This window comes from Helianthus annuus, chromosome 2 (assembly GCF_002127325.2).
Source record: "Helianthus annuus cultivar XRQ/B chromosome 2, HanXRQr2.0-SUNRISE, whole genome shotgun sequence".
NCBI classification, from domain to species: domain Eukaryota; kingdom Viridiplantae; phylum Streptophyta; class Magnoliopsida; order Asterales; family Asteraceae; genus Helianthus; species Helianthus annuus.
The window spans coordinates 145,080,343-145,152,431 of NC_035434.2; the positions used below are offsets into that span (position 1 = coordinate 145,080,343).

General features: G+C 39.3%; 2 protein-coding genes across 2 annotated transcripts; both read right to left on the reverse strand.

Annotated features, from left to right (window-relative positions):
• Positions 1-6,032: 6,032 nt before the first annotated feature.
• On the reverse strand, positions 6,033-8,220 carry LOC110906430 (vesicle-associated membrane protein 711). Its single transcript, XM_022151567.2, has 4 exons — positions 7,909-8,220; positions 6,904-7,094; positions 6,642-6,805; positions 6,033-6,282 (listed from the first exon to the last, which is right to left on the reverse strand). The coding sequence occupies exons 1-4, from the start codon at positions 8,123-8,125 to the stop codon at positions 6,195-6,197; spliced, it is 660 nt and encodes a 219-aa protein (XP_022007259.1). The 5' UTR covers positions 8,126-8,220; the 3' UTR covers positions 6,033-6,194.
• Positions 8,221-22,487: 14,267 nt separating this feature from the next.
• Positions 22,488-26,284, reverse strand: LOC118485947. Its single transcript, XM_035982493.1, has 2 exons — positions 23,503-26,284; positions 22,488-23,116 (listed from the first exon to the last, which is right to left on the reverse strand). Exons 1-2 carry the CDS (start codon positions 26,282-26,284, stop codon positions 22,488-22,490), a joined length of 3,411 nt encoding a protein of 1,136 aa, XP_035838386.1.
• Positions 26,285-72,089: the final 45,805 nt, after the last annotated feature.

Here is a 72,089-nt window from a genome sequence, read left to right on the forward strand (position 1 = left end):
ACTGTTGAAATTTTTACAGGATGAATGACTACGCCGGAGCTTCCAGGTGGGCAATTGCGAAGCAGGAATCGGCATCCTGATTGGTAAAATGGTTATTGTAGATGTGATATTCCTACAATCGGTATTGTTTGTGTTATTAGAATTGGTACAGAGGTTGCTTAATTGCAAACAGTAAATCAGGGACATTAAGTTGTACTTGATTTACTACATATGTTTGAAAGACAAGATGATGAACCATATCCCCGAATCTATTAATAGTAAACCTACAAGTGGTAAAAACAAACTCATTTTCTGGAAAAATCATTTTGATTAAAACAAACTTAAGTGTTTTGAAGTCTAAATGAGAAAATGGTTTGTTGAAAGGGGGAGTTCTGATTGTTTATGCCTAGTGGATGGTGAATTGGTGCAATTCGATATTGGTTGTCAAATTTCTGTATAGTTTGTTTTTTTTCATTTTGTGTCTTGAATTAGGTCAAGAGCTTAGTTGTTTCAAATTTTCTTTAATGTGTTTGCATTTTAGGGGGAGTAAAAATTTCAGAAAATCCAAAAACATTAGAAAATTTGAAAAAGCCAAAAACATGATAAAATGAAAAAGGAGTTTTGTTGTATAAAAGAGGAAATGATAGTACATCAGTGGACTGTCACAACATGCTAAAGAAATGGAAAGTCAAAATGTGATAAACAATCTCACTGCGGATATGCCAGTAGGTTTTTGCACATTTAGTAGATTGTGACGAGATATAAACCTAAAAATTCAAACTTGCTTAGATCGTGGGGAACAACTTCTTGGATATATGGGTAACCCCCGAAATCTTGTTTGAAATGTCCCTCTTTATAAGATACTAGGTCTTTATGCCCAGTGATATCTGGGGTATTATTCCGGGACTTCTGCTGTATGGAAATACTGACCTAGTCTGCTTATAAAACTTTCAGCAATTGCTTGAAACATAGCATCGCCCTCAGCAAATTGATGAAACAATAAAATTGATAGTCATTGTTGTTGTAATAAAAGATCCTCTAAAGGGGACACACCTAAAGTCGAAGCCGTCATCTCTCTGCGTATACGGAAGTATCGACCTGAGCTCTCACGGCCCTCGCAATTTAACCCCTGTACAGATATCATCTAGGTATACTCACCTGTAAGACTGAATATTGGGATCTGGATACGGGAGTATATTCAAGTGGTTGGACACACGGATAAGTTCAAGTGCTTAAGACATTAACATAGTATCTCAGATCAATTGAAATTTGTGTGAAAATTTAAGTGGACAAATATACTGACAATCTAGGTGAATTGTTTAGAACTTAATATGAAATGTAGCTTAACGGTGTTAGTGACATGTCTCATTAACTGATATGATCCTCTTACACGAACTCACAAAAATACTGTATGTAAATATTTCTTTACCGCATTTTATTTCTTTTAGAAAATCCAAAAAGATTTTGTGTGTGTGTTTTAGTATAAACTTTGAAAATACAAAAAGATTTTCGACAACTGATGTTGGAGAGCTGATTTTCAAAATTCCGAGTGCTAAACATGATGATCATGTGATGAGAGGAGTCTGTGTTTGAATCCAAAATGTTAAATTCTATTTTTACAAGTGGTTCATTAAAAATCTTTGTTTGATATGAGGAAGAGTCAGTGTTGGTGCATACCTCAATATTTGAAGTGTTTTAAATATGTGAAATTTACTTTGAGGTAGAGGTTTTGCAGATAATCTGAGCTAGACGAGAGCCAAGTGATGATCTTGGAACGATTTTCTAAAGAGCCAGATTTCCGATTCCTGTGGACTCTGAAGATAAAGTTTGAGCCAGGCTATCGAATGTGGACAAAGTGTGAAAGCCAGACAATGATCCTGAAGCAGTTGATGCTGAAGAACTAAAGGAATGCCAGCACAATGTTAAGGGGAGTCTGTTGATGATGAAAATAGAGAGAATGAAGCCCAGAGACTGATCAGGATTGAAGTCTAGAAGACTCGACACTTACGACTCGTCAACATCTGAGGGGGAGTCTGTTAGTGCATACATCTGTCGACTTCGTCTTGTATCGAGTCTTAGACTAGATTGTATAGATCAGGGCACGTTATTCGAGAAAATAGGAGAGTTTAAGAGTTAAGAAGCTGATTTCGCTCCAAACTCATATGTATGTGATTCCGCCCGGAATCTAAAGTGTTAATTCCGCTCCTGTTGTCATGATGTCATTTCGGGCGAAATCAGAACCCTATATATAGGACACTCAGGAGCGAAATCAGGATAAAGTCCCTTGTATTCCATACCGAAGTGCTGTCGGTGTGAAGAATCGTTGTAATCGCTGTCAGATTAATCAAAACAGTGTTTAAAGTGAAGATTTAGCTGTTTCTAAGTCTATTTCTTGTTTTCCGCACCTGAAATAGATCAGAACCTCTCTGAACGACTCATTCGGATCAGTCGAACGATCCTACACTGTTCGATCGAATAGCCCAACCGACCGGACATGTCAGCCGATCGACCAGGCCAGCTGATCGGCTAGCACGTGGCCCCACACTTTAACAAACTCATGAAGTCTAGTATTGAACGAAGTACTGTTCGATCGAACTACGGTTTGATTGAATTACTCTTCGGATCATGAGATACTATGCTTTAACACTTGATCGATTTTCAGCTCGTTCGACGTATTGGAGTGCCACCCGATCGAACATGCCGTCCGATCAGGTGACATCCTGCTGAGGACTTACTACTGAAGTACCTAACCGATCGGTTAAGCCGGCCGATCGAACGGCCCGTTCGATCGATCGACCTGAAAGGTAAAGACACTTCAATGTTCTCAAATACTACAACGAAAACTTCAAAAGGACAAGCCATCATACACAAACACATCCTACACAAAGGAAGAAACAATCCACTCGAACAGCCCAACCGATCGAGCCCACCGGCCGACCGAACAGGCTGCCCGAACGGATTGTCAAACCGAACGAACAACCCATGCGATCGAACCTACCGTTCGATCGATCAGGCTGTTCGACCCATCAACACTTGTATTCGTTTTACGCGTTACTCATCGTTATGATATCGAACTATTCAGGCTAATCCTACTCTCAAACGCTCCCTTCAATCCATCAACCGCTGTGAATATACTCGAACCCTTTTTGCTTTAGCACTTTTGGGTGTTACATACGTTACTTATCTAAATCACGATCGAACACACTACTCAATTATTTAAACGCTAACCGTTCTGCATGTATTACGTGACTAAATGAATGCTTGTTGTTATGTTTACTGTGGAATGCTGTCTACCTGCCTTAACGACGATAGGACTATAGTTTGGACTCAGCACCCGTTCACACGGGGGTTGTTAAGGACCATTACTTGCATGGATTACGGTGGTAATAATGTATTGCGAACTGCCTCGGGCAGTCAACCCGCAGTCATTGGTATCGATAGATCCATGTCGATAATTAACATGCTTCGTTTTCCTCTGTGTACGTGCTGGTTATGCGTAAACTATTTCGAACTCTATATGCTATTATCAAACTTGTATGCTCACCTATTGACTTTATTTTAACGTGTGTGACTGGCAATTAGGAGGCTTATCTGCTAGGAAGGCGAGCTTAGAATAAGTGTCTAGGGCATAGTTATCTGTAGATCTTGCAGATCGAGTCTCTAGAGGCATTTGAACAATTTTTATATTTAAAATCTGAGTTGTCGGAACAGAATATTTGACTTGATATTATCTGTAATAATTTGTTTACTATTTAACGTAGGGTATGGGACGTATTATATAAATTGAATAGTGATAATGATTGTTATGGAAACTTCTGGACAATCTGTTTCTCTCATTGTCATGCCCCGATGATTCCGCCATCGGTTAGGGTGTGACAGTTTGATCAGTATATGTTCGGTTTGTGATAATAAATAAAATCAGCTATATGACCCATTCGAATACCTATGTTGTTTGGTTGGTATATGTTCGATTTGTGATGATAAAAAAAAATCAACTATATATGACATGTTTGAGAAAAAAATTATCGAACAATACATAATAATAGGCATGTTAATAATAAAAAACTATAGCGATGTTATACGGGTACCGATGTTCAAACATGATTAGTAATAAAAAAAAAAGAAAATCATTAAAAGTGAAAATTAAAGAAATACGTTTTAAAGTTAAAAATAACTATAATAATAATAATAATAATCTATTTATTATAAAAATTAAATTACTATTCATGAGCATTGAGCACTAGTATAAGTGGTGATTATTTGTTGAAACGGATTGTAATAGCAGCCCAACTTTTCAAAATGAAGGTTATGAGTTTGAGTCTCGTTTGGAGCAAAAATACTATGGGTTAAGTAAGGTATTTTTCATCAGCGGGCCACTGAACGGTGGGTTTTATTTGAAATGGTGGCAGGCTGGGTCACCATCGTCGTCTACATTCACAGCATGGGTGGTCTTTTGCCATTAGATTTACCCGGATGATCTCTTGCCATTAGGTTCACCCAGGTAATCGGGTTTTTGTTTGTCATTAAAAAAAAAGAGTTCAAACAAAGTCTGGCAACAAATTTAGACCTATGGTGTGGAGTTGTAAGATTAGGTGCTATATTGTTTATTCGTAAGGGTGGACTGGGCGCCGAGTGTATCACGGTAATGAAGCCTGTGATAGCCGTTAAACACCGCCCGATGTTTTCACGGGTGTGATGTTTGATACCGTGATGGCCATCACGATCATGAAAGATGATTTGGGTTTGGAGATGACCGTTCAAAGTAAAAATAAATAAATAAATAACCCTATAAATAAATCCAATCTTTAACATTTTTACAAACATTTCATCACTCAAAAAACACAATACAACACCCACATTTCAACAAACAAAATTACCAAACAGTAGGCTCAAGCAAAAGAGCGTCGGCTACGAAGAAAAGATATAGGCTAAAGGTTCGTGCTAATCAAGGCGAACCCGATAGGTATCGTTTACAAGACGAACCTATACCTACACACCGCTTGCAACCCAATTGTTTCCTGCCCAACCATTTCCCACCCAACCGTATCCACAATACTTCTCCCAACCAAACATGGCCAATAACTTTAGGTTGTTTTTTTTTGCAAACTCAATCAACTTTTTTTATTTGCAACTTTTTAGGTATTATGGGCCTATGTCGTGGTTCAATGGGTGCCAATGTGACTTGGGAACGTGATTAGGAGATGACTAATAATTAGGTATGGTGTCAAAATGACCCGGAGACACTTAATCGACCTAAAACATCCAGCTTTAAGTTCGAACGGGTCAAAATGGGTTGGTTTAATAGATTGGTAAATGCTTTAGAAAAGTTTAAAAGTGCTTAAATGGGTCAAAATGACCTGTACACACTTAATAGACCTAGAACATTTTTAAGCGGGTCAAAATGAGTCGAATGAACTTTAATAGTCTAAAAGTGGATGTGTTCAGGTCATTTTTGCCATTTGGTAAATTACGTAGATTGGTGTGAATGTTTTAGACAAGTTTAAAAGCGTTAACTGATCTAGCCTTTTAAATGGGTCAAAATGACCCGAACACACTTAATCGACCTAAAACATTCAACTTTAAGTCGAACGAGTCCAAATGGGTTGGATAAACTTTAATAGATTGGTAAATGCTTTAGAAAAGTTTAAAAGTGTTTAAACGGGTCAGAATGTGTCAACTAATAACCTATATCTTATTTTGTAGGATCCACTTGACGATTTGTTTGAAGACCCGAGATTTATGGAACGACTCTACAAAGTTATGGATAAGAAAAAGGCGTCAAAAAAGCAACGATAAGGACACGGAGGAAGGGGAAGAATGATGTATTTGTTTCGAATTTGAGGGTTTCAATACTTCTATATGAAGAACACTTGTAATCGGTTGTTGGACCTTGAATACAAGAGTTACTTACATTACTCACTGAATACTTTCTTGTGTTAGCCCGGATCATACCAACTCGTTGAACTGTCACTAGTTCTGGTGCATCCAACTTACAAAGTCCAACTTACAAGCTATTACTATAAGCGATTGGCGAATAAATTTTATTTCTTGGTATATGACAAAAAAATAATCGAATTCTTATAACAAAAGAATAAATAAATCTATGATTGCTTGAGCATAAGAAATCAACTCATTCCAATCAAAAGTAGCAACCAATAAATGATTGAAGTAATGTGAGAATCATGATTCAAAATCGTTTAGTTCCGGTCTTCAACTTAAAAACAAGCAGGAAGCGCAGGCCCGCCACAAATATATGCCACAATAACATATACAATCACCAGTAGAAGACATACGAATCCAACCCTGCATTTTTAGTTAAACATCAGGTGGTCAGAGACAACCTTATCTAGACCGGAAGAAAAAACATCAATTTTTTTTTAAAATTCGTTAACCCGTTTAACCTTTAATCAAAATTTGAAAACATTGATGGTTTTTTAGATAAAGCGTGTTGAGACTCTCGAATTGAAAACCCATTTTAATACCTTTTTCTAAAACAACCCATTTCAAGGTGAGTGCATTTTGGTCAGAATCCGTTTTGATCTGAAACAGTGACACTTTTTTGAAACGACCCATTTTGACATGAACCCAGTTAGTATGACCCCAACTGGGTTGACCCATTACCCGACCCGACCATTTTGTGAGGCTTAGTTGAGAGAAAATACATGAGTTTGACATTTTGCCACCACATTGTATTCCTGAACCTGCGAGACTGCTTTTTGAAGCGAAATGTATTATTTTGCATAGTGGCAGTTTTATCCACAAGCGACTCTAGCCGATCACCCCTCTCGAGAACTTTGTCGATATTTTGTATCATCACATTCCGTACCTATTCATAAATTATAATACCACAATTAACAAACTGTCGGCAACTTATTATTATTCAGTGTTTCATGCAAGATGAAGCAAGCTAGATTTCAAACTCACCTGACTCATTTCACCTTTTAAACGGTTCATCCTATCGGCATTGGGATCGTTTGAGTAATACTCCATTTGTTGGCTCAGAACCCTTGAAAACTCATCGTTCATGCCATAAGCCTGGGCTGATAGAACTGCTCGACCATAAGTCCTAACAAATCTCTGATGAATGTCTTCAAGAAACGAAAAAGGAATTCGTCCTATAAAATATACATACAGTATTCCCAATAACCATTAATGCTGATTATTCAAATAAAATGAAAAGGTTCAACTTTAAGCTTCATCATTCATAGTCACATTTAGCTCAATATCAGGTTTATCGTTTCAAAACGGTTTTTTCCCCTTCAAGGCTTCAAAACTGTTCTTTTTAAAGAATATCATTCTGTTATTTTGTTGATATTCTAGCTAGTTTGTATAAAATTTAACAAAAATTATGTCATTAATATGATTGACATAGCAATATAATCTGATTTCTGAACTTAAAATTGATAGTTTTAATATCCAAATTAGGAAACACAATAACTAAAATTCAACATCAAGTCTATACCTAATAAATAAATAACTGGTTGCGTCACGTGTCATAATTCTCTGAGCCCAACATTCTTTTCAGCACTTCCCTTATTCCACCCGTTCCTATTTTATTTCTTAATCTAAATAGCTACTTAAAGTACTTTTTTTATTATACGTAATTTCAACATGTTATATCAAAATATCGTTTTATAATTTCCTAAATCGTCATAACTATTTAATATTTCCTTCATTTAATCATATGTGTAGATTCAGATTTAAACCATACACAAAACCAAATTACCTATCATGCATATATGAAAATGTTGCTCTAAGAACCCTAATCAATTTCATATCATATTTCAATGATATCTGTCACATAATCACATGAGAATTTCAAAACAACAAACAATGACATAATCCGTAACAAACAAACGAACAAATAACCATATTTTGAATCAAACAAATGTAACACAAGATTAACAGAAACGGTAATTTATGGCTTACTTCCAGCAACATCATCAGCCATACATAAAACAGTGAGGCCATCGGTACGCTTAACATGAAATATATACCGATCTTGCGAGTATGAAACATTCATATCATTGTTCCCGGGGATCTTATCTAGAATTTGCCTAGCAATGGTGCTGCCATTCGTCGACGTTGCGCTGAACTCGGCCAACACAACCGATCCTCGCGCCACCAGTGTGTATAGAATCGTCATCGCAAACCTGATCGTACCAATCAATGTATGATGGTGATGAGATTAGGGTTTGTATGGATAGAATATGGTGATTCAGATGAGATGAAAAAGTGCATGTGTAGTGACTGACTTTGGGGAAGTTGTTAGTTTGGACCCGCCAAATATAGAAACTACCAACGATATAACCTTAGCCTAAAACTAAATTCATTTTTTTTTTATTATACTCATCCTTATCTTAATAAACTATTTTAAAAAATTGTAGTGTGTTAATGCCAAATCTTTTCTCTCAATATTAATATTATTATAAATGACTAATTTAACTGACCCACCCGTTACAACAAGTAGAAACTTAAACGGTTTCGGTGCACTCGTTTTTACAAAGAAAATAGAAAACCTAAATATAATGATAACATGTTCAAAATGTGTTCGGTTTATTGGTTTTTTAATGAATGTTAGTTGGATAACAAAAGGGAAAAACCATTTTTAAAGTTATATATTAAATTAAATTTTAGTTAAATAGTAAAAAAACAGAAATAATATATCAACCCAAATAAATTATTGGTTTTTATGCTTGCTTTTGTGTGTTAAAAGATAAAAACAAAAAGGAATATGAAATTTTGATGGATGACAGAGAGGCAAGCTGGGCGACCATTTAGGGTCCGCTTTCCCATGAGGGTCAAATTTTTTTAAAACGTTTTATGTCTTTTTAAACGCAACATTTTAATTTAACTAAATTCTAAAGCTAAAACTAGTATATTTTCAAACCTTATAACTTATCATTTTTAGTTTAGGCACTTATAAACAAATAATCTCAATTCTCGTTAACCCAACTAAACTCAATAATGTTATAGAGTTTAAACTCATTTAAAAATACAAAGGTGAATGTCTGAAGATTAAAGGGTCGGTAAATTGGTAGAGGGGCGATAATCGCCTTATGGCCCATTTTCTCACTCGACTAAGGCCTCTTAATTCTCAAGGATACTTAGGGACGACCCTGATGGTGGTTGTGAGACGGTGATGATGGCTAGAGAGGAAGGTTGCAACAATTGCATGGCAGGGGCGAATATGGCTTGGCATATATGTATAAGAGGGCTAAGATGACTATATGAAGAAACACCAAGTTAATCCGGAGATTAGCTTATGGTTTGTGTCTCGTCCATATAAGGTTAATCTTCTTGTGAGCTCGACAAACAACTATGTCAATCCTGCAAAACAATCAACACACCGTGAAGCTCGTTACGAGGAGGAGAATAGGGGGGTTCTTCTTGTAACCACCCTCCGGCGTGAGAAAAAGAACTTGCTTTGAGGATAAAAGTGTGTGTATTGAGTGAGAGAGCAAGAGAGCGATGCTTAAACCTGGAGGTGAAGTTCTCTATTTATAGGCAAGGTGAATTGTGAAGGAGATGGGCTGATGGGCCTTGGGCCTGAGATCGACAACAAGGAATATCCATTCTGCCTCCTCTATCACGACCGTTAGTGATTCCAGGCGAGAGGGTAGTTGGCGCATGCTGAATGGATCCACGTGTCCTGACGGTTGTCCTTATTGTCCAGTTTATCATCAGCAGTTAAGTGGAGATCATGGAGCAGTGGTCAGCGCAAGCTGGTTGGTGCCACGTATGTGTTCTTCTGTACTTCTTGTGTCATGCACGATTGCTCATCGTGCAGCACAAATAAAATACAGCATGTTGAGCGCCTATTGATCCACTGGTCTACCTACCACTTGTACTTTCTTTACTGTCCGACGTTACCCTGCGCTTCTTGTCTTCGCACGACATGGGGTAACCCTGAGTAGTCGGCGCAAGGTTAAGGGAGCTAGGTCTTTTGTCAAAGGAACTAAGTGTCAGAATTGGTTCTATCTTGGTCCTGACCTCGCGCACGACTTGGGGCACACCCTTGTAATCGGCGCAAGGTCGAGGAAGCCAACACTTTGGTTTATTTTCAGTATGGTCTCGCGCGCGACTTGAGGTTAACTCATATCGCCGGGTAGGATTTAGGACTATACCCCTTCAGTATACGACCCGTATGTGATGGTGTTTCGCCCATATCATATGGCACGTACAAAAGTACTGCTTGAAAAAGAAACGACTAATGTGATATGACCGACACGATCCCTATACTTTTTTCATCTATTTATATGACATGTATGACCCATACAACCCATATGATGTGATAAGTGCCCCTTGTCACATCCCAACCAATGGCGGAAACATCGGAGTGAGACGAAAACGAGATTGTTCAAAGACTTCATAACACTATGTGACAATGATTTAGTTCAAAACCGATTTCATATCATATAAATAATTGTCAAATACAACATGAATTCAAAATACAACATTGAAAGACAATACAACAAAGTTCAACAAAATAACATGACTAAATCTAGTAATTTAAATATGCGTTTCTAAGTCGTCCCTACTAGATTTCATCACGAATCATCATCATCAACCTGCAATATGTTAAAATTATAGTTCAACACAAAGAGCATTGGCGAGTACACAAGTTTTAAGTATACAGCATACGTATAAAAATGTTTAAAACGAATCCACATGGCAACCTAAGTTATCAAGATTAACATATCAATGGCATGTAATATTCAAGTCAACCTCTTATTACCGCAAGAATTAAATTTTAAAATGACCTCTCGTTCACGGGTGGTGCATTACTCCTGTAGCGCTATACATGTTAAATGGAGGCTCGTACGAAGTTAATGACATGTGTAACATAAGAATCACCCAAGAATATGAATCAAGTATAACAAATAAGTATACATGTATTTGGATTGTTTTGTGCAGTGCATAAAGTATATTGTGTTTGTGATTTTAATAGGCTAACATGTTGCACCCAAAAATGTGTAAAACGAAATTGGGTCAAGTGTACTCACGCTCTTGCAAGCTTCAAACTTGATAATCCCGTGAAGAGTTGTAGGTTTGAGGATGGAATCACCAAAGTCGCCATACATGGGGGAGACAGTGTGTAAGTTTATGGATTTAGAATGGAAGATTCGGACTTGGAATTTAAAGTTGCAAAGTATGTATACGAAATAATATCTAGTTCTAATTACTCATTTATAACACTAAGTTATGTGGTTTCATGGGTCCCAAATTGCCCATTAGAATCATCAACGAGTATCTTAGATTATAGATATATTAGCCTAAGTTTATGATGGTTAATCATAGGTTGATTAGCATCACAACCTTGTTCTATATAGTTTATATGTATTTATATGGTGATAAATAGCTCCTGTCATTATTATTTGTAAATATAGATATGATAGCAATCACATGTATTATGGAAATTAGTTATATCACTCCCAAAATAGAGGAGATCTGTAACTTTATAATTAAATGAGAATTGAGGGAAAGGATCATCGATCCTGTTACAAACTATCGTCTCTTACATGGTATCACGAGACCTCTCCTAATCTCCCTCCTTCTTCCTCCTGTTCAGCCGATCTCCTCCTCTGTTTAACCTATTCTCCTTGCCGACCTCATCACTCTCTCAATGGAGCCAAAAATACATCCTGCCGCCACCGTAACTAACATCAAGAGCATGATTCCAGTCGTTCTCGAGATGGAATCTGGGCAGTATGCCTCATGGTCCGAACTTTTCAAAATACACTGACGTGCCGCCCTGGTCATCGACCATCTTTCACCCCGACCCTCCTCCTCTTCTGGTAAAAACAAGGACACCGACAAAGACAAAGCCGATAAAGATTCTCCAGCCGATGATTCCTGGGATCGTTTGGATGCTATTGTACTACAATGGATTTATGCAACAATATCCAACGATGTCCTTCATACTATTCTGAAGCCGAACACAATCGCGTATGATGCGTGGAAGACCCTTGAAGGAATTTTTCAAGATAACAAAAGTTCTCGCTCCATTCATCTTCTACACAAATTCTCGAACACACGTCTCGACGGGTTCCCCAACGTCTCCGCATATTGCCAGCAACTCAAAGTGCTGGCCGATCAACTCGCCAATGTAGGCAGTCCGGTTGACAATGACCGCCTGGTTCTTCAACTTATCACCGGTCTCAACGAACAATACGAAGGCATCACTACCATCCTCCAGCAACAGGACCCTCTTCCAACCTTCTATGAGGCTCGATCAAAGGTCAGGCTAGTCGAATCACGTAAGGCGGAACAAGCACTTATTTTAGCCCAAACTGCGGGCACCGCCTTGAATGCAAACTCCGACAAACCGCACCCACAAGTGAATACCAGCGAATATCGTCAAGACTCTGACCGTGGCAGAGGACGCGGACGCTCCCGTGGCAGAGGCGGCAGAGGACGGGGCAACTGGGGTCGGACCCGCAACAACAACTCTCCCAATTTCCACTCAACTTGGCCCACTCAGCAACCTTTCTGGCCCAACTCAGCCCAGCAACATCAGTGGACTGGGCCCGGTTATCCTCAGCCGACTTCCTCCCAGCAGTGGGCCGCACCACAGAATCAGTCTTGGGCCCCTCCTCCTTGCCCGTACCCCACTGCTCCTCGGCCCAATTCAGCAAACACACATGGCGGAAATGGAATTCTCGGCCCCAGGCCCACTCAAACTCACAATGCGTATGCCACGACCGACATAGAACAAGCGCTTTACACTATGTCTCTCAACCAGCCGGATCCTAACCTGTACATGGACACGGGAGCAACATGTAATATGTCTAATTCGGCAACTAATTTTCGGTCTTATTTTGATAATAGCATGAATTCAAATATCATTGTTGGAAATGGTTCATCCATACCGGTTGTTGGACAAGGCACACAAACCCTTGCCCCACCATTCCCCCCACTCATCCTTAAAGACGTCCTATATGCACCTAAACTGATCAAAAATTTAATTTCTGTTCGTCGATTCACAACCGACAACTCTGTTTCTGTCGAATTTGACCCCTTTGGTTTTCTTGTGAAGGATTACAAGACCCGGATCCCTATCCTCCGGTGCAACAGCAGCGGTGATCTCTACCCTCTCACACTTGGATCCGGGACTACAAGCACACCATCAACCTTTGCTGCTATTTCTTCCCAACTGTGGCACCAACGTCTTGGTCATCCAGGACGTCCATCCTTGAATTATCTAAAACATTCTACTTTTATTGATTTTAGTAAACATAATAAAGACATTTGTGGATCTTGTGTGCTTGGTAAAAGTATTCGATTACCTTTTGCTACTTCTTATACTCGTGTTTTTCAACCATTTGATATTATCCATAGTGACCTTTGGACGTCACCAATTCTTAGTTCACAAGGACATCGGTATTATATTTTATTCCTTGATGATCTGACCGATTTTTTATGGACTTGCCCCATATCCAAAAAGTCAAAAGTCTTCCCCATTTTTTGTCAATTTCACAAACTAATTGGAACTCAATTTGAAAAACCAATAAAAATGTTTCAATGCGATAATGGCAAAGAATACGTCAACTCGGCCTTCCAACAATATTTTTCTCAACACGGAATGTTTTCCGTCTTTCATGCCCTTACACCTCTTCCCAAAATGGAATGGCCGAGCGCAAAATACGAACGATAAACAGCATGATTCGCACCCTACTCACCCATGCTTCCCTACCGAACACTTTTTGTCATTACGCCCTTGCCACAGCCACCTACCTTTTAAATATTCTCCCAAACAAACAACACCATAAAACCCCCATCGAACTTCTTTACTCTCGCACACCTGCATACCATCACTTAAGATTTTTTGGGTGTTTGTGCTACCCTCTTCTCCCCTCAACCTCCATACATAAACTCGAACCTCGCTCTTTTCCTTGTGTTTTCCTCGGTTACCCATCCAATCATCGAGGTTACACATGTTTCAACCTTTAAACTCGTCAAATCCTCATCTCTCGTCATGTCGCATTTGACGAAACCACCTTTCCATTTTCACACACTATCAACCCTCCTTCGTCATACGAATTCTTAACGGACCCCTTTCCACCTCACCTTTGGCCACTAGTTGGCACACCCACAGCCAACAGCAACACACCTCCTGATGCCCCACATACACCTCCGGCCCAAACCTCCCCACCAGCCCACACCCATACGGGCCCTACACCTTCAGCCCAAACCTCCTCCTCAGCCCACACACCTACACCACCAGCCCCTTCATCATTCCAAACGACTCCAGCCCAACCATCATCAGCCCACACTTCTCCCTCGGCCCCAGCCCAAACACCTCTCAGCCCACCCTTCCTCACACCCCTCGGCCCACAACCCTCAGACCCGCTGTCTTCTACTCAAGCACCACCTAGCCCACTTACCTCGGTTCATATCCCTTCTCCACCTACTCCACCCGCTCGAACTATGCGCAGAAGAGCAATGGACGGTATAACTAAGCGGGTTCATAAACTTAATCTCCACACCTCAACCATCATCCCCATACCTAAACAACCCACTGATGCCTTGTCCATTCCCGAATGGTATGACGCCATGAAAACATAATTTCACGCTCTTATTAAAAATGAGACCTGGGAATTAGTTCCTAGACATCCGACCATGAATGTTATTCGAAGTATGTGGCTGTTTAAGCACAAGTTTAAATCGGATGGTAGTTTGGAGCGATACAAGGCACGGTTGTATGTGATGGTCGTCTTCAACAAGTGGGTATTGATTGTGGTGATACGTTTAGTCCAGTGGTTAAGCCGGCTACCATCCGTATAGTACTGTCGCTGGCTCTTTCCAACTCATGGTTTGTGCATCAATTAGACGTTACCAATGCGTTTTTACACGGTAACCTTAATGAAACGGTATACATATATCAACCAATGGGCTTCCGGCATTGGGATTTTCCTAACCATGTTTGTCGTCTCAAAAAGTCGCTATATGGGTTAAAGCAAGCACCGGGGGCGTGGTATCAACGTTTTATTGACTATGTTCTCACTGTGGGATTTATTCAAAGCAGGTGTGACGCATCCTTATTTATTTTTCATCACGGGACAGACATTGCCTTCTTACTTCTCTATGTTGATGACATTGTCCTCGTTACCTCTTCTGATCAACTTCGGCAACGTCTTATGGCACATCTTGCTAACGAGTTCGCAATGAAAGACCTTGGCCCTCTAAGTTTCTTCCTCGGCATCTCGGGTTCAAGAACCAAAGATTCCATGTTCTTGTCACAACAAGCTTATGCACTTGATATTATCAAACGAGCCAACATGACACAGTGCAATCCGGTATCTACTCCCGGTTGACACTAATTCCAAGCTCAGTGCCTCGTCTGGTGATGATTTTTCCGACCCAACTCTTTACCGAAGCTTGGCAGGCGCGTTACAATATCTCACCTTTACACGTCCCGACATCAGTTACGCGGTCCAACAAATATGCATGCATATGCACGCCCCTAAAACGGGCCATTGGCTAGCTTTGAAACGGATCATCCGGTACATTAAAGGTACAACCTCATTCGGCTTAACACTCGGCCCCACTGGCTCCAAGTCCCCCGTTGCCTACACGGACGCTGACTGGGCCGGGTGCCCTGACACTCGTCGGTCGACTAGTGGCTATTGTGTCTATTATGGTGACAACCTTATTTCGTGGTCCTCGAAACGGCAACCAACTATATCTCGCTCGAGTGCTGAAGCCGAATACCGGGCAATTGCTAACGTAGTATCAAAAATATGTTGGCTTCGTAATCTTCTATTGGAGCTTCGCCGACCACCGGTACTAGCCACTCTCGTCTATTGTGACAACATTAGTGCTATTTATTTAACGGGAAATCCCGTTCAGCATCAACGCACGAAACATATCGAACTTGATATACACTTTGTTCGCGAACAAGTTCAACGCGGATAGGTGCGTGTGTTACATGTTCCATCTAGATACCAGGTTGCTGACATCTTCACCAAAGGACTTCCGCGGATTCTCTTTGAAGATTTTAGGTCCAGTCTCAGCATCCGCTCCCCTCCCGCTTCGACTGCGGGGGTGTAATAGCTCCTGTCATTATTATTTGTAAATATAGATATGATAGCAATCACATGTATTATGGAAATTAGTTATATCACTCCCAAAATAGAGGAGATCTGTAACTTTATAATGGAATGAGAATTGAGGGAAAGGATCATCGATCCTGTTACAAACTATCGTCTCTTACAGTAATAATAGTAATCTAAACTAAGTCCAATCATAGATTATCATGTAGCATCATGTATGTCAAGCATGGAGGTTAAAACCTCATTATATGATTCACCACTACACAAACCATCACAAGGATGGTTTGGAGGGTCATGAATAACAAGAAACAAATCTAACTAACATAAGCTCAAGTGACCAAGTACTCTCTAACCCGGGTGTGCCAACACGACATGGAAAGGTAATCCTAAGTGTCGGAGGCTAGATGGGGCTAAGGTACTTTGATTCTAGTAAGTCACTTTGAGTGTTTATACACAAAGCTCAAAATGAAGGAGTGGAACTTAGTTTGGAAAGCCAAAGCTTCCATTTGTTCACACTTCACAAGTCACAAGTTCATCATATGGAAGATGATGACTTGTGCTTGCTTTCATCATTCGATTTTATCATGTATAAACAGAAATATAATGAGTGTTGAACTCATAACTTTGATGGTAATCACCTCAACACAAACCTACAACCATAGACTTGATTGTGAGCTTGGTGGGTTTAAGATTCCACCAAGTTATTGACAAGAACATGAACATACAAAAATATAACACAAAACAGAAAGTTTAATGCACTTTGGACCTCAAATGTGGTGAGGTTTCACCTTAGATTACCAAGGTAATCTTGTGAAAACCTTCCTAGAGGTTATCCAAGTGTTAAAGAAGAAGAAATGAGAAGAAAATAGTTGTAGAAGTGAGCTAGAACTCACTTTGAATCACTTGAACTTTCTGCTCAAGTTCTGAAAATTTAGATGAGATTGAGAGTGTTTTTGAGAGTGTTTAGTGGTTTGTAAAGTGGAAAATGAGTGTGGGAGAGGTTGGTTATATAGTGGAGGGATTAGGGTTTGAGTTAGGTGTAATTTAATGTGATTAGGTGGGAGTTTAAGCCAAAGAAACACAAAATCAGCCAACCAGCGAGCTGGATAAAACAATCTGCGGATTGTCGGCCTTGGCAGCCCACGATGGAATGAGGTCTTGGCTGCCGCGGGGCACGGCGGCGTATGGCCGATAATTTTGTTTGTTTTTTTTGTCATATTTAGTCCTTGTGGTTTGTTATTTGCATATTATAAGGCATAATAAGTATATAATCATATATTTTAAGCACTAAACAAGCGTGTTAACCATGGTTAAGTATTTTTATGTGTCAGGATGATGTATAAGCATGTGTGATACGTATGGATCATGTGTATACGACATTTGCTTGCAAGTTGCACATATGTTTACGGGAATCATGTATAACGTATCAAATGCATGGATGAATTGAATGTATAAGCATGAACGAATAAGCAAAGTATAATATGTATAAAATAGGGAATTTTATTACGATCAAAGTCTTGGATTTACTATAATACAATGATATACGATTACAAGAGCAACAAGTTTTCAAAAACAGAAATACAAGACAAGCTTTCTAATTAAGGAAAGTTATGAAAAAACGGGGCGTTACCCCCTGGTGTCAACTGCTACCGGTGGTAAACTGTTAACTCTATTAAAATATTTACCATATAACTTATACCCTTTTATATACTAACTAGCGGGACTCCTTGTGCGTTAGGGCAAACATTCGATCGTTATCAATTCTTATCAATTCTGATTGTTACGTGTAAGTGCACTTTGGGTGATAACTGCAGGCTCTCAAATCTTCAAGGGTGTTTTATGTAAATTGTTAAAACTATTATGTTAGGTCCGAATTTATGCCTATGTTTTGGTCAGGACTTAGGGTTTGTTTCTAGTCCGATTTTAGATGTTGGTTTAGTTAGGGTTTGTATTGTCTTGGGCTTTGGGCCTTTCTATGTCCTGACTTTAGTAGTCAGGACTTCCCATTGTATATAAACTCTTTAGTGAAATGTTATACCATGGCAATTTCTTTTGTGGAAAGTTTGTTCTTCAAGAAACCCTAATCATTGTCACTATGTGTGAATTAACGGCTACTGCGTGTGACGTCATTCATCATTCTTTTTCTACACTTTCTCGATCCAATACTCTACAGTGGTGATTGCTAGGTGGATTCCGCACACCTGGTGATTGTTTTCTGGGTGAGATAGACCTTACAAGTGGTATCAGAGCAGTGTGCTCATACTACTGTAGGTTTGGGTTTAGAGGTTTAGTTGAGAAAGATCACATTTTGATTGAGTGTTTGGTGTTGTTTACTGGGTTTTAAGTGTTTTTCATTAATCAATCATGTTTCGTCTGGGTTTTTACAGAGCTTGAAGATCTTCATCAGGGGTTTTTGAAGGTTAGTAAAGATTCCCTGTTTGATCCATTTTAATTTGTTCAGAGTTTTCCTTCAGTGTTTGTGCTTCCGGATTATTGATGAACTAGTGTGAAGTCACACTTGTGAGATATCCTGAAGCGGTTTCTTCTTGTCTAGAGTAACTTAGAAGTCAGGGTTTACTTCTTTGAGAGGTCAGGACTTTGTGGTCGGGATTTGGAGGTCAGGGTTTTTCCTTTAAGAGGTCCAAGTTTACAAATTCAGGGTTTTCAACTTCAAATTTTTATTCAGAGTTTATTTTTAATAGGAATAGGAGTCCGAGTTTCTCTTATATACTCACAAAGTCCGAATAAATCTTACTTGGTCCGAGTTTTTAGAATTCATTTAGAGTTTTTTTAGGATGTATTCAGAGTTTCTTACTTCAGAGTTTACAATTTTAAAACTTCAAGGCTTATCACTTCAATACATCAGAGTTTACAACTTTACATCAGGATCTTTCTAAAAGAAAAAAAACCTCGGACTCTATAAAAACGATTCTGCGAGTAAATTATGTCCGGATTTCAGTGATTTCGTCAGATTGTCTGGGTTTTCGAGGATCTACTAGTGTCCGGGTTTTAATGATAAATGATTTCCATGTTAGTTTGAGTCAGAGTTTCATCATTTTTTAATACAAACAAACAGATTCTAGTCTTATAAGTTTTTCTTACAAGTTTTATTATTGTCCGGGTATTTAGATTTATCTCGGTTCCATACTTACTTAAGTTTCAGTGTTTAAAACAGTTCACGTCGAACAGTGAGTTTTTTTTTTTTGAAGTTAAGTTCGAGTTTATCATTTTCTGCTAGCGTCCGAGTTATTTGATTAAAAGAAAATTTCAGAGTTTACATTTGTTATTTGATTACACCCGAGGTTGTGATTTAGTAAGAGTTTATTAAGGTTTAGTCAGAGTTTGATTTTACGTGTTGATTGTTCCAAACTTACTTTTTTAAAGGATTGTTTCTGAGGTTAAGTAGGAGTTCACAGGGTTTACATATTGGTCATAGTTTGTGATTCATTCAGGTTGTGATCCGGGTATACACTCTGATAGTCTCAGTCCTTTCACTCCGTGTTTCCAAGTTTCTCTTGTGTCTCCGGATTTTGTAAACTTAGAAACTTTTTCAATCTAAACTTTCTGTTTAAACTCACTATTTTTGTCACAAACACTCTCTGTTCCTTTCACAACTCTTTTCGAAATGGCAAACAACAATCTGACCGCAATGGTGCAAAACCTCAAGCACAATGCTGAGATGGGGAGTAACGACAAACCTCCTTTGTTAATAAACGAGCTTGATTTTCCTGAGTGGAAGGAGCGTTTCGAAAGGTATGTAAGAGCGAAAGACATCAAGATCTGGTTGTGTATCGTTAAAGGATGTGGAGCCACACCAGTAAGAACCTTAACGATTGATACTTATTTGGCGCTCACCGACGACTAAAGAAAGTTTTATGATTGTGAAGAGAAAGCGATGTCGATGATTACGATGGCGATGACACAATCTATACTCCATACTTTCCGTAAGAGAAGTAATTCAAAGGAGTTGTATACGACACGGTGAACCCATTTTATCATCTGTTGAGCGAACTTGATCGAAGTCAAGAGGGTATCTACACTGAATTTGAGAAAGTTGAGAAGTTTCTAAATTGTCTTCCCAGAAAATGGAATATGTATACGACATTGATTAGAGAAGGTGTTCTCTATGAGGAACTCTCATTGGAAGAAGCTATACAAAAACTGAAGGGTTATGCTTGGAATATGGAAGATAAAGCATCTAATTTTGAGAAGATTCAAGATCCTCAGTTATATAAAGCTTCAAAACCAACGGATAAGGGTAATAATCGAGGAGCTGGTGTTACCCTGTATTCAGAAAATGAAGTTCCTACGCTTTTAGAAGCAACAATGTCAGTTTAAGTGTGAAGAAACACTAGATAAATGGTCGGAACCGAGATATCTAGGGGGTTTGAATCCGCATAAAAAGGTTGGTTTCCACTCGATTGATTCAGATCCAATTGATCATCTTCTCCGATAACTCTGCAAAAAAGAGCATCGTTAGCCTCGCCAAGGGGAGAAAGGGGGTTCTCTCCTTGACCCGACTCCGGTGTGAGAATCAGTATTGGTAATGAAGAAGAAGATGTATTTGTAAGTGTGTGTTTAACTTGGATTCATACCTGGGTTCTTCCTCATATTTATAGTCGGGAGTCATTTTAGGCGGGAAAACCCGTTAGTGAAAAGTTGACGGAAGATGCTAACCCCGTAAGCGGTTACACTCCCTTCCGTCAAGCTTCTTGATCCGGTGTGAGAGCACACGGATCGTGACTTAGATCGAAGGCTAGGAATTAGCCACGTGTAAAGTGATTAAGTGGAGATTACTCTCCAATTGCATGCTTCCGTTGTGAATTCAGGGATGCATGAGATGGTGACACGTGTCCAGACGGTTGTAACCGTCTTGGTGGTGCACGATTGTATTTCTTCTAGAAGATTACTGCTGTAATCTGGTGTGGCACCTTATCGTGTGGAGACAGGTGAATAAATAAATCCCAAGTCTGGGTAAATAATATCCAAGTCTGGATATAAAGGCGGGAGTATTCATCTCAGGATTTTCATCCTTTGTTTATGGGAGGAAGCGCAAAGGTTTATGATTCCCTTTGGGCGCGCAAGTGTTTAACAGCTTGACTGTTCTTTAAATCTCTGTTTGTGAGACCAGTGCGCGGGCGCGCAAGGTATAAGGTTGATCAGTAAGGTTTTGGTATGGTTCACAGCGCTTTTTATGAGGTTTTTGGGACCTTACCCCTTCAAGTCCCCCCAGTCTAGTGTTTTACTTATGCGAGTAAGTGGAGCACTGGACTTATAAGAGGGAACTGCTTTTAGGCGTGGAAACATCGAATCTTCGATGAGAAGATTTGAATTTGTTAAAAGGGGAGTTTTTCTTTTTTCTTCTTCTTTTTCTCTCTGTTTTTTTTAGAGAAAATTTTTGTTCTTTTTGAAAATCATGCCGTGACGTATAATGACGTCAGTTGTCACTAAAAGTGGGTATTTGCAAAAGTTTGCCTTCTTTTATTGGGATATGTAACAGCGTTTGTCAGATTTCATTAATGGAGATATGACTCCAGTTCCTGTAGCGCCGTTTGGATGTGATATTTCCTGACACTTAATCATGATGATTAAGCTTCCTCGAAGTTGGGTTCTTCTATATATATGTACATTTAAGGCGCCTTGCCTTTTAGTTTTTTGGTAGAGAAGATGAAACGTTCTTACCATACTCGTCGTTTGCTGGAGGTTTTTAGGGTTTACGAGGCTGCTGAAGGTCTCGTGTTTCTTTCTTGTTCACCGCCTCTTATTGCTGCTACGGTGAAGAATTCGATCAAACCTGCTTCTCCGGTGACTGTTGGTTCTGGCTGCCAGGTTCCTCAACACAAAGTTGTTATTGATGATGGTGGTACTGTGCTGGATGCTGACGGCTTAATAGCTCGCTTCCCAATACTCCAGAAAGGAGGGTTTCGGCTGGTATATCAACGCCGGAAATCTCGTCGGTGCGGGCAGGTGCCTGTCGTTGATGATGATTCCGATGCTGGTTAGGTGTTTAACTTTAGGACTAGCTCTCGTCCCTTTTTTGTAAATCTGAACAATTTTTTTTGTGAAGATCATTGCCATGATCTTGTTAAGTGTTTGTGCTACACTTTTTGATGATGCGTATATTTTTGATGTAATACTATCCCTGTGGGGTTTGGTTTGTATGTTTGGATTACAATGTGTTGCATGTTTCTTATTTGCTTTGATTAGTTAGAGCGAATGAGAGATGGTATTGTGCTCATGTGTGAACGTTTGTCTGGAATATGCGCTTGTGTTGCGCTTCTCTTTTTCTTTCCAAACTGTTCATGAGGTGTACAATGTTTACCATATTTTTTTCGCGCAAACCAAAGGAATTTCATGCAATTTGTAACAAACAGTAACATGAAAATAGTGTTTAATAAAGCGCAAGGCTTACAATATGAAAATAGGAAATACATTGCCTGTGAGTGAGTTGTCCTACATGTAACACCTGCGCAGCTGCTGTGCGTTCGAGGTGCGGGGAACTAGAGTCCCGTCAATCCTTTTTAGGGTGTATGCCCCCTTGCCTAGGACTTCATTGATGATGTATGGCCCTTCCCATCTTGGGGCTAATTTGCCCGGTTTTTCCGCATTTGATGCTTCATTGTCGCGCAAGACAAAATCACCGGGGACAAAGGTACATACGCGTACGCGTGCATTGTAATATTTTTCGAGTTTGGATTTGTACCTTGCTTCAGTGATGGCGGCATTCTCGCGCCTTTCTTCAAGAAGGTCTAAATCCATTCTTCGCTCTTGCTCACTGTTCTGCTTCTCTATGGCTATCATGCGCGGTGATAGAAGACCAACTTCGGCTGGGATTACCGCTTCTGACCCGTAAACCAGGCTAAATGGGGTTTCTCCCGTGCTAGTCTTTGGCATTGTTCGATGTGCCCATAGGATGCTGGGGAGTTCGTCAACCCATCCCCTGCGCGCTGTCCCAAGTCTCGCTTTTATACCATCAACGATCTGTTTGTTTATACTTTCTACCTGACCGTTTGCTCGTGGGTGGGCGACGGAGGCAAAATGATGTTCGATCTTTATTTCTTTGAACCATTTTTGAAGATCTTCTGAGGCAAAGTTTGTGCCATTTCAGAGATAATGCGCAACGGTAACCCAAATTTGCAAATAATATGTTCCCATATAAATTTGCGGATTACCATTGCTGTTGTTGAGGCCAAAGCTTTGGCTTCCACCCATTTGGTGAAGTAATCGACCGCAACGATGATGAATTTTACTGCGCCTGGCGCGTCAGGAAATAGGCCAACAAGATCGATGCCCCATTGTTGAAATGGCCATGCGGATGTGACCGGGACTAGCGGATTTTTTGGTCGGAGTGTCTTTGGCGCGTGACGTTGGCATGCTGTACATTTCCGCAAGATTTCTACTGCATCTACGTGCATTCCCGGCCAATAATATCCTGCGCTCATTATTTTGGCTACTACCATACGCGGACCAGCATGTATTCCGCATAATCCTTCGTGGATTTCTCTGATTAGGTATTGTGCGTCTGTCTTGTCAACGCACCTGAGCAATGGTCCCATGAATGTCTTTCTGTATAGAATGTCGTCTGCCATTTCGTAGTTTATTGCTTTATTCTGAATTTTCCTGGCTTCTGATTTTTCTTCCGGGAGTTTCCCGTGCTGAAGGTACGAAATGATCGGGGACATCCATGACGGACTGCCGATCTCTATGATGTTGACTTGTTTGAGAGGAACAGAGGGATTGGATAGTACCTCTATGCGCACTTCTTTTGCTAAGTGTTTGAAGCTAGTCGCGGCCAATTTGCTTAATGCGTCCGCATATTTGTTTTCACTTCTGTTTATATGATTAACCCTGAATGTCTGGAATTGGCTGATTAATGCTCGCGCTTGTTCAAGGTATAATGCCATAGCTTCTCCTTTAGCATCATAATGGCCATTAACTTGCTCGGCCACTAGCTTTGAATCGACGTTGGCTTCAAGGTTCCTTGCTCCTATTTTAAGTGCTAAGCGGAGACCTGCCAAGAATGCTTCATATTCGGCTTCGTTGTTTGTGCTTCGGAAATCCAAGCGTATAGCATATGTAAGTTCGTGATCATCGGGACTGACTAATCGAAGGCCTGCGCTGGCTCCGTCGTCATTTGAAGCTCCATCTGTGTGTAGGGTCCATACCCTATCATCGAAAACAGGAATAGGGTTCTGGATCGCCTCGCACTCTTGAACTTTGTCGATGGGAACTTTTGTGGCAAAGTCTGCTAGAACTTTCCCTTTAATTGCTGGTCTTGGTCTATACAAGATATTATATCCCCCCAGATCAATAGCCCATTTAGCCATCCTTCCCGCCACGTCGGGTTTCGATAAGATTTGGCCTAAATGATAATTGGTGAGAACTGTGATGACATGGCCCGAAAAATACCTGCGTAGGCGTCGTGTTGCATGTAGTAATGCTAAGACTAGTTTCTCTATCATCGAGTAACGAGTTTCTGGGCCGGTGAGCATCTTACTTATATAGTAAATTGGAGTCTGAATGTTTTCTCGCTCTACCATCAATACTGCACCTACCGCTACTTCTGCAGCAGACAGGTATAAAATCAATGGTTCTTTTTCTTTTGGCGCAGTCAGCGTTGGTAGCTGAATTAAATATTCTTTCATTTGTTTGAATGCTGCTTCCGCTTCGGGTGTCCACTGAAAGTCGGTTTTCTTTGCGCAATTTCGCAGCGTGCTGATGAATGGGTAAGACTTTGCCGCATGATTAGCCAAGAATCTGTTCAAGGCCGCTAAGCGCCCGGCGAGTCTTTGCATTTCTTTGATCGTTGCAGGTGATGGCATTAGCTGAATGGCCTGGACCTTTTCTGGATTCACTTTAAACCCATCTCTTGTGACTATAAAGCCCAAAAATTTTCCCTCCTCCATGCCGAAAGAGCATTTTGTTGGATTCAGTTTCAGGTTTACGTTGCGCAAAGAGTCAAACGTGCGCTGAATATTGTTGAGCATTGTGTCTTCCTCGTGGCTCATGATGACGAGGTCATCCATGTATACCTCGACTGTCTTGCCAATGTCGCCTCTAAAAACTGCGTCCATCAAGCGTTGGTAAGTTGCGCCTGCATTGCGCAAGCCAAAGGGCATTTTAGTGTAACAGAAGATGCCCTTGTCTGTGCGGAATGCAGTTTTATCTTCGTCGTCTTCCTTCATCTGGACCTGATGATAGCCTTTGTAGCAGTCAAGAAAACACTTCCATCTGAATGACGCTAGAGAGTCGACTTTTTTGTCTATCTCGGGAAGTGCGTAGCAATCTTTTGGGCACGCTTTATTCAGGTCTTTGAAGTCGACGCACATTCTCCATCCGCCACTGTGTTTCTGTACCATTACTGGGTTGGCAACCCATGTATGGTATTTGATTTCGCGTAAGATTCCCGCATTGAGTAATTCTGTTACCTGTTCGTCCATGACTTTCGCTTTTTCTTCACTAAAGCTACGCTTCCCCTGAGCAACAAGTTCTGCTGATGGTTTGATATTCAAGCAATGTTGCGCTATGTCGCGTGGAACCCCCGTCATGTCTGTTGGGCACCATGCGAATATATCTTTGTTGTTGGTCAACAACTCTTTTAATTGTTTCCGTGTTGTTGGTGAAATGGCGTGTCCTAGCAGGATGGTCTGTTCCGGATATTCGTTGTTCAGGACCCATTTCTCCAGTTCATTTGATGCTGAAGGTTTGGCTACCTTTACCGGTGGTTCGTCATCTACGTACATGACCTCCTTGCTTGAGTACAGAATTGCTACTCCAGTCTCTGTTGGAAATCCGCACGCAGCGTGTGGGATAGAGGTGATCATGCTAAATTCTCTTTGTAACCTTCTCCCAAGCAGGACATCATGTCGTGATGTGGCCGGCATGACCATAAAATTTACTGTGACTGTTCGTGAATGCTCACCATCCGATAGAGTCACAGGGAAAGCTATTTGTCCTAATGGGAATACAGCTTCGTTGCAGAATCCGGTGAGAGGAAAATCAACCGGTTCTAAACGTGCTTTGTCTTCTGGATCAAGCTGCTTGAAGCATTGCTCGTATATGATGTCCATCGAGATTCCCGGATCTATAAACATATAATCTGTCCGGTAGTGGCCGAAGATGCCGGTAATAATTACTGGTCGTTCTTCTTGGGGGCCTCCAGGGACAACAGGAAATACGACTTGTTGTTCCCTCCAATGTTGATCATGGTTCCGCTTATACAGTCTCCGTGACGGACCTCCTTGAACCATGTTTATTTGTTTTGGTTTAATTTCCTGATATCTGTTATTTCTGGATTGTGTATCACCATTATAACTAGATTGGATAACCTTCCAACAGGGTGTTGGTGGGTCCAATACTGTCGTGTTGATTTTTTCACCAGATCTGATGTTCGGGAATTCGGATCTGGTGATCTGCATAATGATTGAGTTTAAAACAGTCTGGCATCTGTTGAACCAATATTCTGAGGATCTCTCTATGATTAGATCTGAGAAATTCTTTTTGTCTGAATGACTGTTGTTTTTGTTTACTCCGTTGATTCCAGTAGTCTGGGTGTTTTGGGTTGTGGAACCCTTGGATTCAGATCGGGGATCTGATGAGTGAAATAATGAATTCTCTGCCATGTGGAAAACAGAGAATAAAAAGGGACTGAATCGAAACGAGATGAAAACTGAAAAGACAGAGGAATCGGTGGGCGCCAATGAAGAAACACTAGATAAATGGTCGGAACCGAGATATCTAGGGGGTTTGAATCCGCGTAAAAAGGTTGGTTTCCACTCGATTGATTCAGATCCAGTTGATCTTCTTCTCCAATAATTCTGCAAAAAAGAGCGCCGTTAGCCTCGCCAAGGGGAGAAAGGGGGTTCTCTCCTTGACCCGACTCCGGTGTGAGAATCAGTACTGGTAATGAAGAAGAAGATGTATTTGTAAGTGTGTGTGTAACTTGGATTCATACCTGGGTTCTTCCTCATATTTATAGTCGGGAGTCATTTTAAGCAGGAAAACCCGTTAGTGAAAAGTTGACGGAAGATGCTAACCCTGTAAGCGGTTACACTCCCTTTCGTCAAGCTTCTTGATCCAGTGTGAGAGCACACGGATCGTGACTTAGATCGAAGGCTGGGAATTTGCCACGTGTAAAGTGATTAAGTGGAGATTACTCTCCAATTGCATGCTTCCGTTGTGAATTCAGGGATGCATGAGATGGTGACACGTGTCCAGATGGTTGTAACCGTCTTGGTGGTGCACGATTGTATTTCTTCTAGAAGATTACTGCTGTAATCTGGTGTGGCACCTTATCGTGTGGAGACAGGTGAATAAATAAATCCCAAGTCTGGGTAAATAATATCCAAGTCTGAATATAAAGGCGGGAGTATTCATCTCAAGATTTTCATCCTTTGTTTATGGGAGGAAGCGCAAAGGTTTATGATTCCCTTTGGGTGCGCAAGTGTTTGACAGCTTGACTGTTCTTTAAATCTCTATTTGTGAGACCAGTGCGCGGCCGCGCAAGGTATAAGGTTGATCAGTAAGGTTTTGGTATGGTTCCCAGCGCTTTTTGTGAGGTTTTTGGGACCTTACCCCTTCAAAGTGGAACAATAAATTCCAATCAAGGAATGTACTCTTCTAGTGGAGCTCAGAAATCTCAAGCGACAAACTTAAACATTCCAAAGTTAGATGCAAGCTGCTTAAAGTTGATAGAAGAAACATGAGCCTTTTGGCGTCCTTCATGACTGCCTACGAGAACGTCTGTCTTGGAAAGCTCGTTGAACCGTCAAGTCTTGATGAGGACTTTGACCAGATAGACCAAGACGAAATGGAAGAACTTGATCTACAACTCAATATGGCACTCTTAGTCCGAAGAGCGAAGAAATTTCTGTTGAGAACGGGTAGGAAGTTCATAGGAGGTCAGACGAAGACTCGAATGGGAGTCGACATGTGATGTGTACAAAATGCAACATATAAATTACATCAATAGAGGCATAATGCCCAACCCTTTTTTTAGTACTAATGTTGGAAAAAGCGCGTTTCTTTCTTCCTTTTGAATTTACAGGACCAAATGAGCTTAAAAGAACATAAGGAACAAATAAGCAGCCAAAAACCAACATAAATACAAGAAGAAAGAATAACGTGACATGCCTGACCCCTCGGCAGCGTCTCCCAAGACAAAAAAAAAAGAAAACAGAAGCTGACCACAGGGCCGTGCCCAGCCAGGCATGGGCCATGGCCAGACCTCATACAAAAAGACAAAGACTACAGAAGCTTCTATGCCTACCACGGGGCCGTGCCCAGCTCACCATGGGGCGTGGTCAACTCTCAGATTTGCAGAATCTTGATAGTACAGCAAAGAGTTGACCACGAGGCCGTGCCTAGAAGCCACACGGTCGTGTGGGCCCCTCTGCTGACAGCTGCAATATTTGAAGGAATAGAAGGAGCTGGCCACGGGCCGTGCCCAGTGGACACGAGGCCGTGGCTGGGGTACTGTTCTAACTATAAATAGGGGTGCTTGGTTCACTTCAAAGGCATCCCTTGACAATCCACTTCTCTCCCACTTTGCCACCACTCCACCACCACTACAACACCAACACCCACCACCATCATCCATCTTTCATCTTTAGAGTGTGTAGTAGTCTCGGGATCCAAGATTGATAGTAAGAGTTCTTGTCAATAAAAGGCCATGCTTGGCTAATCTCTTACATCACTTGGTGAAGACAAGTCTTTAATGTATTACTTTTGGTTTTTAATCTTTCGGCACTTTTTAATTGGGTATGTATTGAATTTAATAACTAGTTTCTTATTTTGAAAGTGAATTTTCTTTACCATTTCTTCACGATGTCATTGATTTGCTCATTCATGTCTTTACGGTCTATATAAAGTGCGTTAACTGCCTGGATGGGGGTTAGAAGTGTGGTTTGGTAAAGTTCTTGTCTCGTTCAGTGTATAGATCCTGCGAGGACTTGGTTCAAGCTTACTAGGACCTCCTTCAATGCCCCAAAGGTATTGGATGGTGGGGGTGCGAATAGCTTGAACCCCTCATATATAAACTACTATTAAAACATTAAACCGGCTTCTTGGGATTGTATCCTTGCTGACTCAAACCACTTAGCCGAGGGTAACGTCACCTTCAAAAGAGGGGCCTACCACTTTTCGCATTAATAACTTATTTAATTATCTTTCAATATTCTGACCCTTTAGGATTGTATCCATGCTGACTCAAACCACTGGGTTAAGGCTAACGTCACCTTCAAAAGAGGGTCCTGCTACTATAACTAAGATAATCTCTTAAAAAGTCCGAAAGTGCGAAAATCATCAAAGGGTACATTAAAAATGAGTTGGATCCAAGTGATTCTATCTTGTCTATTTGATTTTCATTTTATTTATCATTTTATTTATCATTTTAATTTTTAGATTTATTTTCATGTTTAAAAACTTTTATAAAAAATTTGGATTGATTAGACGTTGACAATAAACCGATATTAAAAGCTCTTGCGTCCTTGTACGACCTCGGTATCTTACCAACATTATACTATGCTCGCGATGGGTGCACTTGCCCTAGTGTATGTTTAGTGTTAGTACAATATCGTGTTTTATAAATTTAAAACTTGACTAATACGTAAAACGAACTTAAAATATTAATAAAATCATATCACGCTTAACGCACACCAACATGTCAAAGGTGAAATGTTACAACTGAAGCATCTACGGGCATTTCGCACATGATTGTCGAAAGCCGAAGATGGAAAGATCTAACAGAGAAAGCAACTCTCAAGGAAACAACTCAAGACCTCACAACAATGCTGCAACTACTTCAAACTCAAGTGCTCGTCCAAGTGGTTCTGAAAATCTTACACCTTCAACAAACAATGCTTAGTGGCTCAACTTCTACAAAATGTGACTGAGCCTTATGACTGGGGTTGTGCATTGGAAGAAATTTCAGGAACTATTGTTTCACAAACCTTTATGGCTGAAATTGTCGTTGAAGAAATGTGTGAAGAAGTTATCGAAGAAGCTAGCATTGAGGAACTTGCAGTTGTAGCCGAGGTTTTTGGAGAAGAGTTGGATTCAGGTAATGTTGCTGAGAATGAAGATAACCTGAATGAAGAGTGCTGAAAAGTCTAACAAAACAGAAGATGGAGAAAAAGGAGAATGCTATGAGTTCAAGATTTCCACAGCCGAAATGAAGCAATCTGCAGATGCAGAAGCTAAAAGGTTGGAAGAAGACTTCGTAGAAAATAAAGTATGTGCATTCATGGTTGGCATTGAGGTAAAATCAACTTCTGTAGATAAGCAATGTGCAAGATGTGTAGAGTTTGTCACCAAGATTGGCAGATATGCACTTTACAACACAAATTTGATTGCAGATTTAGAAAAATCCACAGAACTATTGTTGTTTTGTCTAATTTGGATAAAGAACAGTGAATTAAGATAAAAGAGCTAAAAAATGATATCTCTGAATTTGAGAGACTTGTGGCACAGGCAACGCTTAAAAATCAGGAATTAAAATCTGAACTTGAAATGAACCAAAATTGTGTTTTGGAAAAGAACAACATCATTTTGGAAAAAGATAATATGATTTTAGATTTGCAACGAAAAATTGAAAAGTTTAGGGATTCATCTGAGGTGATGAATTTCTGTATTAACAGCCAACGTCTCAAAGAATCTAAGGAAGAAATGTTCGGAATCGGTTATAAGAAAGTGCCTCCACCGGTAAACCATAATTATACATCGATGCCAAGCATTGATCCTGAATTGGCAAATTTTGTGCCAAACACCCCTCTGACGGTTGAACCGCAAAGTGAGTCAGAATCTGAGCCTGATGAGGCTTCTGACTCAGAACAGTCGAAGATGAGCGAAGCCACCAAGAAAAATGAGCTAAATTTAGATAACATTGAGAATTTGATAAGCAATAAAATTTTTGAAATTTTCAATCAAGTTCAAAATGCTAAGTCAAAACCAAAATCTTGTGGGAAACCTAAAAAGAATTTGAAAAATATCCCTAAAACAGAGTTTGTTAAAGGGGAGGATTTTGTCAAAGAGGAAGAGAAAATCGAAATAGATTCAAACTCTCAGTTTGTTAACCAGATTTTGAAAATCCCACGAATGCTTCATCATCTTCGACCAGTCAAGAGGAACGTCCAAAGAATGCTGCAAAAGTTCGCAAATGTTATAATGGGAAAGGACATTAGGTAGCAGATTGTCCAGATGACAAGGGTAAATCCCATGTTGATCCTGATCAAAAGAAACCTTTTGTTGAAAAACCACAAAACGAAACAGTTAATGTTGAAAAGAAAAATGGTAAAAATCAGAAGGTTGAGAAAAACAAAGTGATTAAACAAGAAGTAAAACCAGTTGTCAAAGCAAATGTTAAATCACAATAAAATCAGGATCATGGGGAGAAACTAGTTGTAATTAATCGTGGTGAAGGATCGGAAAGTTCATCTCAAAGACATGATACTCGTGAGAAAACTCCTCACAGACAACAAAATCATGTTACTTTCCAAACACATGAGAATGACCAATGTTCTGGAGGTTCGAACAACAACTATGTTAAACCTCATGCACAAAACAGGTTTGTGAATGACTGAAATACGTCACCCCACCGATTTCCAAATCAAAGACAACATTCGGATAATCATCCACGATGATGCTCCTAGATCTGGTAGGAATTATGGAATCTCTGGTTACACCAACAGATCGTCAACTCTGTATAATCCATGATTTGTGGGGAATCATTCCAACAATTTCCGAAATGGAAATGAAGGACATGGAGGCGATGATGGTTATTTCAAAGAGTTTTCTTATGTTGACGAATCGGGACGAACCAAGACCATCATGGCTTGGGTCCCACATTCTAACTAAATTTTCTTGTTGGGGAGTGTAGGAGCTAGGGATGAGCTCGGTACCGTCCGGTACCGAACCAGTACCGAAAGAACCGGTACCGAATATACCCGGTTTGGTACGGTTCGGTACCGGTATTTGAGGGTAAAAACCAGTAAATATCGGTACCGAAACGGTACCGTGCCGAACCAGTACCGGAAATGCTAAAATCGGTACCGAATCGGTACCTGAAGAAACACTAGATAAATGGTCGGAACCGAGATATCTAGGGGGTTTGAATCCGCATAAAAAGGTTGGTTTCCACTCGATTGATTCAGATCCAATTGATCTTCTTCTCCGATAACTCTGCAAAAAAGAGCACCGTTAGCCTCGCCAAGGGGAGAAAGGGGGTTCTCTCCTTGACCCGACTCCGGTGTGAGAATCAGTATTGGTAATGAAGAAGAAGATGTATTTGTAAGTGTGTGTGTGTAACTTGGATTCATACCTGGGTTCTTTCTCATATTTATAGGCGGGAGTCATTTTAGGCGGGAAAACCCGTTAGTGAAAAGTTGACGGAAGATGCTAACCCCGTAAGCGGTTACACTCCCTTCCGTCAAGCTTCTTGATCCGGTATGAGAGCACACGGATCGTGACTTAGATCGAAGGCTGGGAATTTGCCACGTGTAAAGTGATTAAGTGGAGATTACTCTCCAATTGCATGCTTCCGTTGTGAATTCAGGGATGCATGAGATGGTGACACGTGTCCAGACGATTGTAACCGTCTTGGTGGTGCACGATTGTATTTCTTCTAGAAGATTACTGCTGTAATCTGGTGTGGCACCTTATCGTGTGGAGACAGGTGAATAAATAAATCCCAAGTCTGGGTAAATAATATCCAAGTCTGGATATAAAGGCGGGAGTATTCATCCCAGGATTTTCATCCTTTGTTTATGGGAGGAAGCGCAAAGGTTTATGATTCCCTTTGGGCGCGCAAGTGTTTGACAGCTTGACTGTTCTTTAAATCTCTATTTGTGAGACCAGTGCGCGGCCGCGCAGGGTACAAGGTTGATCAGTAAGGTTTTGGTATGGTCCTCAGTGCTTTTTATGGGGTTTTTGGGACCTTACCCCTTCAAGTCCCCCCAGTCTAGTGTTGTACTTATGCAAATAAGTGGAGCACTGGACTTTTGAGAGGGAAATGCTTTTTGTTAAGAAAAATGAGGGGACATCTTCCGGAGGAAGATTCATTCTGATTTTTCGTAAGGGTTTTTGTAAAATTTTTGGCTTTGGATAAGACTTGGTATAGTAAACCTGAATGACAGTCTGACATTGTCAGTAGTTTTTTACTGCACGTGTCCTATACGCGCGTGTGTAGGCAGGTTTGTGTTAGTTACTGTTCTCTCTGCTGCCTGGAGAACTGTGGTTTTTGAAAAAGTTGCTGTGGCGGTTACCTATGCCATTTATTGCGATGAGTATATATAACGATTGAGTGACTCCTCCTTTTGTGTAATCATTATTTTGTTGAAAACCTCTCCTGTTCCGTTCTTTTGAGAAAAGGTTTATCAGTGCCTCCTCTTATGTCGACCGGAGAACACCACGAGGATCTTGCTGAAGAAATGTCCACTTCTCTTACACCGTTAAAGTGGTCCAGAGCGGCCTTTAATGGTTTGATTCAGAATCTTAAATTTCCGGAAAGCTGGGGTGCTCTGTATCCTGAAGAGGGGCAGACTGCAGCGGATGCTCCGGCTGGGTATATTACCCTTTTTTGGGATTTCTTTTGTGAAGGTAACTTTCGCTTGCCTGTCACTAAGTTTTTTCTTGAAATCCTTGGATTTTACAACCTGCACATCTCCCAACTTCATCCCATCGGTATGGTTATGGTTCGTGTCACGACCCCCGACCCCATCCTGGCCGGAATCGGAAACCGTGAGCAGTCAAGTGGTACCGGTGATCATTTTGGAAAACATTGCAGCGGAATTTTCATCATGACCGTGAGTTAGGAAAAATATCAGAGTTTCGAAACACCGGATTTTATTTAAATAGATGGAATAAATTCCATTTTTACAAAGGTAGCTTTTAATAAAAATAATATTTCTTAATTTGATTTAATTAATAAAATAAGCCACTTCTTGAAGTCCTTCAGTGCCGGATCCAATCCTTACTCCATTCTACGGTAATTACCTGAAACGCGTTTTAAAAAGGTTTTGTCAGCGGGAAATACTGAGTGAATCATTCATTTTACTAAAACGACGCATTTGTTATAATTTACAATATTAAGGGGAATTACAATGCTTCTGATATCAAACCAACTACACACAGTATTTGTCACTCGACTACCCATTGGCTATCTCCTTGTCCAAATGGTGTATGTGACTGTGGTCAGATCACCCCTTGGCTAACTCGTTGTCCAAGTGTGACGGGAAATAAGTAATGTATACAAAACCCCACATACCGGCTGTAAATTGGTGATTACATAGACTTAATCCCTGTAATTATAACCTTTGAAAATAACTTGGAGTTTTGTAAAATAGTTGATAAAAAGAGAATGACTCACTTTATAAGCATGCAAGATTGAGTTAACAAGCTTCTTGATTCTACTTCTTCTGATAATTAAGCATGCACTTTATTATTCTGGATCTTCTGATGATTTAATAGTTTGTTTGATTGTGAGTGTGTAGTTGGGAGTATTTTTGGTAGTTAAACATATAGTTTAACAGAATGGAATACGTATTTGTGTAAAACCCAAATCAAACCTTAACGGTAGTCACGAGATTCGAACCTTAATGAATTTCACAAAGTATAACACTTTGGATTCCGTTTACTGAAATCACAAAGTATAGTACTTTGGCATCCGTTTAACGAACTCTCAAAGTATAATACTTTGGCATCCGTTTAACGAACTCTCAAAGTATAATACTTTGGAATCCGTTTAACGAACTCTCAAAGTATAGCACTTTGGCATCCGTTAGTTGGTTCCTGAATCGATCGGACAGAGCATCGCATCGGTGATTATTGGTTAGAACACCAACGTATAGAGAAAAGAAGAAAGAAATGAACAAAGGAAATGAATTCCTAAGCTTCCTATTTATAGGCAAGAAGTATGAAAGTTCTAGGAAGTTTCCTATAGCTTTTCTAGGAAGTTACTTATGCATCTTCTAGGAAGCTTCCTATTCACTTATATCTATCCTCTTACACCTTCCTAGCACCTTCCTTTGACATTATCTATTATATATATATATATATGTATATTTATTTATTAGGTGTTTAATAAATCTTACTTAGCTGATTAACGAATCTTACTTAATCTTAATTAATTGTACTTAGCTTAATTAATCTAGTTTAGCTTAATTAATCTGGATTAACTTAATTAATCTGGATTAACTAATTAATTAATCATACTTAATTTAATTAACAGATTAATTAATCTACTCAGCTAACTTAACTGCTAAGTTTATTTAACTATTAAGTATTCTGGCAGTTTCCTGATTACGAGTTCTAATTTCTAGACACAATGGAACTCGTATTAGTGTATTAACTCAATTCAACTTTAACGATAATCACGAGATAGAACCCTCACAACGAATGACAAAGTACAATCACTTAAACATCCGTCGGATTCACAATGAATGATAGAGTATTCTCCGAGTTCGGGTGGTACTCAAACATTCTGTCGGAATCATGACTAATGACAAAGGATAGCACTTAAACATCCTGTCGGATAGTTTCAATCGATCGGATAAGGTATCGTACCAGTGATTAGAGTTATTACCCTAATAACGGGCAGAGTTTAGGGATTTAGAGGGTAAAATCCCGAGCTATTATTTACAAAAATAAAAGCTGACGGAAAGAAAAGAATTGAACAGCGAACGAGTTAATACCCGGTATTGTAGCAGCACCCCGCTACACTAATTAGTGATTTGTGTGTTGTAAAGTGAATAACTCGACGTCAATTTTGAATTTGAGCTTCGTTTGAACAGCAGAAATCGAATGCCAATGTCTGCTATTTATACACGAAAATTGACATGCCTACGGACCATAAGCAGTATCCCTTACGGTCCGTAAGGGACACCTAATCACTAGAGACTTGCCGCGTGTGGGACTAGCCTGGATGAGTCAACACTTTCGAAAATTCATATTTTGACAACGTTTAATAGGGATAATCGTTAACTAGGGTTTATCCCCCCTGAGTTTTAGGGGCCCTGATCCTGATTCCGATGGTTCTGAAATGTTTAGGGTTTATGCAGAATCACTTGGGTGTTTCAATTAGAGTTTCCTGATTGGATAATTATCATACTAAATATTAATTTTAGTGAGAGTTGTTACATCCTCCCCTCCTTAATAAAAATCTCGTCCTCGAGATTTGGATTATGATATTTTCTTGGGTTATGTTTCTTCTTTTAATTAAGAGAAATAATGTATCGTGGAATGGAATCAAAAGATATTTCGAGGGGTATGAATTTTTTTAAAAATAAAAATGATTTATAGAAACAATGGGATTCAATATCCGAAATGAACTTACTTTGATCAATTGAGGGAGATTCTGAATTGATAAATATCTATTTGTGAATGGAAGTATGGAAAATGATTTGTTAATGACTATCCGAACATCAATATTGTTTACTTAAATGGTACTAGACAATAGAATTTAGTGTATCGTAATCTGAGTATATAATTGTACCAAGAATATGACAAATCAAACGAATGGCGTATGAATAGGGTTTATTATTAGCACAGGCTACAAATGTATATGGATACTGCAAGGTATTGTTATGATTGAAAGAACTTACCGTTTTCGAAATTAACTGAGAGTTTCAAGGAAACGAATCTAGATTTTTCAAAAGATGAGACATTCCGATGAAATGATATAGTTTCCAAGGTGATTATGTTCAAGCCAAAAGATATATGATCAATAGATTTTTTTTTTTTAAAATGAATGTGAAAAACTTTTAATAAAATTCTTTGTCAGAAGAAAACTTACTTGATTGGTACCTAAGGGAGACTTAAGATTGACAGGTTCAAAATGAAATGAAAACATGAAAATGTTTTGTCAAATATTGAATTATAATATGAGAAAATCAATGTGCTGTGATGGGTGATTTGTAAGAATACATGAAAAGACAATAAAGTTAGTGTATTTTTGTCTTAATACATAATTGTATTTAGATGATTTTAATCAAAATGTTTGATTAAAGATAGGTGATATTTTTTATTTACTAAACACCTTTTCCTTTTATGTTATCTTAAAGTAAAATAATAAATATATATAGATAGGTTTAAAATATCAAAACCCGTGGTAATTTTGACAAAACAATGATATATGTTTTATAAATAGGTTTACCCAATATTCTAGAACTTACAATTATCAATTTTAAGTGTCTTTAACTATAAGATTTTATAATAGAGTATTTTAAATCATAAAAGTAAAATAAATGTTTAATTTAATATCAAGCATACTTAAATATTGGCTTGCGTAAATAACATTTGATATTTTAATATATATATATATATATATATATTATAAAAGAATATTTCTATAAGTATTTAATGGTTATGAAATATTAATCAAGATGAACATTTATTTATAATATGTCTTGTTCATGAATGCTTAGACAATTATCTAGATAATTTTATTCGTCCCTTTAATTGTTTTATGAAAATAGGTCTTCTCTTTACAGTACAAAGTATATATATTTCTATATATATAATATAAAAATATTTTTATATATATAATTGAAATTTACTAAATAAGTATGATGACTTTTATATACATTAAATAGTTATTATCATGGTTGGATATTGGTTAGTGCTGCCTTGTTTAAGCATAGGTGGCCAGTCCATGCCTAACTAAGACTAGTCTATCCAATACCTGTCCTTGACAATAATCTTAAAAATAATATTAACACCATTATTATTAGTATTTTATTACAAATATTAATTAAAAATAATAATAATAATTACTAGACATAAATTTAAACGAGATTAGCGCAATCTTCAAATTTGTGAAAAAGTTACTACAAGGTGATCGTGATGTAAAGAAAATGATTTAATGAAGTTGAAGATCAATAAGCATGTTATGGTTCAAGAGAATTGAAGTGCTTGTTGGGACTATTTTGAATATGATGGCTTCAATCCATCATATGGGACTTTGAATTGAATACGTAATGCGAGCAAGTTCAAACAATTGAACTTGGTGTAAACAAAACGAGTTCATGTATCAATAAGAAATTTTGGATATGGTTACAACAAAAACCATGTATGCTAAAGGGAATTGAGTTTTTTTTCAAGAAACTTATTGACTTGATATCAAAGAGTCAACGTTTTGCAATAAACGTGGTTTATAAATGCAAAGATCAAGTATAGTGACACGATATTTGAACTTTTGATAAAATAACAAATTGGAATGAAGCTCTCAGTGGTCTTCATAAATCAAACGAACCACATGCGCAACAAACAGTGCATGTGTAAAGTGTGGATTTACCAAGAAATGAAATAGATCAATATTTTCTACTATGAAAGAAATCTTTAGGGTATGATGACCATTAAAAGTAGAAACACGAAAGTCAATTTATTTATAGGCAGAAGTCAGAATTGCACCGAAGGAAATATAAGAACTTTATCTGGAACTTCGTGTGATAACTTTTGTTAAGTGACATTACCAAGGAATGTCGAATGAAATGAAATAGGGGATTTGCAAAGGTATATGACTTCTTTTGTAATGCCAATGACTATAATTAGACTGTGCACCGATGGTTGTGAAATATTGTTCCAATGTACCTCAGTGATATTTTGATCGTTTGTAAGATCAGGTGGCAAAGTGCCGCTTTTTTATTAGGAGTTCTTTTACTGATGGAATTAGTATTGGTATCATCGTGCCCAAATTTATATTTTTCAAAGGTCTTGCCTTGGAAGTCGTGTGTGATAACTTTGACGTTTGTGGACATATAATTTAAGTTTCATGTGTTTTCTTGTGCACTAGCACAACTTTATATGCTTCTTATTTGCGTTAATAGTTTATGGTAACGCATTGGAAATTCATATATTTTTGATGGTGTCCCAACTTAATGGGTTTCCAGTATTATTTTGTTGCACGAGTTACGAGGTAGATGATCAAACGAAAGAATGTTTGACATCGAAATTAAAGATATATGCGAGAGATTCCTGATAAAGAAATCTATATTTATTATTGACACATATGCGTGTGCTTTATTCTTAATTGACTTTTGGAATTCCTTATAGATATACATATCTATATTATATATTTCACATGCTGTAATATACATACCTTTCATAAGGTTAAATGTATATAATAGATTCATATTTCCAAAGCAAGTCAGATATCAGCTCATGATATTTTTTAGGGAAATCTGGTCACTTGTTTGGCATACTATGTACCCCGTCTTATCCGGTTCGCGCCGGAGAGGTAATCTCAGTATATCCGGACAAGCTGGAGAGTCTGCTACTCTATACCCAGTTTTGCCGGAGAAAATTTTCTATTTCCTATAAATAGGATCTTTCAAGATTTTTAAAAGTGCCTCTTTTATTAGGGCTTTTATCCAGAATCAAGGGAATTTATATTTCCATAACATATCTTTATTCTAAACCAAGTAATATCAATAAGCAAGAATTAATAGCAATTAAGTGCTATTACCTGCTAACCGTCATTCTTATAGCATACCACTATCCCTTGCATTATACTTATATAAGTAATTTTATCTTGAAGCTTATATTAAGGCAAAATTCTTAAGTTCAAGTCTAAATATCATTCAGAGTGCTATCAGATAATATTAAGTTTCTAATTCTCCGTTTAAACTTAGGTATTATTATAACACCTAATTGCGTAAACAAGTGGCTTAGCTTATACTAAGGCATCTTTTCTTATGTTTAAGTCTAACTGCTATCGGCTGTGCTACCATTTAACAGTAATCTCCTAACTCTTTTTTTTTTATTTAAGCTTAAGTATTATTATCACAACACTTATAGGCTTAAAGTAGTGGCTTAACTCTGATACCACCTTCTATCACGACCCCCGACCCCATCCTGGCCGGAATCGGAAACCGTGAGCAGTCAAGTGGTATCGGTGATTATTTTGAAAAACATTGCAGCGGAATTTTCATCAGGACCGTGAGTTAGGAAAAATATCAGAGTTTCGAAACACCGGATTTTATTTAAATAGATGGAATAAATTCCATTTTTACAAAGGTAGCTTTTAATAAAAATAATATTTCTTAATTTGATTTAATTAATAAAATAAGCCACTTCTTGAAGTCCTTCAGTGCCGGATCCAATCCTTACTCCATTCTACGGTAATTACCTGAAACGCGTTTTAAAAAGGTTTTGTCAGCGGGAAATACTGAGTGAATCATTCATTTTACTAAAACGACGCATTTGTTATAATTTACAGTATTAAGGGGAATTACAATGCTTCTGATATCAAACCAACTACCCACAGTATTTGTCACTCGACTACCCACTGGCTATCTCGTTGTCCAAATGGTGTCTGTGACTGTGGTCAGATCACCCCTTGGCTAACTCGTTGTCCAAGTGTGACGGGAAATAAGTAATGTATACAAAACCCCACATACCGCCTGTAAATTGGTGATTACATAGACTTAATCCCTGTAATTATAACCTTTGAAAATAACTTGGAGTTTTGTAAAATAGTTGATAAAAAGAGAATGACTCACTTTATAAGCATGCAAGATTGAGTTAACAAGCTTCTTGATTCTACTTCTTCCGATAATTAAGCATGCACTTTATTATTCTGGATCTTCTGATGATTTAATAGTTTGTTTGATTGTGAGTGTGTAGTTGGGAGTATTTTTGGTAGTTAAACATATAGTTTAACAGAATGGAATACGTATTTGTGTAAAACCCAAATCAAACCTTAACGGTAGTCACGAGATTCGAACCTTAACGAATTTCACAAAGTATAACACTTTGGATTCCGTTTACTGAAATCACAAAGTATAGTACTTTGGCATCCGTTTAACGAACTCTCAAAGTATAATACTTTGGCATCCGTTTAACGAACTCTCAAAGTATAATACTTTGGCATCCGTTTAACGAACTCTCAAAGTATAGCACTTTGGCATCCGTTAGTTGGTTCCTGAATCGATGGGACAGAGCATCGCATCGGTGATTATTGGTTAGAACACCAACGTATAGAGAAAAGAAGAAAGAAATGAACAAAGGAAATGAATTCCTAAGCTTCCTATTTATAGGCAAGAAGTATGAAAGTTCTAGGAAGTTTCCTATAGCTTTTCTTGGAAGTTACTTATGCATCTTCTAGGAAGCTTCCTATTCACTTATATCTATCCTCTTACACCTTCCTAGCACCTTCCTTTGACATTATCTATTATATATATATATATATATATATATATATGTATATTTATTTATTTAGGTGTTTAATAAATCTTACTTAGCTGATTAATGAATCTTACTTAATCTTAATTAATTGTACTTAGCTTAATTAATCTAGTTTAGCTTAATTAATCTGGATTAACTTAATTAATCTTGATTAACTAATTAATTAATCATACTTAATTTAATTAACAGATTAATTAATCTACTCAGCTAACTTAACTGCTAAGTTTATTTAACTATTAAGTATTCTAGCAGTTTCCTGATTACGAGTTCTAATTTCTAGACACAATGGAACTCGTATTAGTGTATTAACTCAATTCAACTTTAACGATAATCACGAGATAGAACCCTCACAACGAATGACAAAGTACAATCACTTAAACATCTGTCGGATTCACAATGAATGATAGAGTATTCTCCGAGTTCGGGTGGTACTCAAACATTCTGTCGGAATCACGACTAATGACAAAGGATAGCACTTAAACATCCTGTCGGATAGTTTCAATCGATCGGATAAGGTATCGTACCAGTGATTAGAGTTATTACCCTAATAACGGGCAGAGTTTAGGGATTTAGAGGGTAAAATCCCGACCTATTATTTACAAAAATAAAAGCTGACGGAAAGAAAAGAATTGAACAGCGAACGAGTTAATACCCGGTATTGTAGCAGCACCCCGCTACACTAATTAGTGATTTTTGTGTTGTAAAGTGAATAACTCTACGTCAATTTAGAATTTGAGCGTCGTTTGAACAGCAGAAATCGAATGCCAATGTCTGCTATTTATACACGAAAATTGACATGCCTACGGACCGTAAGCAGTATCCCTTACGGTCCGTAAGGGACACCTGATCACTATAGACTTGCCGCGTGTGGGACTAGCCTGGATGAGTCAACACTTTCGAAAATTCAGATTTTGACAACGTTTAATAGGGATAATCGTTAACTAGGGTTTATCCCCCCTGAGTTTTAGGGGCCCTGATCCTGATTCCGATGGTTCTGAAATGTTTAGGGTTTACGCAGAATCACTTGGGTGTTTCAATTAGGGTTTCCTGATTGGATAATTATCATACTAAATATTAATTTTAGTGAGAGTTGTTACAGTTCGACATTTCGAATTTGTGTGTCGGACGATGTATGTTGAGCCAACCGTTTCCCGATTTAGGGTTTTCCATCAGATGCATTGTACCCAAGGGTTCTATTCGTTTGTTCAGAGGGCTTCTGCGAAGAAGATTCTACAGCAACCCCCAAAATCTTTTCACGATTGGAAACAAAAATTCTTTTTTATCAAGGCCGGAATAATTCCAGTGAAGATGGTTCTAAGGGGGAAAGAAGACGTTCCGATCGAGACGCTTCAGACCCCTGTTGATGAAAACTGGTATCAAGATTTGAAGGATGTGCCCAATATTGCTTTACCAGAGAAAGCTCTTGTTGGGGCCGGCATGAGTTTGAATTGGAAAATGGAGCGTGATGACAAACCGGTATACACCGAGGATGGTCATGGTAAGATTGGGGTTTTCCCCGTTTCCATCTTTTTTTTCCCTTCTTTTTGTCTTTTGACTTGGTATTCTTTTGCTTGCAGTTGTTTCCTTATATGTTGTTGCCTTTAAGAGGGAAGGCGGAGGATGGGTACCATCAAGAAGAAACCTGACGAGGAACTTTGGTACCATCGTATTGTAGGAAATTTTGTTCGTCCGCGGGATGCGGATCTGTCTGTCCAACCAACTGCTGGTGCTGGTAAGCTATATCTGTTTTTGTTTTCCTTTTTGCGTTTTGTGGGTGAATTTTTGTGTGCGCCTTTGTAGGTGAGTTGTTGAATTTGGGCATAGGCCTCGAAAAGAAGAAACGCGCGGTATCTTCTACTTCTGCGTTGAAGAAAGGTGGCGCTGATAAAGCTCATGTTTCGAAGACAAGAAATGTTGGAGAGAAGAAAGGTATGCGCCGTTCCTCTGCTCCAGGTGTGATTATGTGGTGGTTTCTGATTCTTTGGAGGGTCTTTCCCCTGCAGTATCTGTACGAGAGCCGAAACCTGAACCGAGGGATTCTGCTGACATTCCCCCATCCAACCCAAATGATCCCATCGATTTGGATTCTAGTCCCGAACACTTGGTGCACAGGAAAGCTGGTAAAAGGAAACAAGCTGATACTGATACGGAGGGTCAACCTCCTAAGAAAATTCAGAGGAAGAAAATTACCAGAAAAGGGAATCTTGACTCTTTTATTTCAGAATCTGTTGGTAAGTGTTGCCCTTTCATGTTTCCTTTATGCGCGTTAAATCTTTTAAAGATTTTTGTTGCTTTTTCAGAGGTTCCTGTTTCCCCTGTTCCCACAGAACTGCAATCTGTGGTAAATGAAGAGCTTCCATTCACCCCTCCGCGTGCTTCTGGGGTTGACCAGTTAGAGCCTACAGGGATTGTTGACGGTGGTGTGGAGAATATTGTTGAGGCTAGGGAGTCTGCTGATATTGCTAAAGAGGCTGAAAAAGTTGTTGATCCAGGTGTGGCGGATGATGCTGGTAAGCCACATACCCCTGAAATTGTTGCTGAAGATCCGGGGAAAGAAACGTCTGCTGAAAAAATTTCGACTTCTTCCCCTAACCCGTCTGATGTTATGCCTGAGCGTGTTGAGAAGGTGATGGTTGAGGGGCAAAGCTCATCCGCTGATGTTGGTAAACAGTCTCCAATTCGTCCGGAAGAAACTCTAGGAGATTATTACTACCAGACTTATGTGGAGAAAGATGCCTCTGATCCTCACACCCCTGTTTGGAATTTAAAGAAAGGTGACACCTTCTCGAATTGGCGCGCGTGCCAGGACTGGATGCAAGGGATACTTGTGACAACTCGAGTTTTCAAGATTTCTATCTCGCAATTATTGCACGTTCACTTATTGTTTAGTTGTTTATTTGCACAATTAGTTGCCATGGAATTATATATGTTTTGATGCAATGAATCGTATTGTGTGATTGTGCATGGTTGTTTGTTAAGTGTGAAATTGGTAAATATATGAACTTGGTGGTGAAACTATGAAATTGTTATGAGATGGTGTACATGTGTAACATATGATACTTAGGGAGGTAGAGGGTAATTAGTGAAATCCTAGAGATTCTTAACCCTAATCTCCTACCCTAATCATTCTCTAATCATTCACAAAGAATCAAAACACGTACTTTCACCTCCTCTAATTCTCTCTACAACCATCTTCTCATCATTCTTGGTTTCACAAGTCTTTTGCATCAAGTTTGATCTTTCAATCCATTTGGAATCAATCAAGGTAATTGCTTAATCATTGTTGGTTGTTAGTAATTGATTGTTTAATTGTTATTAATCCTTGATTCTTGTGATTCTTGTAAACCCTAGTTCTTCTCATGCTAGTTCTGTAGTTGTTGATTTGATTCTGTTTATTGTGATAATGTTGTTGATTGGTTGTATAACCGACTGCCTGATGATTGGATACGTGATGTGCTAAAATCATTGATTTTGATTATGATTATCGTACTGTAATATATGTGAAAATAAGGATTCACGATCGTATGAATACTGAAACGTAACTGATGGAATGATAGAACGTAATCGTTTCAATTGTGATTGCTAGTTTGTCTGAGTTTTTTTGAAATGATGAATTGGTCCGAGTTCTTATACATATTGATGTGTCCGACTTTTAAAACAACACAAAGGGGTCCGACTTTTAAAGATATGTAAACTAGTCCGAGTACTTGAGATAAGCAAAGTCCGAAGTTCTTAAATGAATGCTTCTTGTCCGAGTTTCACAAGATGTTACTCTTGTCCGAGTTTCCTCACACATGTATGTCCGAGTTTAATGGGCAGCCCTAGTCCGAGTTTCATGTTAAGCACCATGTCCGAGCTTTATATCAAACATCAAAGGGTCCGACTTTCAGCTTCAACCCTTGTCAAATGTCCGAGCTCTACATTACACATGGGTCCGAGTTCTATATGTTGTGTAGGTCCGAGTTTAAGGTAGTAGATATGAAGTCCGACCTTTTAAGCATTGTAAAGGTCCGAGCTTTTCAACAATACTTATGGTCCGAATTTTTATGTAATCTAGGTCCGACCTTCAGTATGTTTTAAGGGGGTCCGAGTTTCATTCATTGTAAGTGTGTCCGACCTTTCAACATAGGAGGTGGTCCGACTTTCATGACTGTTCTCTTGTCTGACTTTTAAACAGGGGAAACCCCCCCCCCCCACACACTTGTCTGAGTTTTAAGTAGGGCAAGACCCTGTCTGATTTTGTGTGTGTTAATATGAGGCTTTGTGATGTATGTTATATAATGTTTAATCTGTTAAGATGGGAATATCACTTTGTTAAGTAGTCAGTTCCGTTAAACTTGTAAAGGTATTAACACTGCTGAATGTATTAAGAATGTTAGCAGTGATAATTAGATTAATATCCACGTAAGATTAAACCATGAAAGCAAAGGCGTGACGCATGAATTATGTGAATGCGATGAACTGATTACATGATGTATGATTCTATATGTGTATAATCGTATGACACTGAATGCAACTGTATGATTCTGCATGCGTGAACATTCTATGTGATATCATCATGTACACAATAAACACACAAGACACAACTGCTTGAATATCAAGGATTTGCAAACCCTAATTTGATGCAAACACTTACATTGTATCATGTGTAACATATCCTAGGTCGTGTGTAACGGACTTAGACATTTGATAAACCCTAGAGCATAGCATACCGAGCAAACCAAGGTGAGTTCACACAGCCAAGGCATGGGGTTCCCAGGGTGGGAATGGGATTGATTCATTTATTTGTACTTCTCTAGATAATGGAACGTAGTGATATGATCCTCTGGTGAGGAAGGTGATTGGTTAAGATACTGCTAGACTAGTCATGCTTATAGAACTGATCTTCGCACACACGCCAGGGTTGGCTGCGATAATATGACTGATCTTCGCACACATGCCAGGGTTGGCTGCGATAATATGACTAATCTTCGCACACATGCCTAGGAAGGCTGCGAACCATACACTAAAACTTCGCACAGGTGCCGGGTGGCCGCGATACAAACATACCTAGTCTAGAATACTTGAGAACTTTACTTAATCTTCGCATACATGCCTAGAGGGCCGCGATACGAACTAATACGATACATGACATAACGAACAAATACACGGCTTACTATACTACTACAATTACTGAACTATAAACTGTGAACTCGCTCAACTAGTTGTTGATCCTCTGTTACATGCCTTGCAGGTCGTTAGATACATGGAGCTTGCACAGGGAGGGGCAGGTCGTTGTGGAGCATGGATCATGAATGCTTAATTAAACACTTATGACTTTCATACATTATTATTTATGTTGGGTTTACTTACATGCTTCCGCTACTTTAACAATGTTTGGTTTTGAACATCAATCATGTCTTGTTGAATTACATTATCTACTTTTATTATTAAATGCTGTGTTCGATATGATTGGTGGCTTGATCCTGGTCAGTCACGCTCCCAAGCGGTGATATTCCGCAGGTGGATTTTGGGGGTGTGACAGATTGGTATCAGAGCCATTGGTTATAGAGAAATTGGTTTTAATATGGGAAAACGTTTTTATTAAAACCAGACTATAACCAGAACAGTGCTCTCAACGATCCACAACGACGCTTCGCTCCACGTGCAAGACTCAACATCCTAGGTAATAAGGTTTATGTTTATTACCTGCTTGCTAGAACTGCATAGAACTTTGTTGATGCATATTTTGTCTATCGCCTTCGTCAATCCGGTTAATCCGAGTCATAGTGAAAAGCCAAGAAGAAATCAAGCGTATTATGTCATATTTAGTTAGAAATGGCAAGGTGGCAAACTTGTAATTAGTGTGAACTTTCATTTAGTTGCCTTGACCATATAAATAGGAGATATGTCATGATTTTAGTTAGACTTTTAGAGATTTTGAGTTAGACTTTGGTAAGACTTTTGGAAGAGTTTAGAGGAAATTTAGAGAGATAGTTGGAGAAGACTTGGAGAAGACTTTCTAGAGAGAGAAAGTAGAGAGAGAAAGTTGTAGATACGTGATTCTTGTATCGATCTTGTCAAATTCAGCAATGGAATCACATTATTAGTACGTTATCGTGTGTTCGGTCACGTTCGTTCACGGATTCCGCACGTGAAACGTTCGTTACGCAATCGAACGGTGCCAAAACCGGTCCTACAAGTGGTATCAGAGCTAGGAGCTCGATTGCTTGATCAAACACGTTGTTTTCGTACTGATTTCAGCCGATTCAGAGCCGATTCAGATCTGATTTCTCCTATTTCTTCACTTTCTTACGTTTTGTACTGAAAAACGTCAAATTGAACAGGTAAATACGGTCCAAATCGTCTGATTTTTGGATATGTTGTGCGTTTAGTCCCGATCTACAATCCTACCAAGTTTCAGCTCGAAATTCCAAGCCGTTTTGGAGAAATTGCAGATTTTCGGTCCGAAATCGCGTCAACTTTCAGCTCTGGATCGCCTATACGAACATTTGGAACCGCTCGTATTTCAGATGTGGAACCGCTCGAAAAATACTGTATGGAACCGCTCGTAATTGATTGTTGTGAACCGCCTTTTTGAACATCTCAGGGTCGCCTTTAGGTCACATGTTGGGTCGCTCATAAATACATATATTGAACCACGTGAACCGCTCATGTGTCATACCTGAACCGCTCCAAAATTATAAGAATCTGAGTCGCTTATTAGTCATCGTTTTCATGAGTGTTCTGAACTTACAGGTTGTCAGCAAGTTGTGCCGTCCATTTCATAAACCACGACCCACGTGATAAACCCACCGTCCATTATCGATTGTTGGATTCTGAAGCCCATGTGACCGCCCCATTAATTCATTGAGGGCCAATATTATCTTTACACGAGCCACCACCCCACTTATATTTTCACCGCCCAAACATCCATATTTGATTTTTGTTCTTGGCGTACATATCACCGGCCCAGCCCAAATCAACCGTTCCAATCAATTGTTTTTGTTCCACCGCCCGTTTGTTTTTCGAGAAAAAAAAAATGGCAATGGTATTTGATGAACAAGAAAACATTATGTTAGAGGATTTTAACAATTGGTATATGCGAACGATGGATACCGGTTATAGAAATGTGAGTACGGACACTTGGACTAAAAGCTTTGAACTATTCATATGTCAAAAGGAGGAGACGTTGAAGGAAATAGAAAACCGGTTTAAAATCCTAACGGAAAATATGTGGAATAGGGGTATTAAGTTGTCAAATGAGGAATATCTTTCAAAATTGACAATTGCATTACCTGCTAAATGGGATGAGTTTATAGTTGAGCTAAAACAGAAAGATTACTTTCCTAAGCTTTCTCCACATCAGTTCTTTAATGAAATTAGAGCAGAGTGGTATAAGGAAGAAAAGAAAAAGAGAGAATTTTTGACTGAGATGGAAAAGAATTTACATAGATTAGAGCTGGATGTTCTCATTGAAGTTGATCGAAGAGTTTGTGATTTTCTTGCAACAAAGAGTATTCTGAAATATGATATCAAAAGGAAATGTTATATTGATGATAATCTGAATCCTTTTGATTTTGTTAAACTTTTTCGTGCAGGAATCGACAAGATGGAAACAAAGGATACGCCAAAGATTGAAGAATCTGTAGAGTTTGGATCTTCAAGCTCAGCATCAGCATGTTCAAAATGTGACAACTTGAAGACCGATAATGACAAACTTGTCAAAGATACGGAAAGTTTGGCATTGGAGATCAAGAAGTTGAGAGATATGAAGCAAGCTGATGATAAACAGATTCTTATGGTTCAGGAAAATTGCAAAAACCTGAAAGCTGAAAATGACAAACTGTTTAGTAATTTGAACAGTTTGACATTTGAAAACAAGAAATTGAAAGAAAAGGAAAAGGTTTTTGAAGAGAAAATTAAGAATTTTGAAATTGAAAAAGCGAAAGGTGAAAAAGAATTTCAAAATCAACTGAAAATTCTTGAAGATGGGAGAAATGTTTTTAGTCAAAACAACATTGAAAAGCAAAAAATGATCAATTCACATCTTCAGAAAATTATAAATTTGGAAAAAGAATGTGAATGTGCTCGAAAGAAAATCAAAGAGTTAGAAAAAGAATTTGAAAGCAAGAAGAAATCATCAGAAGATGAGGATTTCTGGATTAAGCTGGAAAACAAAAATCTGAAAGCAAATGAATCAAAATTTCAGGAACAGATAAAAGTTCTGATGAATGAAAAATCTGTTCTTGAGAATTTGAAGAATGAAAATGAAAAATCAATCAAGTCTCATCTTGAAAGAATATCTCAGTTTGAAAAGGAAGCTGAGAATTCCAGAAACAAGATTGATGAACTAGAGAAGAAATTGATAGGTTTTGTGACTTCATCAGACAATTTGAAGTTTCCCTGTCCAAAACCAATCAATTCTGTTCCAATAAGTGACAATGTCACAAACTTTGACACTGTCAAAGTTGAAGATTGTGATGAGACACCTGATGATGAAAATGTTAAAAAAGAAAAACAAAAATTGTTTTTAAATTTAAAAGAAAAATTTCAGAAAACTGTTCTACAATCGACTGAAAAAGGTGAATGTTCTAAACAGAAACCTTTGAAGAAGAAAGTGGAACAGAAAAAAAAGATAATAAAAGTTCATCAGATCGATCATCCAATCAAAAGAAAAAATTACAAAAAGTAAAAAATGAAAATTCTAAAATTGTTGGTAATAAGTGGTGCAGGTCGGACCACAGTGCTTCAAAGCCAAATCCAGCAAGTTTGAGAAAAGAATATCACCAAGCCAAACAATGCTTTGATCTGAGCGTTTGGACTCAAAATGGTGATAGGTACGATAACAGAGTGTGTTACAGCTGCGGCTATCATGGACACATTGCTGTTAACTGCCGGTATTGGAGTTATGAGACCAGAAGATGCTTTAATTGCAACATCAAAGGTCACATTGCCAGAGATTGCCCAAGGAAATCTAGTGAAAGATTGAGGGTTAATTCTCAGAAAAAGGCAAAGATTCCAGTCACAGTCAAGCCCCAGGAACAGAAGGTTTTGAAACCTAAAGTTCAAGAACAGTTAATTCCGGAAAAGAAAGTCAAACTTTCACAGGGGCAGAAAGACAGACTGAGGAAAAAGAGGAAGAAGGCGAGAGAGTATCTCGAGAAGATTTTGTCCTCGGGTTCATCCGTTGGAAAGAATAAAAGTTCTGATGAATCTACTACCTCCGCTGTAAAGACAAGCAAAAAGAATTCATCAAATACAAATTTGGGGACAAAAGAGGAGAAGAAAAAGAAGAAAGTGAAGTTTTCACTTCCCGGCGATGAATCTGACTCATCAAAGTCAGACAAGCCATCTGCAGGCAATGATTCTGGTTCGTCAAAGCCAGAGGAGCCTTTGGTTGAGGTAAAAAAGGAGAATTCAGGTTTAGCAATGGATGATGCAAATTTTCCACCATTGTTGAACAAGAATTCGAAATCACCCAAGGACCGTCAGGCTTGGGTGAATTTGTTTAAATGAAAAACCTGACTTGCCGGAGATCCCAAGATGGTATCGTGGATCATGAATCGGCACATTTCTTGAGAAAATTCACTTTGGTGATTTTTCGATTTACATGTGGTAAATCAGGGACATTAATTTGTACTTGATTTTCTACTGATGGTTTATGATAAAACTGGAAATGATAAATCTTTTATATGTTCGAAGAAAACAAGATGATGAGATAATCCCAAATCTACAAATGGTTGGAACACAAACTAATTTTTCCGGAAAAACCATTTTGATTGAAACAAACTTAAGTGTTTTGAAATCACAATGGGAAAATAGTTTGTTGTGAGGGGGAGTTCTGATTGTTTTTGCACAAGAATGGTGAATTGAGGTAATTCACATAATGTTGTCAAATTTTTTGTATAGTTTGTTTTCAATTTTTACCTCGGAAAATCAAAATTGAAACATATTTTGATTTTAGGGGGAGTAAGAAAATTTTGAAAAATTTAAAAATTGAAAAATGAAAATGAGTTTTGTTGCAAAAAGAGGAGATGATAGTACATTGGTGGACTATCACAACATGCTAGAGATTTGTAAATTCAAAAATGTTTTAAACAAGTCTTACTAATGATGTGTCAGTAGACTTCGCACAGTTAGTAAATTGTATTCGAGATATAAACCTAAAATCAAACTTACTTATTTTGTGGGGAACACTACTTGGATATATAGGTAACTCCTGAAATCTCGTTTGAAAGGTTTCTTATTTTGAAATACTAGGTTCTTATACTCAATTGATGTCTGGGGTATTATTCCGGGACTTCTGCTGAACGGTAGTTCTGACCTAGTCCCTGGCTAATACTTTCTTCATATGCTTGAAACATAGCATAAAGCCCTCAGCTGATTAGACAATAAAATTGATAATCAGTTGTTGTAGCTGAAAAGATCCTCTAAAGGGGACACACTGCTAAGTCGAAACTGATATCTCTCTGCTGAATGGAAGTTCTGACCTGAGATCCCCCAGTCTTCGCATTTTTCCCCTAATTTATATACAGATATCATTTGTAGTATACTTACCTGTAAATCAGAATATTGAGATCTGGATACGGGAGTATATTCAAGAGGTGGGACACTCAAATAAGTCTAAGTTCTAAAACATTAAATACGTATCTTGAATCAATTGAAAATTTGTGTAGAGGTTTAAGTGGACAACAATACTGACAATCAGAAGTAAATGTGTTTTTAACATTTGCTGATTAATCAAGATCAACGGTGTTGGTGATATGTCTCAAAAAACCGATATGATCCTCTTGCACAATCTCTCAAAAATAGTGTTCATTTTTGTATTTCATTAAATTCAAAAATCCAAAAATATTGTATTTTTGTTTGATATTTGAAAACTTCAAAAAGATTTTCGACAACAGAGTGTGAAGAACTGATTTTTGTCATTTTAAGTGTAAAACATGTTGAACTATTGGTTTGGGAGAGAGTGTTAAATTGTGAAGATTTGAAATGCAAAATTTGGTTCATTAACTTGATGACTAAGTTGAATGGTAACCTACAGTTTAATCTTCATAATTTGTCTTATATGATTTGCTGATTCATTAAATTGAACTACAAATTGTATTGGTCTGTGATAGTGTGTTTGAGATTTGCAGGTTTCTGATCCTGTTGCTACGGATAGCCAGGAGACTCATCAGAACCAGAGAAGAGCTTAAACAGAGAAAGCCAGGAGTTGATTTCAATGGTGATAACGATTTCCAGATAAAGATCCCAGCATGAAGATAGGGGGAGTCTGACGAAAGTTAGAGCCAGAGAAAGATCCAGGCATATGATTCCAGGAGGAAGTTTCTGAAAGAGAAATGATTCCAGGCAGAGTTCCTGAAGAAGATCGAACAAGATTGAGGTGCTGTGAATGATTGAAGACTCTCACTGAAGATTCCGTCAACATTCAAGGGGGAGTTTGTTAGTGCAGTTGTCTGTCGACTACATCTGTGTTCGAGTCTTAGAGAGAGAGAAAGTCAAGTCGCCATGAGTTTCACTACGAGATTGACTACGGCAATATCCAAGGGGGAGATTGTTGATGCATATTTTGTCTATCGCCTTCGTCAATCCGGTTAATCCGAGTCATAGTGAAAAGCCAAGAAGAAATCAAGCGTATTATGTCATATTTAGTTAGAAATGGCAAGGTGGCAAACTTGTAATTAGTGTGAACTTTCATTTAGTTGCCTTGACCATATAAATAGGAGATATGTCATGATTTTAGTTAGACTTTTAGAGATTTTGAGTTAGACTTTGGTAAGACTTTTGGAAGAGTTTAGAGGAAATTTAGAGAGATAGTTGGAGAAGACTTGGAGAAGACTTTCTAGAGAGAGAAAGTAGAGAGAGAAAGTTGTAGATACGTGATTCTTGTATCGATCTTGTCAAATTCAGCAATGGAATCACATTATTAGTACGTTATCGTGTGTTCGGTCACGTTCGTTCACGGATTCCGCACGTGAAACGTTCGTTACGCAATCGAACGGTGCCAAAACCGGTCCTACAAACTTTGCTCGTAGTATGCTTAGATTTCAATGCTCGTTACTTGTTATTGCTTGAGAACACTTGCGTGCTTACTCTCTTCTGTCATCGCACTATTCGCGAACCACTCTAACTTATGACACTTTTGCTATGAAGATCATGGCTGGACGAATTAACATGACACAAGCCCAGTTGACGGCTTTCGTTAATGAACAAGTTACTGCGGCACTTGCAGCTGCTCAAGCAGGTAGTGTACCCTGCGGATTAAACTTACACTAGGATCTTTAGATCCTACATTAACTCTTGTGTTTAACCCTGTCCTATTCGTACACAATAGGTCAACACGCTCATCAGCCCGTTTGCACTTTCAAGAACTTCATGGACTGTCGTCCAGGCACATTCAGTGGCACCGAGGGGGCAGTGGGACTCCTCCATTGGTTTGAGAAACTAGAATCTGTGTTCGAAATGTGTGAATGCCCAGAGGCTCGCAGGGTCAAGTATGCCACTGGTACTTTAGAGGGGATTGCGTTAACTTGGTGGAACGCGCAAGTACAGATCCTAGGGTTGGCAGCTGCTAACGCCACCCCTTGGAATGATTTCAAAGAGCTGATAAAAAGGGAATACTGCACTCGAGAAGACATCCACAAACTGGAGGATGAGTTTTACCATTTGAAAATGACTGGGTCAAAGATTGAAGCTTAGACTAAAAGGTCGAACGAGCTGGCCGTTCTGTGTCCAACTATGGTGGACCCTCCAGTCAAGCGCATTGAGTTGTATCTCAAGGGGTTAGCGCCAGAGATCCAGAGCCATGTGACATCGGCTAATCTTGATAACATCCAGGCTATTCAGCGCCTTGCTCATCGTATTACGGATCAGGCAGTGGATCAGAACAAGCTGCCAAAACGCATCAGTGCTACCACTACTGCTGTCACTACTTCTGTTACTCCCAGTGACAACAAGAGAAAATGGGAGGGGGATTCCAGCAAGGGATCAGTTTCTGTTCAGTCTCAGCAGCGCAAGACAAATGACTACCAGAATCCGAGTCAGCAATCATCTGGTAGTCAGGGGCAGGGTGGATATCGGGGAATTCACCCACTGTGTAATAAGTGCAACAGACACCACAGCGGGCGGTGTCGTAAGGAGCGTTGTCAGAGATGTCTCAAGCTAGGGCATGAAGCTAAAGACTGCAGAGTTCGCGACCTGCAAATCAGAATCAGCAACACCCACCACCAGCTCCACAGAACCAGAATCAGCAGCAGCAACAGCGGGGCAACAGGGGATGTTTTCAGTGTGGGGCTGAAGGTCATTTCAAGCGTGATTGTCTCCAGTTGAACCAGAACCAGAATCGCAACAATAACAACAATCAGGGAAATGGCAACAACAACAACAATGGTGGGAACAACAATGGCAACGAAGCTAGGGGACGAGTATTTGTGTTGGGACAGGGAGAAGCGAGAAATGATCCCAACATAGCCATGGGTAAGTTTCTTCTTGACGACTTTTACGTTACTGTTTTGTTTGATTCGGGTGTGAATACCAATTATATGTCTTTGAAAGTTAGTCAAATGTTAAAACGTACACCAACTCCCTTGAACACGCAACGTGTCGTAGTGTTAACTAGTGGTAAAGGTCTAGAGGCCGTACATAGTTCAGGATTGTAATCTTATCCTCGCTGGTCAGACGTTCCCTATCGACCTCATTCCTATAGTTCTGGACAACACCTATAGCTCACACACCGTACCGCATAGCTCCATCCGAATTGGAAGAACTATCGACGCAGCTACAAGAACTCTTGGATAAGGGATTCATCCGACCTATCTTTTCGCCTTGGGGAGCTCCAGTACTATTCGTGAAAAAGAAAGATGGCACTTTCAGGATGTGCATCGATTACCGCGAACTAAACAAAGTCACAGTGAAGAACCGCTATCCTCTTCCATGCATTGACTACTTACTCGACCAGTTGCAAGGGTCGAGTTACTATTCCAAGATTGATTTAAGGTCAGGGTATCATCAGCTGAGAGTCCAGGATGAGGACGTCTCCAAGACAGCATTCAGAACTCGCTACGGTCATTACGAGTTCCTTGTCATGCCATTTGGGCTTACGAACGCGCCTGCAGTATTCATGGATCTAATGAACAGGGTGTGCAAACCCTATCTTGACAAGTTCGTCATTGTCTTCATCGACGACATTCTGATCTACTCCAAGAGTCAGGAGGAGCACGAGCAGCACTTACGTCTTATCTTGGAACTTCTTCGAAAGGAACAACTGTACGCCAAGTTTTCAAAATGCGACTTCTGGCTTCGTGAAGTCCACTTCTTAGGCCATGTGGTGAACAGGGATGGGATTCATGTCGATCCATCCAAGGTAGACTCGATCAGGAACTGGCCTGCACCGCGTACACCAACGGAAATACGCCAATTCTTGGGTTTGGCGGGTTATTACAGACGATTCATCAAAGACTTCTCCAAGATCGCACAGCCGCTTACTATGTTGACACAGAAAGGTGTCACCTACCGTTGGGGAGATTCCCAGGAAACCGCTTTCCAGTACCTAAAGGATAGGCTTTGCAGCGCACCTATTCTCTCATTGCCAGAAGGCACGAATGATTTTGTGGTCTATTGTGATGCATCGATACAGGGGCTTGGTTGTGTGTTGATGCAGCGGGATAAAGTTATTGCCTACGCCCCTCGTCAACTCAAGGTTCATGAACGGAACTACACGACGCATGATTTAGAGCTGGGAGCTGTTGTTTTCGCGCTTAAGATATGGCGACACTACCTGTACGGTACCAAGTGCACTATTTACACCGATCACAGGAGTCTCGAGCATATCTTCAAGCAGAAGGAATTGAACATGCGTCAACGACGATGGGTCGAACTGCTTAATGATTACGAATGCACTATTAAGTACCATCCAGGCAAAGCCAATGTTGTGGCTGACGCCCTCAGTCGGAAAGACACCTTACCTAGGCGTGTACGAGCCTTGCAGCTCACTATTCAGTCCAGTCTTCCTGCACAGATACGAACGGCTCAGATAGAAGCATTGAAACCCGAAAACGTCAAAGCTGAAGCCTTACGCGGCTCAAGGCAACGATTGGAACAAAAGGAAGACGGCGCTTACTATGTAACGGGGCGTATTTGGGTCCCACTATATGGCGGTTTACGAGAACTTGTGATGGATGAAGCTCATAAGTCTCGCTACTCGGTACATCCAGGTTCGGATAAGATGTACCACGATCTCAAAACAACATATTGGTGGCCTAGCATGAAAGCCCACATTGCAACTTACGTCGGCAAGTGTTTGACATGTGCAAAGGTCAAAGTGGAGTATCAGAAACCAGCGGGCCTACTTCAACAACCCAGGATACCACAGTGGAAATGGGAAGAGATTTCCATGGATTTTGTTACAGCCCTACCTAGATCTCAGCGTGGGAATGATACCATATGGGTGATCGTGGATCGACTCACCAAGTCTGCACACTTCCTAGCTATAAAGGAACAGATAAGTTCTCCACTCTCGCAGACATCTATCTTAAAGAAGTTGTTTCGAGGCACGGGGTGCCCACCTCCATCATTTCGGATCGGGATGCACGATTCACGTCAGAGCTATGGCAAGCGATGCACAAATCTTTTGGCTCATGATTAGACATGAGCACAGCATATCATCCTCAGACGGATGGGCAGTCTGAGCGAACGATCCAAACTCTTGAAGACATGCTTCGGGCATGTGTTATTGATTTCGGCAACGGCTGGGAAAAGCAGCTCCCTTTAGTGGATTTCTCATACAATAACAGCTATCATACCAGCATACAAGCCGCTCCATTCGAGGCATTGTACGGACGTAAATGCCGGTCACCTCTCTGTTGGGCAGATGTGGGGGATAGTCAGATCACGGGTCCAGAGATTGTAGTGGACGCCACGGAAAAGATTGCACAGATACGACAACGCATGGCGGCAGCACGCGACCATCAGAAAGCCTACGCAGATAAGCGTAGAAAACCATTGGAATTTCAGGTCGGGGACCGGGTTTTACTAAAAGTCTCACCCTGGAAGGGTGTGGTTCGTTTTGGCAAACGGGGCAAACTAAATCCGCGGTATGTCGGACCGTTCGAGATCATTGAGAAAATAGGCAAAGTAGCCTACAAGCTAAACCTACCAGCTGAACTCGGTGCAGTTCACAATGTATTTCACGTGTCGAATCTGAAGAAGTGCCTGTCAGATGAGACCCTCATAGTTCCTTTTAAGGAACTCACTATTGACGAGCGGTTGCAGTTCGTCGAGGAACCAGTTGAAATCACGGACCGGGATGTTAAGGTCCTCAAAAACAAGAGAGTCCCTCTTGTTCGAGTTCGTTAGAACTCCCGACGTGGCCCAGAGTACACCTGGGAACGCGAAGACCAAATGAAAGAAAAGTACCCCCAGTTATTCGAAACCAATGCAACTACTACTGCGGCTGAAGCTACTACAGCGGAATTTCGGGACGAAAATCCAAATCAACGGGGGGATGATGTGACACCCCAGGAAAATCAGTGAACAATACAGCTTACCTAGCTTCCTCAGTGAGTGCGTACCAAATTTCAGGACGAAATTTCTTTTAAGTTGGGGATAATGTGACAACTCGAGTTTTCAAGATTTCTATCTCGCAATTATTGCACGTTCACTTATTGTTTAGTTGTTTATTTGCACAATTAGTTGCCATGGAATTATATATGTTTTGATGCAATGAATCGTATTGTGTGATTGTGCATGGTTGTTTATTAAGTGTGAAATTGGTAAATATATGAACTTGGTGGTGAAACTATGAAATTGTTATGAGATGGTGTACATGTGTAACATATGATACTTAGGGAGGTAGAGGGTAATTAGTGAAATCCTAGAGATTCTTAACCCTATTCTCCTACCCTAATCATTCTCTAATCATTCACAAAGAATCAAAACACGTACTTTCACCTCCTCTAATTCTCTCTACAACCATCTTCTCATCATTCTTGGTTTCACAAGTCTTTTGCATCAAGTTTGATCTTTCAATCCATTTGGAATCAATCAAGGTAATTGCTTAATCATTGTTGGTTGTTAGTAATTGATTGTTTAATTGTTATTAATCCTTGATTCTTGTGATTCTTGTAAACCCTAGTTCTTCTCATGCTAGTTCTGTAGTTGTTGATTTGATTCTGTTTAATGTGATAATGTTGTTGATTGGTTGTATAATCGACTGCCTGATGATTGGATACGTGATGTGCTAAAATCATTGATTTTGATTATGATTATCGTACTGTAATATATGTGAAAATAAGGATTCACGATCGTATGAATACTGAAACGTAACTGATGGAATGATAGAACGTAATCGTTTCAATTGTGATCGCTAGTTTGTCTGAGTTTTTTTGAAATGATGAATTGGTCCGAGTTCTTATACATATTGATGTGCCCGACTTTTAAAACAACACAAAGGGGTCCGACTTTTAAAGATATGTAAACTAGTCCGAGTACTTGAGATAAGCAAAGTCCGAAGTTCTTAAATGAATGCTTCTTGTCCGAGTTTCACAAGATGTTACTCTTGTCCGAGTTTCCTCACACATGTATGTCCGAGTTTAATGGGCAGCCCTACTCTGAGTTTCATGTTAAGCACCATGTCCGATGTAACAACTGTCAATAAAACCGGTAATTAGGTTAATAATTATCCAATAAGAAAACCCTAATTAAGACACCCAAGTAATTTGGCCTAAACCCTGAAATTTCCGGAATAATCGGAATCAGGATCAGGGCCCCTAAAACTCGAGGGGGGCAAACCCTAGTTGGACGTTTATCTAAAAATAAACGTTGCTATATTCTGATTTGTTAATTTTGTTGAATCATCAAGGCTATAACCGAACTCAGCTAGGCTAGGAAGTAGGCCGCAACCTTTACGGACCGTAAGGGCTTAGTCATACGGTCCGTAAGCGTGTCGAAATTTCTGCTATAAATAGCCGACCTTGGCATGTAAACTGGAGACTTAAAACGACGTAAATTATCTCTGTGTACGTCGAGTTCAGGCGAGTATACCACAAATTAAACACACACGATCACTAAACGCTGCCGCAATCAGGGTAATAACTCGATCGCTATTACGATTCAACGTCCGATCGATTATAACTATCCAACGATAGTCCGGGTGCTGCTCAATTGAGCTTGTACTTTGATTATTCGTCGTGATTTCGACTTGAATATTTGAGTGTTGTTCGAATTCGGACTATGCTCTGTTATTCGTTGTGAATCCTACTGAATTATCGAGTATTGCACTGATTAATCGTTGTGAGGGTTTAATCTCGTGAATTGACGTAAATGCTGTATTAGTTACTAACCTGCCTGTGTGTGCATTGTGTTAAACTAGGTGTAATCAAGGCTAATCAGTAGGCATTATCTATTTGCTCGTTAATCTGCAATGTGAGTCATTCTTCTTTTTAAACTGTTTTCTCACAGTTTGTGAGTAAGTATTACAAAACTTCAAAGTTATTTTCAAGGTTATAATTACAGGGATTAAGTCTTTGTAATCACCAAATTATAGTCGGTATGTGGGGTATTGTGCACATTACTATTTTTATCACTCTAGGTGAGTGAGTATCACTCTAGGTGAGTGAGCCTGATAATCGTCACTATTTGGGGCGACGGGACCCAATAGTGGTATGACCACAGTCACAGATCTGATCGAGTGACAAATACCCATTCTTGATAATTGGTTGATAGAAACATTGTAATCGCTCTTAATACTGTAAATTTATAACTAACTGGTCATTTTAGAAAATGGAATGATTCACTCAGTATTTCCCCGCTGACAAAACCTTTTTCAAACATGTTTCAGGTGATCTGTGTGATCCAGGAAAAGTGCAGTAAAAGCACTATCAAGCTCAGGGAAGTGGCTCAGTATGAATAAACCAATAAAACATGTTTTGGAAAATAAAGATTTCTGTGTGAAATCAACTTATTGTAAAATTATGGGATTTATCCCCTAAAACTTTGTGTAATATATTAAACGAGCATTTTACGGTGAAAAGATCCTGTAATAAAAGACTTCCGCTGTCGCATAAAAATACCACGGGTACCACCGGGATCTGCCTCGCGGCCCCCGACTCCGTCCAGGGTGGGTCGGGGAGCCGTGACAGTGAAGGTGGTATCAGAGCTAATACTTAATAACTATTGAGCCACTGATCGAGCCGCTGATTAAGCCTAATACTAGATTAAGTATTTTATAAAATACTTAATTCTACTAGTTGTTATTCTGTGACTATATGTTTTATTAACTGATTATTTGATAGTTACAGTATGGGTAAACAAAAGCTGTCTGCTATCTACCACAAATTAGATGTTGCATCTTCTTCTAAAAACCCAGTAAACCTAGAAGAGGGAATCTTTGTCCGCAAGGCAAACTATGAGAATCCTCTTTCCCCAGAGAAAAAGGATTCGATACTTAAAAAGAGTCAGGAGAAAAAGAAACCCCGAACCAAGAGAGTTAGGTTTAACCCAGAAGTCCAAGAAGTGGGTAATAGTGCACCTTGGGAAGATAAAATAGACGGGAAATGGGCAAAACTCTATATGCTAGCTACTGTAGCAGAAAATACCAACCTCTAAATTTCCAATAAATCGAGTCTAGTAAGAAAAGTCACTATCCAGTAAATAAATAAAACCCCAGTGTGTTTATTTCTGTTGTCTTCTGTATAAATTAGTATGCAATAAAACTTTAGTGTTTGTTTGTTAAACTTTGTTCCAAAGTTTTAAGATTGCATTCTTGTATTTTGCATATATACTATGCAGCATGAGTGAGATATCGGAAGCATTTCAGAATCTCAACTTATATCCAGTGCCTATCGAAGTCTCTTACGACTTTACTGGTTATGTTGCTGACATAGAAGAACCCGTGGAATTCCAAGCTCCACCGCTGGAAAAAACCAAACCTAAAAAGAAGAGAAGATACGTAGGGTGGAGGAAAGTACGCCGTAGGAAACCAGCCACTAGGAGACTCCCTAAAATAGAAAATCCTGTGAGCGGGAGCAAGGGAAAGGAAATAGAAACTGGAGAAAGTTCGAAACCACCAGAAAAGGAATTAGGAATAGACCTAAAGCAAAAGGGAATAGAGATCAGAGAAAGCTCTAAACAGTCTGAGGAAATCACGTTCCAGGACGAAATAGACCGCCTACTGGATAATTGTGATGTTCTAGAGCCTATCAACGATAATCTCTTCTCTTACCCGGCTACAGCCCAATTCCCACTAAACCTAGGACCAGCTATTCCAGACCCACTAGTTCACACCAGACCATTAGGCCAAATGGAGGAATGGTGGACTAATGACTGGCAATTCCAAAATATAGTTAATAGTCCCTATAGTTTTCTCCCACAGTTTGATCCAGAACCTATCCCTAATCCTCCCATGAGTAATGAAAACCTAGCTGAACTTCGTCAGTTCGGTGAAGAACTGATAGGTACAGGTAATAGGATCAGGGAAATGGGGGAGCAACTATCTTGGAAGTACGACGAGAGGGAGCGTCGTTACTGAAACTGCCAGTAGACCAAAAGATAGGAAGGGCTGGAAAAAGTTTGTCTGTATTATAACTAATATAGTAAAACTGATTCTGTAAAATGGGCAATAAAACCTTGTAAGATATGGTGTGTACGGAGGCATATACAATATACAATGACAAAATGAAAGTCGAGAAATCGACAATTTTGGTTATGTTTGTATGTTGTAGTAATATATGTGTTCATCTGTGCTAAATTTGTTATTAATAAGTTAGACACTAATAAATTCCTACTAATTAGCAGATGGAAAACGCTAACAATGAACCAATTAATGAAGTAAATCAATCTGAGCAAGAACAGGAAGATCAATATATAACTTGACAAGATATCGAGCACTTTATCGCCCAAGGAATAGCCCATGCTATTCCAGAAATTGTGGCTGCTGTTCAAAAACCTGCCGAACCACAATTAATTCCTACTAAACGTATTCCAGAAGATAACGGCAGTAACAGCATAAATGGAGGCGGCAATCATGACGATCATGATCCGCAACAGGCCCCACTCCCTAAGAGAATGAAAGCTGCAACACCTGGTTGCACTTACAAAGAATTTCTTGCTTGCAAACCCACTGAATTTGCAGGTAACGAAGGGGCAACCGCAACACTGCGCTGGTTAGAGAAAACCGAAGCAGTGATTGCAATAAGCAAATGTGCTGAAGAGGATCAAGTGATGTATGCATCAAATCTATTCAAAGAAGGAGCATTAGAATGGTGGAATACGATCCTCCAGACAAAAGGAAAAAGGATAGCCTATGCCATGATGTGGGAAGAATTTAAGAGTCTTGTAGAAAGAAAATTCTGTCCTGAATATGAAAAAGACCAAATGGCGAACAAATTCCTAAGTCACCGTATGACAGGGGTAGATTGCCGAGGCTATACTTCGACATTCTTTGAATACGCAAGGGTAGTGCCAACACTGGCTTCGCCAGAACCGGTACTTATTTCCCGTTACATCTGGGGGTTAATTAGTGAAATCCGAAACATCGTTAAAGCTGCGAGACCTCGTACTATTGACGATGCTGTAGAATTAGCTAACACTCTAACAGATGAATTGGTACGCACAAGAGAGGAAGATCGCAAGAAGGAATTAGCTCAAAAGATTACCCAAGGATTTCGTGTGGGTAATACCAAGAAAAGAGGAACGGGGCAATCTTCATCACCTCCCTTCTGCAAAACTTGCAAAAAGAAGCATTATGGACAATGCAACATGGTTTGCAATTTTTGCAAAACCAAAGGACACCGGGAAGAAGACTGCAGGAAGAAAACAAGAATTTGTTATAATTGCAGAGAAAGAGGTCATTTTCAATTTGAATGTTCTAAATTAGCTAAACCTGTAGCCAACCAAGTCAAACCAGCTGAAGGAACAACAAAGAGAAATGTGCGGGCATTCCAGCTAACCACTCAAGAAGCCGAACTCATTCCAGATGTGATAGCTGGTACGTTCCTAGTACATGATGTGTTTGCAAAAGTATTATTTGACTCTGGTGCGAACCAAAGTTTTATAAATACTTCATTTTGTCAAACTCTTAAGCTACCTTTAACCACTCTTAGGCAAATCTTCACAGTTGAAACCGCAGAAGGAAATTCTGTAAAAATAGATAAGGTCTGGCAAGAAGGAAAAATAGAATTATTAGGCCATAAGTTTTCTGCAAATCTGTTACCAATGAATTTAGCCGGATTCGATGTAGTGTTAGGAATGGACTGGTTAATAGCCAACCATGCTCGAATCCTATGTGATAAAAACACTGTAGAAATTCAAACCCCTTCCGGAGAAGTAATTTTTATTACTGGAGATAAACCTCGAAAGCCACTAAAATTCATTTCAGTAATGAAATTGGCTAGTTATTCGAGAAAGCAGGAAATGGTGTATATGATTTCAGTAATCGTTAGCACTAAGGATAAAGAACTTCAGGACATCCCGGTAGTGTCAGAATACCCAGACGTTTTTCCAGAAGAATTACCTGGATTACCACCTGATAGAGAAGTAGAGTTTAGAATTCATTTAATTCCAGGTACTGTACCAATAGCCAAAGCACCATATAGATTAGCACCTACCGAAATGCTAGAATTGAAAAAGCAATTAGATGAATTATTAAGCAAAGGATTCATACAACCTAGTTCATCCCCTTGGGGTGCACCAGTGTTGTCTGTGAAAAAGAAAGATGGATCGATGAGAATGTGTATCGATTATAGGGAATTGAATAAGGTTACGATTAGGAATCGATACCCATTACCTAGGATTGATGATCTTTTTGATCAATTACAAGGAGCTAGGTACTTCTCAAAGATAGATTTAAGATCCGGATACCATCAGTTGAAAGTACAAGAAGAAGACATACCTAAAACTGCTTTTAGAACTAGGTATGGTCATTATGAGTTTACCGTCATGCCCTTTAGGTTAACGAATGCCCCAGCAGCATTCATGGACATGATAAACCGCATCTGTAAACCATACTTGGATAAATTTGTAATCATTTTCATCGACGATATACTTATTTACTCCAAAAGCCAAAAAGAACATTGTGAGCATTTACACGTTCTCTTAACTTTGTTAAGAAAAGAAAGGCTTTATGCCAAATTCTCGAAATGTGAATTTTGGTTGCAAGGAGTACAATTCTTAGGACATGTGGTAAATCACGAAGGTATCCATGTAGATCCTGCTAAGATAGAAGCAATTACAAAATGGAAAGTCCCACAAACAGCAATGGAAATAAGAAGTTTTCTAGGCTTAGCTGGATACTATAGACGATTTATCAAAGATTTTTCTAAGATAGTCGTACCTTTAACCAAGTTAACCTGTAAAGCTGCTAAGTTTGAATGGGGGCCTAGACAAGAAGAAGCCTTTAAGATTTTGAAGCATAGGTTGACAAATGCACCAATCTTAACTTTACCAGAAGGAACAGAAGACTTTGAAGTATATTGCGATGCTTCAAAATTAGGATATGGATGTGTGTTGATGCAACGCAAGAAGGTAATTGCGTATGCTTCTAGGCAATTGAAAAAGCACGAAGAGAATTATACGACTCATGATCTAGAATTAGGAGCCATAATCTTTGCCCTTAAAATCTGGAGACATTATCTGTATGGAAGTAAGTTTACTGTCTATACAGATCATAAAAGTTTAAAATATATATTTGGGCAAAAAGAATTAAACATGAGGCAAAGAAGATGGATGGAGATGCTGAGCGATTACGACTGTGATATTCAATATCCCGAAGGAAAGGCAAATGTAGTTGCCGATGCCTTAAGTCGTAAGTACCATGAGAAGCAGAAACGAGTCCGTGCTCTGAGATTAAATCTCCAAGTAGATTTAATAGCACAAATCAAAGAAGTTCAGAAAACAGCAATCAAAGATGATGCTGAAGGAATGAAAGGTTACCTAAAAGAACTAGAACAAGGAAATGATGGAATTTGGAAATTCCATAAGAAACGAATTTGGGTACCTAAGCAAGGAGAGTTAAGAATTAAGATCTTAGAAGAAGCTCATAAATCTAGGTATACCATGCACCCAGGAAACAATAAGATGTACCAAGATTTAAGAAATAATTTCTGGTGGATAGGAATGAAAAAGGACATAGCCGGATACGTATCCAAGTGTTTAACTTGTTCACAAGTTAAAGCCGAACATCAGAAACCTTCAGGACTACTCCAACAGTTAGAAATGCCTGTATGGAAATGGGAACTCATAACAATGGATTTTGTTACTAAGTTACCCAGAACCAGAAAAGGTAATGATGCTATTTGGGTAATTGTCGATCGATTAACCAAATCAGCTCATTTTCTACCAATGAAAGAAACCTTTAGCATGGAAAGGTTAGCACAACTGTATGTGGACGAAGTAGTATCCCTACATGGAGTCCCACTCTCCATTGTATCGGATAGAGATAGTCGATTTACTTCTCATTTCTAGAAAAGTTTTCAGAAAGCAATGGGAACTCGATTAAATCTAAGTACTGCGTATCATCCACAAACAGACGGACAGAGTGAAAGGACAATTCAAACGTTAGAAGACATGCTCCGAGCATGTGTAATTGACTTTGGTGGTAATTGGGATAGCCATTTGCCATTAATAGAATTCTCCTATAACAATAGTTATCATTCAAGCATCGAAGCTGCACCATTCGAAGCACTGTATGGACGCAAATGCAGAACTCTAGTATGCTGGGCAGAAATAGGAGAAAGTCAGTTATCAGGACCTGAAATTGTACAAGAAACTACTGACAAGATAAACCAGATCAAGGAAAGACTGAAAACAGCTCGAGACCGTCAGAAGAGCTATGCAGACAATCGTCGTAAGCCTTTAGAAATTTCAAGTCGGAGATAAAGTACTTTTAAAAGTTTCTCCTTGGAAAGGTATAGTACGATTCGGTAAGAAAGGAAAGCTAAGTCCGAGATACGTTGGACCATTCCCTGTGATTCAACGAATAGGACCAGTAGCTTATCAGTTACAACTACCAGAAGAATTGGCTGGAGTACATGATGTATTTCATGTATCCAACCTCAAGAAATGTTTATCAGATGAATCCCTGGTAGTCCCTCTTCAAGAAGTAGAGGTAAATGAAAAGTTGAAATTCGTAGAGAAACCATTAGCGATCGAAGATCGAAAAGTCAAATTCCTCAAGCATAAAAGACTGGTATTGGTCAAAGTCAAGTGGAATTCAAAGAGAGGACCAGAATACACTTGGGAGCTGGAATCCGAAATGAAGCGAAAATATCCTCATCTATTCCAGTAAATCTCGAGGACGAGATTTTTCTTAAGGTGGGGAGGATGTAACAACTGTCAATAAAACCGGTAATTAGGTTAATAATTATCCAATAAGAAAACCCTAATTAAGACACCCAAGTAATTTGGCCTAAACCCTGAAATTTCCGGAATAATCGGAATCAGGATCAGGGCCCCTAAAACTCGAGGGGGGCAAACCCTAGTTGGACGTTTATCTAAAAATAAACGTTGCTATATTCTGATTTGTTAATTTTGTTGAATCATCAAGGCTATAACCGAACTCAGCTAGGCTAGGAAGTAGGCCGCAACCTTTACGGACCGTAAGGGCTTAGTCATACGGTCCGTAAGCGTGTCGAAATTTCTGCTATAAATAGCCGACCTTGGCATGTAAACTGGAGACTTAAAACGACGTAAATTATCTCTGTGTACGTCGAGTTCAGGCGAGTATACCACAAATTAAACACACACGACCACTAAACGCTGCCGCAATCAGGGTAATAACTCGATCGCTATTACGATTCAACGTCCGATCGATTATAACTATCCAACGATAGTCCAGGTGCTGCTCAATTGAGCTTGTACTTTGATTATTCGTCGTGATTTCGACTTGAATATTTGAGTGCTGTTCGAATTCGGACTATGCTCTGTTATTCGTTGTGAATCCGACTGAATTATCGAGTATTGCACGATTAATCGTTGTGAGGGTTTAATCTCGTGAATTGATGTAAATGCTGTATTAGTTACTAACCTGCCTGTGTGTGCATTGTGTTAAACTAGGTGTAATCAAGGCTAATCAGTAGGCATTATCTATTTGCTCGTTAATCTGCAATGTGAGTCATTCTTCTTTTTAAACTGTTTTCTCACAGTTTGTGAGTAAATATTACAAAACTTCAAAGTTATTTTCAAGGTTATAATTACAGGGATTAAGTCTTTGTAATCACCAAATTACAGTCGGTATGTGGGGTATTGTGCACATTACTATTTTTATCACTCTAGGTGAGTGAGTATCACTCTAGGTGAGTGAGCCTGATAATCGTCACTATTTGGGGCGACGGGACCCAATAGTGGTATGACCACAGTCACAGATCCGGTCGAGTGACAAATACCCATTCTTGATAATTGGTTGATAGAAACATTGTAATCGCTCTTAATACTGTAAATTTATAACTAACGGGTCATTTTAGAAAATGGAATGATTCACTCAGTATTTCCCCGTTGACAAAACCTTTTTCAAACATGTTTCAGGTGATCTGTGTGATCCAGGAAAAGTGCAGTTAAAGCACTATCAAGCTCAGGGAAGTGGCTCAGTATGAATAAATCAATAAAACATGTTTTGGAAAATAAAGATTTCTGTGTGAAATCAACTTATTGTCAAATTATGGGATTTATCCCCTAAAACTTTGTGTAATATATTAAACGAGCACTTTACGGTGAAAAGATCCTGTAATAAAAGACTTCCGCTGTCGCATAAAAATACCACGGGTACCACCGGGAACTGCCTCGCGGCCCCCGACTCCGTCCAGGGTGGGTCGGGGAGCCGTGATATCCGAGCTTTATATCAAACATCAAAGGGTCCGACTTTCAGCTTCAACCCTTGTCAAATGTCCGAGCTCTACATTACACATGGGTCCGAGTTCTATATGTTGTGTAGGTCCGAGTTTTAAGTAGTAGATATGAAGTCCGACCTTTTAAGCAGTGTAAAGGTCCGAGCTTTTCAACAATACTTATGGTCCGAATTTTTATGTAATCTAGGTCCGACCTTCAGTATGTTTTAAGGGGGTCCGAGTTTCATTCATTGTAAGTGTGTCCGACCTTTCAACATAGGAGGTGGTCCGACTTTCATGACTGTTCTCTTGTCTGACTTTTAAACCGGGGAAACCCCCCCACACACTTGTCTGAGTTTTAAGTAGGGCAAGACCCTGTCTGATTTTGTGTGTGTTAATATGAGGCTTTGTGATGTATGTTATATAATGTTTAATCTGTTAAGATGGGAATATCACTTTGTTAAGTAGTCAGTTCCGTTAAACTTGTAAAAGTATTAACACTGCTGAATGTATTAAGAATGTTAGCAGTGATAATTAGATTAATATCCACGTAAGATTAAACCGTGAAAGCAAAGGCGTGACGCATGAATTATGTGAATGCGATGAACTGATTACATGATGTATGATTCTATATGTGTATAATCGTATGACACTGAATGCAACTGTATGATTCTGCATGCGTGAACATTCTATGTGATATCATAATGTACACAATAAACACACAAGACACAGCTGCTTGAATATCAAGGATTTGCAAACCCTAATTTGATGCAAACGCTTACATTGTATCATGTGTAACATATCCTAGGTCGTGTGTAACGGACTTAGACATTTGATAAACCCTAGAGCATAGCATACCGAGCAAACCAAGGTGAGTTCACACAGCCAAGGCATGGGGTTCCCAGGGTGGGAATGGGATTGATTCATTTATTTGTACTTCTCTAGATAATGGAACGTAGTGATATGATCCTCTGGTGAGGAAGGTGATTGGTTAAGATACTGCTAGACTAGTGATGCTTATAGAACTGATCTTCGCACACACGCCAGGGTTGGCTGCGATAATATGACTGATCTTCGCACACATGCCAGGGTTGGCTGCGATAATATGACTAATCTTCGCACACATGCCTAGGAAGGCTGCGAACCATACACTAAAACTTCGCACAGGTGCCGGGTGGCCGCGATACAAACATACCTATTCTAGAATACTTCAGAACTTTACTTAATCTTCGCATACATGCCTAGAGGGCCGCGATACGAACTAATACGATACATGACATAACGAACAAATACACGGCTTACTATACTACTACAATTACTGAACTATAAACTGTGAACTCGCTCAACTAGTTGTTGATCCTCTGTTACATGCCTTGCAGGTCGTTAGATACATGGAGCTTGCACAGGGAGGGGCAGGTCGTTGTGGAGCATGGATCATGAATGCTTAATTAAACACTTATGACTTTCATACATTATTATTTATGTTGGGTTTACTTACATGCTTCCGCTACTTTAACAATGTTTGGTTTTGAACATCAATCATGTCTTGTTGAATTACATTATCTACTTTTATTATTAAATGCTGTGTTCGATATGATTGGTGGCTTGATCCTGGTCAGTCACGCTCCCAAGCGGTGATATTCCGCAGGTGGATTTTGGGGGTGTGACAATACTTCCGCCTGGCGAAGTCAAGTTTCAAGAAGGCCGGTCCTTTGAACAAACCTACCAATCTTATTTTGAAGAGACTGCTTCTCACGTGTCTACTACTCATCGCATAGTGCGTGAGTGGTATAGTATGCATGGTTGCAAAAGTCGCTAGGCGCTCCTTAGTCGGTCGACCGAGGAGTTGAGAGTACTCGGCCTAGGCGGAAAGTACACGGGGAGTACTCGGACATGCCAAATTATAAAGAAATTAGTTTTCGGAAATTAAATATATGTCAAATAACATAAATTTACTAATATTTATAACAAAATACGTGAAATTGATATTCATTCTTTAATATGATAGGCATATAAATTATGTTTTATTTTATTTTAAGTCAAACTCGGCCCGAGTTGACCTACCAGATCGGATTTTGGTCGATGTTGACCGCATTTGATTGATTCCGAGTAAGTAGTCGGAGTTGAAGAAAGTCGCCTCGGCAACCTACCTTGTAGCGACTACTCGGGGAGTACTCGGCCTTGGAAACCTTGTTTTACAACCATGATAGTATGCATAAGGACCAGGAATCTTTTATGGCGTCACAAAAGAAATTCGCCAAAGATGAGAAACACTTGGCTCAGCTGAAGGCTAAATTGGAAGCTGATCAGGCCAAGTTTGAAGCCGAGCGCAAGACTGAGGAATGGTCTGTAGCTGGTTGGAAGAGAAAAGCAGAAGCTGAAGCTGCTCTCCTTTCTGAGGAATGCAAAAACTGGAGAAGAAGTTGTGAAAAAGATAATGCTGAGAAATCAAACCTTCGTGACATCATTAATAACCTTAAAGCTGAGGTTGGAAAATTGAAGGATCAAGATGCGGAGGTGGACAAGTTGAAGAAGGAGAAAGCTGATGCAGAAGCTGCGCTAGCGGAGGCGCATTCTCATAGGGAGCGCAGTGAGCAACGAGAGGTACAAGCTTTAGCCACTCTTGTCCTTAGAGATAAAGAGTTAGAAGAACTTAGTGTTTTGGTTGCTGATCAGGAACAACTTAGAAAGGATATGGAGCTTGCGCATTCCGAGAATACTAAAACCTCCCGCCGCGTATCTGAAGCTAAAGAGAAGTTGGAGAATTCAGAAACGGCGCGGGTGACGGCGGAAAGCGAGCTTGAACCTTTGAAGGACGATATGGCTTGGTTAAAAGATCGCGGTATTGCCTGTGTAAGTTTCTTTTCTCCTTTTTGTTGTAAACTTGTTAACGCGCTTTTTGTTCATTCATCTTTTTTCTCTTTATAGGTTGCTGAATCTGTGTTGAACTCTGAAGAGTTAGATAAAACTGTTGCTCGTTTAGTGGTTGCTGCGCGAAGAGATGGGTATGCACAAGGATATGCTGAGTGTTCCCATCATGTGAATAGTGCTTTAAAGGTTGACTGGGACGACAATAAGTCTGCAACCTTTGGCGTGGATACTGGAGCCGCACTTGCTGCCTTGAAGACAGAGTTCAACAACTTGCAACTGCCGGTTATGGATTTGATAAATGTTGTGCTGCAATCTGATGATTACGTAGCGCAACTAAGGGAAATCTTTCCGGATGAGGGTGAAGATTTGTCGTAGGTTGAAAAATGTTTTGAACAATTTTCTTGTAATATTTGGGATGTAAATCCCTATTTCTGCTGGTGCGCTGCTGCGCAAGTAACTTTAAACACTATCGTGTTTGAAAGTTTTGTTGTTTTTTGTTTAGGGCGTATTTGTACGCTAAGAATAGGATGACGTTTCTATTTGTTCGTTTACAATATCTTGCATGAGTACGATTGCTTTTGTCGAGTAAGGCGAATGATGTTGGTATTAAAGCTTATGTTTGAACTTGTGGCCGTTTGTGATGTTATCACTGACCGTTCATGAAGCTTATTCTAGAACTACCATAATGTTTTTGCGCTTACTAAAAGAAATTGCATGCACTTTGTAAACATAATAGAAACTTTGCAATTTTATTTATGGATAGAGCACAGAGGCTTTTACAAAGTTTTGCTTAAAATAATTATGTGAAACTTAACTTACTCTCTAACATTTCCGCTTTGCTTGATGAATCATGTCTTTCTGCAGGAAACTTATAGAGTTGGTTTTTAGGTTTTCGCCCGTTTGGTTGGGCCTTCTTCACCCCGGGTTATCTGCTTAATCTCTTTGCGCACATTTTGGAGTAAATGTGTGAGTTCGCCGCTCTTGAGGGCTTTCTCTATTTCTGTGCGTAGAGAGATGCAGTTGTTAGTGGTATGCCCGTTATCTTTGTGATATTCGCAGTATTGTGCCGGGTTTTGTCCACGCTTGCTTTTCATTGGGGTCGGGGGTTTGAATTGATAGTCTTCAGTACTTAAGACCTCCGCCGAGGTTTTTGTTAGGGGTGTCCACTGTCTCTCCCTATTTTCATGTTTGTTTTCCCTTTGCGCGGTGA

Excerpts from the sequence above, each read along its gene's own strand:
- LOC118485947 (XM_035982493.1), bottom strand. The coding sequence starts at position 26,284 with ATGGTTCAAGGAGGTCCGTCACGGAGACTGTATAAGCGGAACCATGAT. Across the intron at positions 23,117-23,502 it reads ATTATGCGGAATACATGCTG|AAGATCTTCAAAAATGGTTC; the intron begins GTCCGCGTATGG and ends ACTTTGCCTCAG.
- LOC110906430 (XM_022151567.2), bottom strand. The coding sequence starts at position 8,125 with ATGACGATTCTATACACACTGGTGGCGCGAGGATCGGTTGTGTTGGCC. Across the intron at positions 6,806-6,903 it reads TAAAAGGTGAAATGAGTCAG|GTACGGAATGTGATGATACA; the intron begins GTGAGTTTGAAA and ends ATTTATGAATAG. Across the intron at positions 6,283-6,641 it reads TGGCAAAATGTCAAACTCAT|GGTTGGATTCGTATGTCTTC; the intron begins GTATTTTCTCTC and ends CTAAAAATGCAG.